At 37.7% G+C, this 56,256-nt stretch overlaps 3 protein-coding genes and 2 long non-coding RNA genes across 5 annotated transcripts; 1 reads left to right on the top strand and 4 right to left on the bottom strand.

The window, feature by feature from the left end:
* Positions 1-17,523: 17,523 nt before the first annotated feature.
* LOC113278227 lies at positions 17,524-18,783 on the top strand. Its single transcript, XR_003325372.1, has 3 exons — positions 17,524-17,793; positions 17,905-18,138; positions 18,262-18,783. It is a non-coding gene; the product is annotated as an uncharacterized LOC113278227 (long non-coding RNA).
* A 4,661-nt stretch (positions 18,784-23,444) lies between these two features.
* On the bottom strand, positions 23,445-25,469 carry LOC113280171. The gene is made up of 3 exons (XM_026528826.1): positions 25,196-25,469; positions 24,108-25,075; positions 23,445-23,987 (listed from the first exon to the last, which is right to left on the bottom strand). The coding sequence occupies exons 1-3, from the start codon at positions 25,467-25,469 to the stop codon at positions 23,445-23,447; spliced, it is 1,785 nt and encodes a 594-aa protein (XP_026384611.1).
* A 651-nt stretch (positions 25,470-26,120) lies between these two features.
* Positions 26,121-28,943, bottom strand: LOC113278226. Its single transcript, XM_026527125.1, has 2 exons — positions 26,545-28,943; positions 26,121-26,456 (listed from the first exon to the last, which is right to left on the bottom strand). The coding sequence occupies exons 1-2, from the start codon at positions 26,959-26,961 to the stop codon at positions 26,418-26,420; spliced, it is 456 nt and encodes a 151-aa protein (XP_026382910.1). The 5' UTR covers positions 26,962-28,943; the 3' UTR covers positions 26,121-26,417.
* Positions 28,944-31,433: 2,490 nt separating this feature from the next.
* Positions 31,434-33,374, bottom strand: LOC113278225. The gene is made up of 3 exons (XR_003325371.1): positions 32,868-33,374; positions 32,733-32,779; positions 31,434-31,765 (listed from the first exon to the last, which is right to left on the bottom strand). It is a non-coding gene; the product is annotated as an uncharacterized LOC113278225 (long non-coding RNA).
* A 1,085-nt stretch (positions 33,375-34,459) lies between these two features.
* Positions 34,460-35,812, bottom strand: LOC113280170 (putative disease resistance protein RGA3). Its single transcript, XM_026528825.1, has one exon. The coding sequence runs from the start codon at positions 35,810-35,812 to the stop codon at positions 34,460-34,462; it is 1,353 nt and encodes a 450-aa protein (XP_026384610.1).
* Positions 35,813-56,256: the final 20,444 nt, after the last annotated feature.

Below are 56,256 nucleotides of genomic sequence, written 5' to 3'. Positions count from 1 at the left end.
AAATACAAGTTAACTGGAAACACTACCCATACTTAAAATAAAAAAAATGATTGACATTTACATGATCCTTTCCCAAATCTGGGCGAACACACCTATAACATTAAAGTCACCAACGCTTGAACATGGTTTATCCATTCTCTTCACACTTCCGGCTTCACACTTCCAGGGTCTCTTCATCATAGTACTTGAACTTCCTCTGCAAAGAATACAAACCAATTACCATTACGTACTTATATTTCAAAAGCAACAAGACAAGATCTTTAATTAGCTGGGGGAAAAAAAGAACACAAATCGTGTGGCCAAAGCTCATCACTCAGTTTTCCATTGAACAAGGGAGTGCTTATAGAGTCATAAGCACAAGTTGAACATCATTTAACAATTGGATGCTAATACCCAAGTTTTAAGTCAGGGATTACCATTGGGCATAGATGCGTCTGATGATTTTCGAGCTGATAAAAAAGTAAAAGAATATAATCAAAAAATGAAAATATCACAAACCTCAAGTGAATTTTTCATATTTTCAATCTCAATCATACACCGATTGAACTATTGAATCTCTCTTGTCAGTAGGGTAATATGCTGCCCACCTAAATTTGGGTTCGTATTAACAAACTCCCAAGTGAAGTAACAAATGAATCCAAATACATTAATCAGGCATGAAAACAATGGCTTGCAAAAACCTCATTGACAATAAAGAAATGCAATCAAATAATATGCTGAAATCCTAATGTGAAGCTCAAATGTGACAATCCAAGTAGTTCTGCATGATCCATTCATTACAACCTTTTAGTCAAAAGACTAAGATAATATGATAAATCTTGGAAAACCAGTATAAACTATGGCATGAAAATAAAAGGAGGACATATTTATTTGCAGAACTTGTAGGTGGCCTCGTTAGCCATGCACATGCTTGTCTATGGCATCAACCTTCTTTAGGCCATTAAAGGATAAAACACATGAATTTTTGCAGGTAGCCACGCACTGTCCTAAAATTAACATAACCAAGAATTTTATTTTAACTCCTAAATTATCTTCGCCGCCAGTACAATTGAATAAAAAACGAATAGTCGAACTTAGAAAAAAAAAGAAAAAAAACATTACCTCCTGTATTCCACATCTATAATCCGTTGGCCTAAGAGTTCTCGTTCCTTACCCTTACTAGACATGGAAACCAAAGCTCGACCACTCAATACAAAGTCTGTTTCATTGCTTTAATGGAAACTTGTCAACACACAGTAGTTCCGTTTCCTCTATGTACGGGTTTGGCTCCTTGCATTATCCCTGAACACTTACAATGAATAGTCTTTCCAGACTGTTTGTCCAATGCTAAATGCATAAAATAGTTATGGAATTGTGGGACCCTAGAATACTGAAAATATATAAAGAAGACTAGTGTATACTCTTCACTTCTCAAAATACCCTGGAGAAGACGAAAACTGCATATCCAGAAAATCACAAACATATCAAAAAATATAACTAAAATTGAATACAAGTAAATATTGAATACAAGTAAATACAAAATATGGAATTGGCTCAATACATATACATAAATTCAATTGCAGATCTCAGGTAAGACCCAGGGCGCGTAAGTGCGATTAAACAAGTGGAAAGCCGGGCATCTAAGAATACGAAGGAGGGGTTAGCAAAGGGTTTGCAGAATGATGTCATACTAGGAGAGCACTTTGCAAACAACGAGACAGGGCCAAGCAATTTACCAGCATTAAAAGACAGTTTACTGAAACAATGATGGAAAAATTGGTGTGCTTAGTTGAAGTAGTTGGTCTGCGGATACGAAAGAAAAAATTCACTCAGATATACTATTACTGTTGGTACTTAATTAATTTAGCTATGCTTATAATCATCAGGAAAATTATACGAAAGAAAATTAGTAATTAACTAATCATAGAGAGTGCTGTAGTATATATCCTTACCCACTCCAAGCCTATGGTGTAACCACAATGGTTGTATGATCAGAATCTCGCAACAGTGATATCTTAGCGAAATTATCAACAACACAACACGACAGCGTCGCAGAACAATTTCAAAAATGATACAATAAACGACGTCAGCTAAAATCATGAGAAAGATGTGATGGTCCTGCGAAAATTAGAGAGTTTGCGAGATTAACATTTGTAAAGTTGCGAGAATGTCGCAAGCCATATTCGAAAATAAAGAACAGATTAGTTGTCATCCACTATGTACTTCCCTATAAATAGTCGTTCAGTTGTAAAGGAAAGAGAGAGATCTTTTTGAGTAAGAAACAAGTAAATAGGAGAGAGAAAGTCTAGAGCAGAGGTCATTCTTGATTCGTTTATCTTTTCTTGTAAGAACATTCAAAGATTGATCAATAAAATTAAGAGTGTAAACCTAAAAATGAGTTGAGTAATAATGAAATCATATGAGGGGTGTAGTGTAGGATTTACTGCAGCTACATAATGGCGCTAGAAACAAAGAATTGAAGATCGAAAGTTGAAGATTGTTGTTGAGAATGTTCAAATCAAGAAAGTGATTAAATAAATCAGTGAACCAGTTAAAAGAAAGATGATTAGAATTAATAAAGATGACAAAAGATTGGAGTGTAATATGATAACAAAAACGATGGTTAATGAATTCCATGAAAACATCAAAGGAAGAATACATAAACGAAATTTTGAAGGAAGGAAGGTTATGGCGGTAGAAAAAACATCACCCTTGAAAGATTGGGAAAAGAAAAAAATTACATTCATGGCGGCATAAATACCAAAAGAAAATTTGAACCACACATCTCCATTGGTTATTACAGTGACTATTACGCGAAAAGAGAATGAGACAACAACAAAATCCACGGGAGAATGGATATTGAACAGAACTTTAATCGATACAGGAAGTTCAGTGGATATAATATTTTATCATGCATTCCGGGGAATGGGATTTAAAGATGAAGAAATGTCCAGCTCAGCATATTTAGTTCACGGCTTTGGAAAATTCACAACAAAACCTAAAGGAGAAATAGTGGTACGAATTCCACTTGGAGAGATCGAAACACATGTAACACTGTGCGTGGTGGATATGGAATCGCCATATAATATGTTATTAGGAAGACCATGGATACATGCGATAAAAGCTGTAGTATCAATGTTGCATCAATGTTTTAAATTCCCCACACCAAATGGAATAGATGAAATCAGAGGGGAAGTTGACAATGCGAAATTATGTCATCAAATTGAAGTAAAGCATTATGAAGGACAAGCAAAAAAGAAACAATTTCGCAGAAAGTTGGCAAAGGAAGCAAAGAAAGAAGAAGAATTTAAAGTATATATGATAAGGGAAAAAGAAGGCAAAGGAATACCCAGCGAAATATCGGAAGAAGGAGAAGGACCTGTGAAAACAATAAAAGAACCAACACCAATGGGAGAACCTAAACCCAGTTACACTGCCGCAGAACCAACAAAAGAAATAAATGTTGGGACTATAAAAGAACATCTAATATTGAGAATTGGAACCAAAATGGATGTGGAAGAAGAAGAAAGAACTGTTAACCTTTTGCGAGAATATAAAGATGTTTTCGCAGGAAGCATGGATGAGATACCGGGAATAGATCCATCAATTGCATGCCACAAGTTGGAGATTAACAAAAATGTGAGACCATTTAAACAGAGAATAAGAAAAATTGCAACAACTTACCATTCCCAAATAGAAGAAGAACTACAGAAAATGCTTGATGCGGGAATTATAAGAGAAGCTAAATACCCAGAATGGATAGCGAATATGGTCATTGTCCCAAAGAAAAACAAAGGAATCAGGATTTGCATAGATTTCACTGATTTAAACAAAGCTTGCCCCAAAGATAGTTTTCCGTTACCAGATATTCCTCAAATGGTGGAATCCGCAGCGGGAAATGATAGAGTATCGTCTTTAGATGGGTACAAAGGGTATAACCAAATCCCTCTCGCTGAAGAAGATCAAGAACATACTGCTTTCTTTGCCCCTAGAAGTTTATATTGTTACACGAAAATGCCATTTGGTTTGCAAAATGCGGGAGCGACATACAAAAGAATGGTAGAGAAGGTATTTGCAAAATGGATACACAAAATATTAGAAGTATACGTGGATGACATATTAGTAAAGAGTAAAGAATCTAAACACCATGTACAAGACCTGAGGGAGATTTTCGAACAAATACGACAGCATAACATTAAATTGAATCTTGAGAAGTGTACTATTGGATTTGCATCGGGAAATTTTTTAGGCTACATTGTATCAAAGGAAGGAATACAGGTTGATCCAGAAAAAGTGCAAGAAGTTCATGACATGCCAACACCAGCAACAATAAAAGATGTACAAAAGTTGAATGGGCTTCTAGCTTCGCTGGGGAGATTCATTTCGCGATCATCAGATAAATGCAAATATTTTTTCGATATACTCAAGAAGGGTGCGGAATTTAAATGGACTGATGAATGTGAAAAAGCTTTTCAAGGGATCAAAGAACATCTTATGAATACAACTATTTTACAAAAACAGAATCAGGAGAAGAATTATTGATCTATCTTGCGACGACGTCGCATGCATTAAGTGTTGTGTTATTGCGAGTAGACGCAGGAGTGGAGAAACCCATTTATTACATTAGCAAAACTTTTAATACTGCCGAGAAGAATTACTCAAAGATTGAGAAGTAATCTTAGCATTAGTTTATGCATCATTTAAGCTCCGCATATATTTTCAAGCGCACAAGATAAAGGTATTAACAAAAGTACCAATTGAATCAGTGATGAAGAATTCTAAAAGATCAGGAAGAGTGGAGAGATGGAATGCACAAGTAGGCCACTTTGATATTAAATATGAAATTTTGTCTTCACCAAAATCACAAGTTGTTGCAGATTTCTTGGCAGAATTTCCTTTAGAAGAAGATGAAGCTAGAAGAGAGTAGAGAAGGTAGAAGAAATGATGGATATAGAAGAAGAACACGGAGATCCAAAAGATTTATTAACAGAACCAAATAGATGGGAGATATTGGTAGATGGATCATCAAATGGAGAAGGAAATGGAGTTGGAATTGTTTTAATTTCGCCAGAAGGAATAAAGATGGCTTTTTCATTCAGATTGGAATTCGCATCCACTAATAACGAAACGGAATATGAAGCTGTGATACATGCCTTAAAATTCGCAATAGAAATGAAACTAGAAAATGCCAGGATCACTAGTGATTCGCAGCTAGTTATTCGCCAAATAAAGGGAGAGTATACTACAAATGAACCATCCTTGAAGAAATACAAGAAGCTCGTTGAAGAATTGTCAGCGAAAATCCCAAAAATAAAATGGAGGCACATTTCAAGAAAGGATAACAGACTCGCAGACGCTTTTGCTTTCATCTCAAGCATGATGACAGATCCAACTGCGAGATGCATAAAAATACAAACACTTCTGTCACCATCAATCAATAAAGAAGAAGAAGAAGTGGATGTGATGATAATAGACAATGAAGAAGAAGAACAAACGAACAATATCGCAGACTGGAGAATGGAACTTCATGCATATTTGGCGAAAGGAGAAACACACAAGTTAAAAATCCACGCAACGAATTATGAATTAAGAGATGGGATGTTATACCGAAAATCCTTTAACGGACCTTCACTCAGATGTTTGACACGAGAGGAAGGAGAAAAAGTGCTAAATATGTTACATAGTGGGGATGCTGGCAATCACAGTGGGGGAAGATCTTTGGAAAATAGAGCAAAAATGCAAGGCTATTACTGGTCATACATGCACGAAGATGCAAAACAAATATCAAGGCATTGCGAAGATTGTCAGCGGCATGGAAAGAAAATACATGCACCTGGAGCACCGTTATCATCTTCAACCAGTGTGTGGCCTTTTGGAAAGTGGGGCTTAGATATTGTGGGGCCATTTTTACCAGGTTCTGGACAAAGAAGATATTTAAAAGCCGCAACAGATTATTTCACAAAATGGACAGAAGTGAAAGCAGTACAGCATATTCGCGACAAAGATATCTTTACATTCATATTCGAAAATATCATTTGCAGATTTGGGATTCCTGCGCAGTTGGTATCTGATAATCGGAAACAATTTGAAGGACATAATATATAAATGCTACTTAATGCATTCAAGATAAAATGTGGAAAGTCTACTCCTTTGTATCCACAAGCTAATGGGCAGGTAGAAGCAACAAACAAAACAATTGCAGATATATTTAAGAAGAAATTGGAAGGACATCACAGAGCATGGTTCGAACAAGTACATAATGCAGTATGGGCTTATAATACAACTAGAAGAGAAGCTACTGGAATGTCACCTTTTTGTTTAACATACGGAGTTGAAGCGGTGTTACCAACAGAAGTTGTTATTCCAACAACAAAAAGAGAAGATTGGGAGAAAATCTTAGTGCGGGTTTGATCTTAAATAAACTTGATGAATTAGAAGAAAGAAGAGAAAAAGCTTTACAACATATGGAGAATTATCAGCGAAGATTATCCCGAGAATATAATAAACGTGTCAAAGTACGCGAATTCCAACTAGGAGATTTAGTTCTGCGAGAGACACCATTATATCAGCGAGAAAATGGTGGAAAATTAGAGAAAAAATGGGATGGACCTTACATCATTAAGGAGATAGTTGGAACATGAGCTTATAGATTAATGGATCCAGAAGGCAGAGATGTTGGTCATAGACTTGACAGACCATGGAACAGGTTGTATTTAAGAAGATATTATCCATAAGAAGCTTTGATAAGTTATGGATTCTGAAAAAATAATTGCAAGATTATTCATATCAAAACAAGATCATGATGTGCGAAATTTTCGCAGAGATAATCACAGAACAATAACATAAAAGAAAGGGGCGAACCTTTATGGCGTACACCCTAGTTCGCGAATAAAATTTCACAAGAGGCAAATGTGAGACCTAAAGTACGTCATATTAGGGGGTACCTGTTGCATGGCTCAGGGAAAGGCTACACCGCCACCGGAACCTGAGTCATGGAGATTTGGGGTCAATAAATCCCATCTGGGGGAGGCACCTTGGATTCTCAGCTTAAGCATATGACTTGGGTTGGGCGACTGAGGTAATAAGGACTCTACCAAGGAGTGCAGATCTGATCAAGGCGCCGAGGTACACGGTTGAGTCAAGAGTTCCAGGGACGTTTGAAGCGTACCTTGCCATTCTTGACAAGTCTTGGCTTATACTGCACTCGGCCCGAAGAAAACCCCACTTATGGTGCAGTCTCGTAACCATAAGCCCTATAGGTACAAGGGATAAGAGGCTGCGAAAACAACTGGTTGTTGTTAAGACTGGATGGGAGGATCTAACCTGTATGGTAGAAGTACGCCTCCTTGAAGGGGCAACTAGGGGGAAGATAAGGGCGGCACCCTCCATTAGGGATCTGATAAGTGTCTTAAGACGCAAATGTCATGAGGCTTTCTATTCGCAAGAGTATTAAGGCTTGTCATATTTGTACAACAATCCTGAAGAGGCAATAATACAAAAGAAAAAGATAAGACGAGGTCAATGGGTTTTCGCATGAAAGTGCAAAGACGTCCTGCGATTTCGTCGCAAGACGACAATGTCATGGGGCTTTATTTTCGCAAGAATATTTAGGCTTGTCATATTTTCGCAACATTCCTGAAGAGGCCATAATACAAAGGAAAAAGTTAAGGCAAGATAAATGGGTTTTTGCATGAAAGTGCAAAGACGTCCTGTGATTTTGTCGCAATGACAAGAGGTGGCATAATAAGACCTTTAATTAGGAAGGAAAAATAAGACCACATGATAAAACAAAACATTTATAAGTATTCGTAACAGATTATTTTTTGCAAGAAAGATAATGAGAGGCAAGTATGGGAATCAATAAACAAGAAGCATTATCTTTCTCATCAGCAAAATACTAAAAGGAAAAATTGATTCCAAAGTTGGTTGAAGAATATTATTCGCAAAAGTGATAAACGTAAGAAAATTCAAGAAGATAAAACTAAATAAGAAGATCAAGCTTCAGTATTAATTACAGTAGCATAAGATAACAGACGTTCTTCGTCAATGTTCTCATTATCGTAAGCCTCTCCTTCATTTTGGTTCTGATCTTCGCCTTGACTAGCACCTTGATTATCACCAGCAATTACTTATTCAGGAGAGATTTCTTTCTCATTTTTATTAACACCAGCAGATGCTTCCTTAGAAGGAATTTCTTCCTCACCTTCCAATAGATCATCCTCTATACCACTTTCATAATCATAATCACTATCAACAGAACGAGGAACTTCATCATCATCTACTTCCAAAGGTTCAATTGATGTAGGAGGAAGAAATTTGGACAGTAAAATATCATTTACAAGGACTTCAGCCAGGAGATGAACTTGACGAAGAAGTGCTCTCTGATGATTCCTATCTTGAATACCCTTAAAATAAGCAAGATAATCAAGTCTTCTTTCTTCTCGGTCACGGGAACCAGTAAGGGTAGAGACGAGCAATGCATTTTCTTTGCGAATTTTGGCATATTTAGCCTCCAAAACAGAAATGGAGGAATGAAGATTCTTCTCAGACTCTGCGAAAAGTAAAATACAAAATTTAAATAAGATGAAGAATTCAGAAAGATATGACAAAGAAAAGATAGTTAAGGCAGTCAAACTATTATGACTACCTTCCTTTTGCGAAATAAGGTGTTGAATCAAGGACAGACAACTATTCTCCCAACGGTCCATTGCGTCATCAAATTTATCTCCAACTAAACCTTTAAGTCGAAACTGAAGATTTTTCTCTTTAGAAATAAGAAAGGCATTTTTCTTCGCAAGAGAAGAATAAGATTCTTCTAATTTGGAATATTGTTCTTTAAGTTGATTCGCCTTTACACTTAAAGCTATTCTACCTTGAATGAGTGTATCTCTTTCAGCGATAGATGACTTTGTTACTTCTTTAAGTTCATTTCTCAAAGAGCGAAGAGATTGCTCTTGGTCATCACATACTTTCTGAAGAATGCTAAGTTGTTGCGAAGATATCGCCATATTGTTTAAGCAAGTTCGCTTCTCTTGAGATAAGGTTTTATTCTCATCTGATAAAGTTTCCATCCCTAAATTAGCTTTAGTTAAAGAATAAGAAAGGCGAGATACTTCATTACTTAATAAATCTTATCTCTGAACTAATTGGGTATTTTCATTGGTAAGATTATTTATATGATCAAGAGAATATGAATAGAGGTTATCTAATTGGTTATATTGATCCATCAAAATTTCGTTATCAACACGGGCTTCTTCAACAACAGATTCAAATTGATATCTCTCCATTATTCGTTTCTGGTTTAAGGCTTAACACATGCGAAAGAGGGATTTCAAGGATAATTAAATATGGGAAGGATAAAACCATTAAAAGGGAAAATTGAAGACACAGATAAGAAATATCAATTCATCATTCTTCTTGCTAAGATTGTCACGATCCAACAAAAAATTCTGAAGCTTTTGATTTTCGAGACGAAGAGCATTACACTCTTTTTCCAAAGCTGTTTGCGAGCAGCTCTGTCAGAACCTAAATGCTTGCTCAGCATTTCGCAAACATTAGACTTGATAGAATCAATAGAAGACTTCTTGCCATCATCCAGGACTTCAGATAAAACTTTGAAAGCAATATCTATTCCTTCCACGGTTTCTTTCGAAAGAGGAAGAGACTCAGGTAGAGAACTGACAGTGATAGAAGGTTGAGAAACATTCTCAATAGGAAGAGAAGAATTTTCATTCATAGAAGGATCAACAAGGGGGGTTTCCATCATTGAAAGGTCAGCTGAAGAAATGAAGTCTGAGGCAGCTTTTTCGCGAATGGGAGATAAAGGTTTATCTTGCGAAGATGTCGCAGGAGATTTAGAAGAGATGAGTAAGTGGAATGGAACGGAAGTTGGAACAGTTTTAAGGTGGCGAGATTTCTTGAGAGGTTTATTGACATCCTTATCACCCTGCGAATTACAATCCAGATAAGAAACAGAGGCAACAATATTGTTATTAGAAAAGGATAGTGTTTCTTAATACCTTTTTATTCGCAGACTTTCTTTTATGCGTGACAACCTTATGCTGCGATTTGGGAATATTAGGGTTCTGAACTGTAAATTTCGTATTGGAGGCCCTTTTGCTGAAATAACAAGAGTATGGGAATCACATAAACAACATCAAATAAGGCAATAAACAAGATCAATTTCAGATATATTAAAGAAGAAAAAAAAAACTAACCTTGATGAATCCATGGAAAACAGTAGCAGTAAGATTATTTCGAAAAAAATTACGAACGATGAAGATCTGTAGAAGAAATAGTATGAAGATGAAGAAGAACTTAAAAAGATTGAAGAAGAAAGGAGAAAAAATTGCAATAACGGATTTGAAAAAGAACGATGAAGTTGCAGAGAAAATAAAAAGAAAGAAAAAGAGAGTGAGAAAGAATATATATAGAGGGAATTTTTCCGCGAGAAGATAAACACGATTAATACGGAAAAATATAAACGGTTAAAAAACAATGGTTACAAAGACGTGTCAAGAAACAGATGGAAGAAAGAGTACGTGTGATAAATGCAGAATATGAAGAAATGAACAGCTGCGACATTTCTCACATCATTCTCTACTTCGCAGAAAAGATATGAGAAGAGGCAAGATGTAGGATCAGAATATCACAACAGTGATATCTTAGCGAAATTATCAACAACACAACACGACAGCGTCGCAGAACAATTTCAGAAATGATATAATAAACGACGACATCTAAAATCATGAGAAAGATGTGATGGTCCTGCGACAATTAGAGAGTTTGCGAGATTAACATTTGTAAAGTTGCGAGAATGTCGCAAGCCATATTCGAAAATAAAGGACAGATTAGCTGTCATCCACTATGTACTTCCCTATAAATAGTCGTTCAGTTGTAAAGGAAAGAGAGAGATCTTTTTGATTAAGAAACAAGTAAATAGGAGAGAGAAAGTCTAGAGCAGAGGTCATTCTTGATTCCTTTATCTTTTCTTGTAAGAACATTCAAAGATTGATCAATAAAATTAAGAGTGTAAACCTAAAAATGAGTTGAGTAATAATGAAATCATACGAGGGGTGTAGTGTAGGATTTCCTGCAACTACAATAGTTGCAGCAAGTATGTAATTTCTTAGCACCTCTTGGATGAGTTTTTTGTTCTTTCTTTTTTGCTACTTCTCTGAGATGTACATTACCCTGCAAAAATGACGAAATAGAGTTGAGCATGATTCTGTTTTACCTATGAGCACATTTAGTACATGTTTTATTTTCAAGTGAAAGTGATAATCAAGTGGCTTTCCTATCTCCTGAACATGCTGCAAGCCAAGAGTTGTTTCATATCTCATCCACTATGATCCGAGTCATATGGCTTTACTGCTCAGCACTTCCATGCTAAAAACACTGCATCCGTAAATTCTGATTTCCATAATCAATAAAGCCTCCTAATAGAACATATATATATCCAATATGAAACTCATCGCCCAACCAACACCCGACAAACTTGAAATTCTACAACCATCATAGCAATGATTTTCCTATTCAAAACTAGGACTTCGTAAAAAAGAGAAAGATATCTTGATAACAAACCAAAACATAAAAAGTAAGATAACCCCAAATCATAATCAAGGAATTTCACTAAATTTATTTTAGAAAACTTGTACCAGTAAGAAATTGTATTTTCTGAATCTTCGGGACCACCCCATCAGCTAACTCAGGACCCTCCACATTTCCAGTTGTAGATCTCACTGACCCAGAAGTATTCTGCTTTCCGTATTCATAGACTTCACTTTCAAGCTACAACAAGACCACGAAACAAAAGTTATTCAAAAACCACAAATCACAATAGAATCAAAGGATGAGGCAAAATTGAAACATTGATTGAAAATTGGATAGAAATTAGCACCTTGTTCGTAGCCATTGTAGCTCGTCTCTTGAGTAAGTTAAAAATTCCAGTAGGTTGAAATAAGGTAGCAATTCACCAAGCAAAACAAGAATTAAAAATGCAAATCCGATATTCAGGATTGTCGTCGGAGGTGAAAAGGAAGAAGAGGAAGAGCCAAAATTAAATCGCGAGAGAACTTAGATCAAGGGTCTAAATATCAGATGAAGTGGTCAATTGCTAAAATCGATGTCTAAAATCCTCAAATTTGATTTTTGATTTTTGAATTACGTTAGGTTGGAAACTGCCACTGCGGTTAGCAAAGATAGTGCGATCAGTTTACAACTTTACATAGTAATATATTTTGGCAACTCCTCTGCGGTTATTGGTATTTGTGGATCCTACGGTATCCATCTGTTTATACACATAAGTTACTACGGCGGTACTTAGAAGAACTGTTATTAATAACTTTCAATTAGATGACAGTTCTATATAGAAACTCTTATAATATCTTGATAATAATAACAGTTTTAAACTGTTATCATACATCATGTCGTTGTGACATTTTTCTATAAAAACTGCCATTGTATTATTATTAAGTAACAGTTGTAAAACTGTCATGTTTGTTACTCACCATTAGTGTGAGTTTTAATAAGAAACTGTTACCTATATCACCCAATCAATTCTTTGGTGCCAGTTCATTAGCGAACTGTCATTGTTTTAACTTTCGAACTGTCACCAAAACCCATATTTGTACTAGTGAATACTTTCAATAACTCATCCAATTAGATTTCGCACACGAATTCATAACACTATCAATATTTTCTACAAATACTTCAAATCGTATTTCAGTGCTTGAGTTCATAAAGCCAATAAGGTTTCCACAAATCATTCAATAGAGATTTCAACAATCAATTCACAAATTAATATTGTCACCAACAAACCATGAGTTTACAATACCAAAATAATCGTCAACAATTCATTTATCAATGATTTAATACATCTATTCACGTATTAATATACACAGAGAAAACATGAGTTCACTAATCATCCATTTGGGATTTAACACATCAATTCATAATTCATCCATTTAAGTTTCAAGTCATGAGTTCATAAAACCAATTATGTTTCCAAAAAATCATTTAATCCATATTTCAACACATCTCACCAAAAAATCTTGAGTTCACGGTACGAAAATCTTGGTTCGTACACCCACCTATCGTTTATCGGCACTGACAACCTCCATCGATGGTCAGGAACGAAAGTTCCTATGGGGATTATACACATTTGCTCTCGGGGATCATTACCCGTTTCATTCACAGTACGAAAACCTTGGTTCGTACACCACCTATCATTTATCGGCACAGACAGCCGCCATCGGTGGTCGGGAAACAGAAGTTCCCATGGGGATCATTACCCATTTAACTCTCGAGGACCATTACCCGCAGTCATTATGAAACATGTTCTATATAACGGTAAAACATGAACTCATTTAATTTTATAAATCATTTTTACAAACAACACAAGCAACCATGGCTTAACAACATGAATTTCTTTCAACCATTTAATCAAACACACTAACTGCAGACATTTTACATCATTGGTTTCAGGTGATAACATTTTCCGATATATCTAAATTTTTTACTGAACATTCCTGATACCATAGTGTATAACATATCCAAATTTCACATCAAACTAACGGCTCAATAAGAAGATAATGATTTCACAAACGCATCACAAAATCTGGGCAGATAATACCAGTTTACCATAATATTCACCATAAATTGATATTAGTCTCAAATTAAGCAAACCCAAAGTAGATAATACATTTATCTACAACTTTGTTAAGACTACAAATCATTTTAACATCATTAAAATTACCTAAGAACATCAAAACCACTGTAAAATGAAACTGTCCAGAATTTCAGAAACTATGATCCAAATTACAAGAAACATTCAACGGTGAATTTATGCTGGAAAATTCTCAAAATTTAACAAGAGGTACCTATCATGTTATCTATGAAAGGCAGAAGCCTGATCATCAATACAACATATATATTTATTTAAATAATTTACAGAAACCTACCAATACAAAGACATATGAAGCAAACACCAAAGATAAACACCAAAAGAGAAAGGGTCTAGCATTCTACCTCAATTGAATTGATCCTCTACTGATTTTGCTAATTAATCTTCCTCCTCAAGAACCCTAGCTCCATCTCATTCTCCTCTCTCTCTAGCCTTTTCTTCTCTAACCTCTAACTCTCTCTCCTAATTTTAATTATAATTATAAAACCTATATTAATACAATATTAAAACTATCACTAATATACAAATTTATTATTTTGTTTATCTTTTCATTTTACCTTAATTTTATCTATTTATTAAAATGAATCTATTTTCACCTATAGCTTTCCTAGTTCAAGCAACCCACCTAAGATAAGGCCAAAGAACAACAACCTAAATAACAAGTTAGAGGGTATAACCCGACCCGAAACCGTAACTAAAATACACGGTATTACAATCATTCTTCTCGCGCAGGTAGCACGCTCTTTACATGACCCTATTTTTGGAAACTTTGCTAGTTGGTCCAAAGCCCATATAGTTATTTATAGTAGGGTCCAACCCGATTTTACCCTTATCCTAGGGTCCAAAGTTCTTTGAAACATGGAAATGACTAATATACCCTACTGTTTAAATACGTGTGAAATAACATACTTATACCAAATCGGTATTTTAATTTATCTGGGGGTCCAAAATTAATTAAAACATATGAAGGACCACAAATTTGAGTACATATCTGCTACACTGTTTACAAATTTGAGAACATCTCTGCCACACTTCTTACAAATTGGAGTACATATCTTCTACACTGCTTACAAATCTGAGTACATATCTGCTATACTGCTTACAAATCTGAGTATATATCTGCCGCACTGCTTACGTATAGAGTATGTATTTGTTGGACATATTGAACCTGTAAATGTGACCAGAATATAACAATACTAAAACATAACAACAAAACTAGCATCTATTTCAGTATTTCACATACGTACTCATGGATCGAACCAAAATAAATTGGCAAAACTATGAATAAAACTGAATCAAAAGAAGTTTTTATCAGTACGACATATACGTACTGCGGATTCATAAACTAAAAACTCAATTGCATGTCAAGAAGTGATGAATCCATGAATATAACCGAATCAAAGAACATACTTCAGTATTTCACATACGAACTCATGGATCTAACCAAAAAAAGTGGCAAAACTCTGAATAAAACATAACCAGAAGAAGTTTCAACAAGTACGACATATATATAGTGCGAAATTCATGAACTAAAACTCAACTGCACGTCCAGAAGAAGTGATAAATTCATAAAATATAACCAAATCAAAGCACATATTTCAGTATTCCATATATGTACTCCTGGATCAAACCAAAAAAATAAGAGAAAGCCTATAGATTCATAGTAAACACAAAAACAAAACAGTACGTCATATATATGTAATGATGATTAATACACAAAAGAAAACTGAAAAACAAACCAAAAACCATAAAAATATCAGATCTACTAATGAAATAAACATAAAACATGATTTTTTTATTTAGATCTAAACTTGTTTCATCAAAATCCACCAATATATTATATACGTACCGATGATTAATATGCAAAAGCAAACTCAAAAACATATCAAAAACAACCAAAATGAAACTAAAATATCAGATCTAATAACAAAAAGTACATAAAACATGATTATTTATGTAGATCTGAACTAAATATAAGATCTCCAAAAAACAGATTGAGACGAATTGAAAAATCAACCTAAGAATCAAATATAAACCACATACCTTGACTGATTCTTTGTTGATTGTCTTGATCTGTAGGTAACAACAACTTCATATACATATCTCAATTGAATTTCTCCATTACACTGAAAACCAAGATCTAAATAGCTTCAAAAAATAAAATAAGACAAAATTAAAACTAACTAAATCTCCGTTAAACAAACAAAATCGTAATAACTAATCTCACGTTCGGCGATAAAAACCCAAGAAAAAAAAATCTCTTCTAGCAGCTCTCCCGATTTGGATCTGAGAAATTGAAATGAAAACAGAAATATGAAATGAAAATTTAGTTACCCTGCTTTTATATACACAAGGGTGTTTGGGGAATTTTAAAAATGCGCATAATATATCCCACACGTGTGCAGGACCCGTGCTTAAAAATTTGGGTCCATTTTTCTCTTTTCTTTTAGTGATGGACCTCCGGTTACTGGGCTTTAGTGGGTAGACCTGCCACTAACTAATACCACCATAATAATATCTATAGGTAATTCCTACTTTTTTTTTTTTGCAGAACTATGTATGATAGGTCAAATTTACCCTCGCAGACCTATCACAATTTCCATGTGACTATTTTCGCACATATTTCTCCCGCGATCAGCTTGTTATTGACGTCATTGCTTACGTCAATGGTGACAAACTTCTTCTTCGATCCGAGCCGGTGATCTTTAATGAATACTTTATGCATGTCCTTGCATTGGACCAAGGGCGGAGCCAGTCCATTGCAAGGGTGTGGACTTGCATCCCTTCCCAGCTGGCTTCAAAGCCCATTTTAGGCCCTATAAGAAATTTTATTTTTAACAAGCAAGCCTATTTTTGTATTTTTGCACCCCTAAAATTTTTTGTTGTACCGGTAGCAAATTTTTACACCCCTTCTCATGATTCTTGGCACCGCCCCTGCATTAGACCTTAGATTTGTACTATCGTAGTTATATGCGAACTTCTCTTGATTTTATTCGTTCTCTCAAATCTTTCCATGTGGCGATGTGATATTCTGTATCCACAACCAGACTTACAAACCCAAGTTTAATACTTAAGAGTTAAACTGGTATACATCCAAATCTATGTCCAGATCCACAGGAGTGAGTCGGTTCAGTCTCAGAACCAGAAGAACGCTTACATAGGTGCCCCTTATCAAGCACAGGTTTAGGACTTAGAAGCTTGAAATGGAGCAACTAAGTTTTTAGACAATAGAAAGATAAGTTAAACCAATTTTAAACCTAAATTAATAATACGTTTATCCCATTTTAGAAAATCTAGTAATCATATGACATTGTGTCTAACCATTGGTTATGAAGTTAGATCCCTAATTACATATGATGTCATGGCTGATTTAAAACCACGTCCCAAAAAACGTACTCATAAGAAGAAGAAGAATTCGAAAATTTCAAGGTGGGTGTAGAAGGACTCATCGACGAGTAATGCATTTGTCATTGGCCATTATCAGTAAAATCCCATCTTCACATTTCCTAAGAACAAAAACAAGCTCGAACATGTATGAGTGCTGTTAGTCATGTATATGAGTGCTATTAGTAATAGCAGGTCCATTTGACAGTACGTATTGCTGCATATTCCACACTTAAAATAAATCATACAAGAAAAGTCTAAGACACGGTGCCTTCTTTTCTAAGTCTACTAGACTTGGAAGTCTACAATGATATGGACTGATACTGGTCAAGATGTACAATATTCAAAAATTTAGCAAACTCACGGAAGATACAATCAAAGATTGTCAGACTTTACGGCTGACACTGACAGAATCTGTTTTCTTTTCTTATATAGATGGCTCTAAGAAAGAAACTATTAACAACCACCACCAACAGGGTTGATGCATCATCCACCACCACCACCAACGGGCACCAGTCAAGCAGTACCAAATGATTCAGTCATTGTAATTGCACCTCATTACTGCACACCAAATCGAGTAGATTTCCACATGCCAAGAAAGTTGAGTACATCACGGAAGGTAATTATAACTTGGGAGCTTTTGATATCAATGGTAATAAAATCTTCATAGTGACAACTAAGTATTATAAACGTTATCGTATTCTTGTTGATGCTGCCGGAGTTCCACTCGTGTCTCTAAAAAAAAGGTTAGTCATCAATTCTTATAATTGAATTTTGGATTATGGATCTTTTAGTATTGTTCTAATTCGTGTTTTTCTCATTGTATTGATTAATAATTTTCGTGTGATCCTTTTCAGAATGTTTCTTCCAGTAGATGGAATGTATACAGAGGAGATAGTGAAAACTCAAAAGATCTGTTGTTTAGTGTGAAGAAAACTACGTTCTTGGGTTTTTTAGCATTCAAAACTAACTTGGATGTGTTTTTAGCATCTAACAGAAATGAAGGTGTCTGTGATTTTAAGATAAAACAAAAGTGTAATGAGAAATCGTGTTTCATCTATCGCGGGAATTCAGATAACCTCATTGCTACGGTAATAGTTCATTCATTACGGTAATAGTTCATTCATTACCGAAGAAAAGATCTGTCGAAAAAAAGATCAGTATATTCACACGAGTTCGTATTAATAATTTGTCGATTATGTTCTTGTATGTAGATGCACAAGAAAAAAACCGTCCAGGGTAAATATTTTGGGAAGGACACATTTTTAGTCACTGTCTACCCGAACGTGGATTATGCACTTGTTATGGCTCTATGTGTGGTTGTCGATGAAATTAATCATGGTGGCGAGGATATTGATAACAAAGACGGGGCCAATGATTGGGTTGGCTGGGGTGGATGTGGTGGTTGATACGGAGATGGGGGTGGTTGTGGATGTTGTTGTTGGTGCACGGGATGGGTGTTTTTTGATGGTATATCAGTTATATTTTCAATTGAGATTATGATACTATCAGCTTCCAACAATATTATCATTTTATTTCGGTGAAAGTTTCCTCAATTTTAAAATTGTCCGAGATAAATTGAATAAAAATCATCAGTATCCAGTAAGTGGTATCCGGGCTTCCTTATTGATGGGTTACTATTTGCGAAATCCGAAATGCCAAAGAGAATTATGAATCCAGTTTTTGTGCGTCTTTTTTTGTGCGTCTTTAATCGGCTAGTCTGCATTGATTACCTAAATGGGCTTTGAGACGAAAACTTAAGGTTTCGGTTTGGATCATGTAGGAATTTCTAGGACCAACTTAACGAGTGCTGTTAATAATGTCATTAGGGGTGAGCAACGGACGGACGGTTGCGGATTAGGGGTCACCCGCAACCAAACCGTCAAAGTTGCGGATTTGGAAATTCAAACCGTGACCGGCCCAATCATCCGCGGATTTGCCCTTTGCGGATCAGCGGATTTTGCGGGCCGGTTGCGGATTAACCGCGGATTTGATCACAAGAATCATCAAAAAAAACTAAGTGTAGAAATTAGAAAGTTACAAACTAGAGTGCAGACGTTTTTTTAACACAAAAGAGTTATAATTCAGTAATTCAAAAGCAACAATAGACATAAGATAGTTAACAGCTAACACAAAAGAGTAGTAATTCAAATGCAACAAGTCTGGTGCCAAGCCATATGAATCTCTGATGCCAAAAACTAAAAAAGAGACCTTGGATTCAATCCGTGATAGATATGTCTGGAATTTCCTGCAAGATTTCTGCCGCATCTGTAAAATGAGGAGTTATAGATAATCAGTAAACACTATAAGGCAGATATAAGGCAGCAATAAACAAGAAGAAACAAAAACCAATCAGCATTGGTTAGTAAAGACCATTTAAAAGGGCTGATCACAACTAGACCGCAGACCCAATCGACATTGAGGAACAACAAGCCAGAGTTTTAAGATTGATTATGACTAATCAAATTCCAAGGAGACTAATAGAAAGTTATGCACGCAGACCCTATAATGAACTGATCAGGTCAAATTTGCACACAAAAAGTTATGCCCCATAGGTCCCAAAGTTGTAGCATCACATCAAAATATAGCAAGGTTTGACAAATCAACTTAATTAGTGCAAGGCTGATCACAAAGAGAAAGATGCAAAAACAAAGGAAGCAAGGTTTGAGATTTACCTAAGTCAATTTTTTCAACCGCTTCTATCAGCTCCTCGAGATTGATTGGTTTATCTAGAAGCCAATTTTGAGCACAGATCAGTGCTTGGACTGTTTTTGGCAGCATGGAACTTCGAAACTCATTAAGAACACGACCACTCGTGGAGAAAGCTGATTCTGAAGCTACTGTTGATACTTGCATAGCAAGCACGTCTCGAGCTATCATGGACAAGATCTTATACTTGGAAGAGTTAACCTTCCACCAATTCAGAATATCGAATTGTTGATTAAAATCCTCTCTTTTCTCTGAGAAATACATATCCAGCTCTGTTTTCCCCTCCACTGTTTCTTGATGTTTTTCAGACTCAACAAATCTGTTGATCGGATTCTGAGGTTCTAGTGAACGAGAAGTCTGTACTGAAGTTGTTGGTCTTGAATCCGTATCATCCCCTTTATATATCAGTGCATACTCCTCAAACATATTTGTTAAAATAAGTTTCACTGCAGTCATCATCTCATGGACCTCGTGGTCAACTGTAACATGATTCTCTTTCAGTAACTCTGTCAAAGCAAATCTAAGATAGGCTTCCTTGCGTCGTGGGTCAAGCAACACAGCAATGTATAACATTTTGTTGATTTTATCCACTGCCCAATACTTTTCATATTTAAGAACCATCCAGTCAGCCATGTCAGACAATAACACGTTACCATTCTTAACCCATTCTTGCAGTACGTCATTAATACAAATTACTTCGTCGAGGAATAAATTAGACGTGACATAAGTTGATCCAGAAAATTTCAATGTAGCATCATAGAAAGTTTTTAGCAATCTAACAAATGCCCGAGCTGTTTCCCAATCAGAAGCAACGGGCCATACCTTAGGAACTGCTGGTACTGCTGGTACGTTTGTTTTACCTCTTGTTGGTGGTCGAGGGGGATTAAGAAATTTATCCGCATACCCTAATTCTTCAAATTGGTAGAAGGCCTCCTCATATTTTTCAGCTGCACTCAACATATGGTAAGTAGAATTCCATCTAGTCTCGCAATCCAAGCTAAGAAATTTGGTGATGTTAATCTTCCGTTGTTCAGCGCATTCCTTAAACTTCTTCAATCTTTCTGCTGATCCTCTAACGAACTTAACGGCCTCGCGTATCCTAGAAATAGATTCATTATACAAATCCATACCGTCTTTAACCACTAAGGCAAGGATATGTGCTGCACATCTAAGATGCATGTGCTCTCCTCCCAAAATTGCAGCCTTCCAACCCACAACTCTCTTGGACAAATAAGCAACTGCTTCATTGTTAGAACTAATATTATCAACTGTCAAAGTGAATACCCTTTCAATCCCCCACTGTAAAAGACAAGCTGCAACTGTTTTACCTAATTCCAGACCAGTATGATCCGTAACTGGACAGAAATTCAATATCTTCTTCTTTAACACCCATTTCTCATCAATATAATGACCTGTCAACACCATGTAGCTCATGTTTGTAACTGAAGTCCACGTATCAGTGGTGAGACATAACCTTCTACCATACTTTTTAAATTCAGCTTTCAATTTGTGGTACTCACTTAAATACATCTTCATGCAGTCTTTAGCTTCAGTAAAACGAGAAGGAACATCAAACCTAGGTTCTAGTTGATGACAAAATTCTAAGAAGCCTTCACGTTGTACAAACATAATCGAGGATCATTAGATTTGGCAAAGTTGGTGTAACACTAGGAGTAGAACCAAGTTTCAGTTTCAGTTGTGAAACGTGAAACACTGGATGTATACGGCTTGCAGCAGGAAATTCCATTTTGTACACTACTTCTCCAATTTTCTCTATGACACGAAAATGACCGTAGAATTTAGGAGAAAGCTTTGAGAAAGACTGGTTAGCGACTGATGCTTGTCTGTATGGTTGAAGACGTAAAAATACCCAATCATTGACCTCAAACATTCTTCCAGTTCGATGTGCATCAGCATTAATCTTCATTCGTGTTTGAGCAGCTTCAAGATGAGACTTCAGAAACTTCAGTGTATGATCTCTAGCTCTTAGATTGATATCAACATCATTGACAGTCGTAGCACCAGGAAGATAGCTAGAAATTGTTGGAGGAGTTCTATTATAGATTGCTTGATACGGTGTCATGGTAATAGCTGAATTATGGCTGGTGTTGTACCACCATTCTGCCTACGGCATCCATTTAACCCAATAAGTTGGCTTTACACTTGCAAAACAACGAAAATAGCATTCTAATGTTCGATTTGTCACCTATGTTTTCCCATCAGATTGTGGATGATATGCAGTGCTACGGCATAGTTTGGTATTCTGTAAGGCAAAGTATGCTTCCTAAAAATTTCTGATAAAAATTGGGTCTCTGTCACTGACTATACTCCTTGGCATGCCATGAATTCGTACAAATTCTCGCACAAAAACTTCAGCCGCAGAACTAGAAGTATATGGATGTGTGAGAGGTATAAAATGTGCATACCTTGATAGTCGATCTACTATGACAAAAATAGAATTTTTCCGACGAGAAGATGGAAATCCGTCAATGAAATCCATCGAAATATCCGGCCATATGTCAGTAGGTATCGGAAGTGGACTCAAAAGCCCTGGTGGAGATACAGCCTCAGGCTTATTACGTTGACAGGTATCACAATAAGAAATAAATTCTTTTACTGAAGTTTTCACCCCCTTCCAATAAAAATTCTGCTACAAACGTTTGTAAGTTCTTAAGTATCCAGAGTGCCCTCCAATAGGATTTGAATGAAATTCTTCAAGTAATTTAGTGCACCAAGTAGAAGCTGAAGGTACAACTATGCGATTTTTGTAACGCAATAAACCATCAATATAAGAGAAATGTGTCTTACAGCTTGCATCTTGGCGTAACCGTTGAATTAGACCTAAATCCGTATTATTATGACATTCTTGACTAATATCAGCAATACTATGAAAAATAGGTGTAGATATATGAAAATATGAGCTTGGACATCTTGATAGTGCATCGGCTGCAACATTTTCCTTTCCACGATGGAAAATTATCTCATAATCATAACCTAACAACTTGGATAACCATTTCTGTTGTTCCATTGAAGATAATTTCTGATCCAAAAAGAACTTGGGACTACGATGATCAGTATATATCTTGAAGTGCCTTCCAAGCAAGTATGGATGCCATTTTTGCACTGCAGAAACCACAGCTAACATCTCTTTATCATAAATAGAGAGATTTAAATTTTTGCTGGAATAAGGTTTACTAAAGAATGCAATTGGTTGCTTTGATTGCATTAAAACAACCCCAATGCCATTTCCATATGCATCACTTTCCAACACAATTTTTTTTGTAAAATCTGGAAGTACCAGAGTTGGAGTTGTAGTGAGTGCTTGTTGCAACAGTTTGAATGCAGCAGTAGCTTGTTCGTTCAATGAAAAGAATCTTTCTTGAGTAATTGTGTTAAAGGAGTGATGATTTTACCAAAATATAAGAAAACCTCTCAACTCTTTAACTGTAGTCGGAAGTGGACAAGACAGTATGCACCGTATCTTATCATTCTCAACTGAAACCCCTGCAGAAGAAGTTACATGTCCCAAATATCCAACAGATGGTTGTGCAAAAGTGCACTTTGTATCTTTGATAAACAACTTATTATTGCGTAAAATATTAAACACAATAGCTAAATGTTTTAGATGGTCAGACATGTTCTTGTTATAGACTAATATGTCATCAAAGAAAACAAGGACAAACCTCCGTCAGTGCGGCCTGAATATATGATTCATTAAGCTTTGAAAAGTCGTCGGTGCATTCGATAATCCATAAGGCATAACCAAGAATTCAAAATGACCATCATGTGTTTTGAAAGCAGTTTTTGGAATATCTTGTTGAAAAAGTATGATCTGATAATACCCAGAACGTAAATCCAGTTTAGTAAACACAGCTGCACCGAATAATTCATCGAGTAATTCATCGACCGTTGGAATTGAAAAACGATCTTTAATAGTCAGTTTATTTAAGGCCCTGTAATCCACACACATATGCCAAGAACCATCTTTATTTTTAACCATAAGGATGGGAGAAGAATAAGGACTCGTACTTGGGAGAATAAAACCAGCTTGTTCAAGTTCAGTTATTATCTTCTCTATCTCGTCTTTCTGAAAATGAGGATACATATATGGTCTCACATTAACAGGAGAAGAATCTGGTAATAATGGAATATGGTGATCATGAACACGTTCTAGAGGAAGAGCAGTTGGTAATTTAAATATATCATCAAATTGAGAAAGTAATTGCTGCACCTATGGCGGGATAACTGAAGAAGCATTCATGGGAGTTTTTAATGCTAATATTTGAAAAACAATTCCATGATTTTCCTGATGTAATAAACGATGCATTGATTGTGCTTCTAAAAGCATTACTGATGATTTGTTGTTCCCTAATAATGAAACAACTGTATCATTACTGTGAAACTGCATGGTTAACTTTGCAAAATCCCATTTAATTGGTCCTAACGTCCTTAACCATTGAACTCCCAATACTGCGTCACATCCACTAATATCAAGCAAATGGAAATCAGTAGTAAATTCATATTGTTGAAGTCGTATAAAAACAACTACACAATAACCTTTAGTGGCCAGTTGTCCTCCATCACCAACTGTGACACTTAGTGGCGATTGGTTAGAGTGAATCACATAACCACATTTCTTAGCCACTGATGGATGTAAGAAATTATGAGCGGAGCCTGAATCAAGCAATACTGTAATAGACTGAGTTTTAGTGTTACCAGTAATTCGCATAGTTCGTGGAAAAGTAGATCCCATAAATGAATTTAGGGAAATTTTTGGCTCGGCGTCAGTAGAGTCCACAACCTCAAAAGCGAGAAGCTTATATTCAGGAGAAGTAATAGGTACAACTTCAGATGGTGTTGTAGAAACTTCATAATTCTCCTCAGCAGTATCCAGGATAGTTAATCTGGGGTTCACACAAACATGATCTGGCCTGTAGAATTCGTCGCAGTTGAAACAGAGACCTTGGTCCCTTCTTACTCTTTGTTCTTCTTGTGTTAATCGTCTAACTCCAGGAGGAATATGCTTTTTGAACTGATTAGGAGTAGTAGTAGTTGCATTCTTGACTGGTGGGGGGCGATATGGTTGTATGGGAAGAAACTTAGTTGCTGCATAAGCTTCTTCTTGATGAATTGCCTTAGTGTAGGCATCATCCAATGTTTGTGGTGCAAGCAGTTTAACCACAGACCCAATATGCGGTTTCAGAGAACGAATGAAACAACTTATCAAGTAATCCTCAGGAAAATCAACGAAATTCAGCAATTTTTCAAATTCAGGGATATGTTGACGAACCGATCCTTTTTGGTCAATCGTGCTAATGGCTAATCTAGCATCAACAAACTTTCCAGGATTAAAGCGAGCGCGAATCAAGTTGTAGAATTCCAACCATGTAGTTACCTGAACTATGGTTTATTTCCATCTATACCAAATATTTTCCTCACCTTTGAGACGTGCACAAGCAACAATAATTTTGATGGCATCAGAATTGTTATAAACGCTAAAATACTGGTCGGCATTGAAAATCCATCCATCCGGATCTTCACCACTGAAGTTTGGAAACTTGATATTGTTAACAGGTCGAGGCCGTTGTTGTTGTTGCGGTTCACCATCATTAACTGGAGGTGGAGGTGGTGGAGGTGGTGGTGGAGCAGCGCCAGGACGTTGTTGAAATTGAGGTAAAAATTCCCTAAACACAATACGTAAGGAAGTTGTCATTGTTGCAGTAATAGTTGAATTTAAGAATGCTGTAAGCTTGTTTGACAGAGATGTGCTTGCTTCATCCTGTTGTTTGAGTTTGTCAGCTTATTTATGAAGTTTTTGATCTTCCTCATGCATATGAATCTTAGTAATAGTATCCAGCTTTTCTGTCACACTTGTAATACTATCTTGAAGACTTTTCAATTCTTCTTTATAAGTCATCGTAAAAGAAAAAAAAATTGGGTAAAATTTAGGTATGATCTAAACCTGCTCTGATCCAGGTGTTAGGGTTCTAGACCTTTATACTGGATTAAGAACACAAGAAAACAAAGAACCCTAGGATAAAACCCTTTTTCTTTGGGGTTAGCAACCTTAGCAGTAGACAAAACTTTAAAGAAAAACTGAGTTGTATTGATTGATATCTCATTACAAGCTCAAGGAACGTATTTATAGCTAACTATCATGCTTGGTAAGCCAGCAAAACTAATATTAAGAAGTCTATGCAAACCAGGAAGTTAAACCAAACTAAATAAGGAAAACTGATGCAAACTGAATAAGGAAACAAAAAAACAGCTGGTGTTGGTGTCGTAACAGAGAAGACTATATGCGCTAGTTGGAGACTTAACGACCATATGGCATGTTTACCAACCTGGTTAGGAAGTAGAGGATTTCATCCACTTGTCTAAACAAACCATGGTCTATGCTATTTTCCAATCCACTTGTACTCAGTTGCACAACAATTAAAATAATAGAAATAGAAGTATGAATCAGGTAGTGATCAGGAGAAACAAAAGGAAAAGAAAACTAAGTAATTAAAACTGAAGAATGATGTTCTAGAAGAGGGCATGAGCTTGTCAATGACAAAACATAATTCATAGCTACATCGTATTGGTTTTTATGTCTCTTCTATCATCAGCCATTATCTAGTGAACCAATATAATGCATAAAACTTCGATACCTGGTAGACTAACTTGATAATTTGTCTTTTCGCCGCTGCCTAAGAAACTGGAAAGAAGAATGTGATTCAATTTCATAGCTAGCTGAGGAACCAAAAATGATATTATCAGGGGAGGGAGGGAGAGAGAGAGAGTACCTGCGACATTGCCAACTCCATTGAATTGTAAATATTAAATGGCTCTTCGTCTCTTTCAATGAAATCAACATCCAATAATCTAAGAAAGGAGAGGGTTTTAAGATCATAGGTTAAGTACTCCTTCACTCTGGGGCAATTCTGAATGACTAATTTCCGTAGAGAAGTCCATCCTTGCAAATCTGGAAGAAACTTTAGAACTGGACAATCGGCCAAAACCAATTCATCTAGAGAGCAGCCACTAAGCAGTTGTGCGCTAAGCAGAGTAACCTCCTCATTCTCATTTTCTTGATCTTTGCCTGCTCGAAATCCTTGAAACTTACTGCACTCTTCAATATTCAGATTTCGAAGATTACAATTACCCTGGAGTATGCTTATAGGATAGTAGTTGAGCTCCTTAATATTTACTAAATAAAGCATTTTGATAGAGGTCTGGGTTTCCCGACTAATCTTACTAACTGATGATCAATATCTTGTAACATCAGCATCTTCAGAGATGGAAACGAAGGAATTTCTGCCAATTTTGTACTGCCACTGATCCATAGGACTCGAACACTTAGACAAGAATGAGAACAATACATGTCTTCAAGAGAGACCATACGACAAAGATAGAGATCTGTTAAGGAAGGAAATCCGCCAATATCCAAACTCTTCAAAGACTTCAATCCTACAAGACGGAGGTGCGCAAGATGTTTGAACTTCCCAATAGCTGTTGGAACACACATCCACGTCGGTAAGTCTCGCCCCATGAAGTTATGAATTTCCAATTGGCTCAACCCTGTATGAGTTTGAAGAGCTTCAAATACTTGGAAGTTACATGACTTCTGATCCCACACCATGTCGGATGATTCTTCTGTTTCATCCCAATGTAGTGTTCACTGATAAAGATTCCGTTTCTCTTTCAAATTTGCTCTCTCAGCATCCATTGGATCTTTCACGTTATGTAGATTCATAATATCCAGCCTCCGAAGAAAGTTTAAGTTTCCTAATTCTTCAATACCATTGTCGTTAAGATCAACGCCATTTATTAGTTTTTCTCTCACCCAATAAGTCAGATTTTCAAGGGAAACTAGTTTCCCTACACCCACTGGTGTCACTTTCTTAGTGCTAGAAAATTTACTCAACTTTTTCCAATGATTCAACCCCTCCGGAAGCTCACAATCGAAAAGATCTACGTACTCAAGATTAATGAGATTAACACAAGACTCTGGTAATACTTTGATGCATGTACGGTATAGGCTAAGGTATGTTAACTGAGTTAATGCTCCAAAGTCTTCTGGCAATTTTTCAAGTAATGGGCAGTAACCGAACTTAAAAATCTTTAAATTAGCAAGGCCTTTTACAGACCCGGGTAAAGATTTCAATTTGTCACAGAATTCTATATTCAATGTCTGCAGATTGCCAAGGTTACTAATGAAACCAGGTAGTTCTTCAATAAGATTATGAGAAATATCAAGAAGTCTTAGATTCTTTAAACCCGAACCTGATTTTGGTAAAGATTTTAATTTGTAATAATTGAGATCCAATGTTTGCAAATTACAAAGACTTGTAACAGAATAAGGAAGCTCTTCTATATTGGTCTCTGAGATGTCAAGATGTCTTAATTTTTTTCAAGGACTGAATGTTTGTCGGAAGATTTTCAATACTACCTATCATGTGATGCAATACCAGTGTCTCTAGGTTATAAAGTTTATTGATGGGGAAAAGATCATTCACTACTTCTCTAATATCAAGACTAGTAAGATGGAGGTACCTTAAATGTCTCAGCTTAAAACTCAAAGAAGGCAACTTTGGAAAGGTCCAATCTGGTGAACGACCTATATGCAGTACACGCAAGTGCTGATTTTCTAGCAATATATCAGGGTAGACTTTTGAACCTTCAGTAATGAAAAGCGTCCGCAACTTCTTCGCGTTAGTTAAGCTTCTCAGAAATGTTGATGATAAATCTATATCCAATATTAACTGTAACCGACGTATTTCAGAAGTATTTTCCCGGCCATTTTGAAACGAAATGCAAGTGGGTTTGCAGATGAAATGAAATCACGAGCCTTATACTTCAAGGCGTTCCCCCTTGCGGATCGACGCATGGTTTCGTACGAAAACTCATCCATCACATCCTCCGCATCATAAACAACATCTTTAAGCCTTCTCAACCAAAGACCTACAGCTTTTTCAGTCACTTGCCTCCTCTCAGCATCAGCTATGACAGCAAGAACCATCTCTATAGTGTGTTGAAGCTTTTTCAGATCATCTTTTACACCCCATGCCAAATTAATCTCTTGAGCAACAACAGGAACTAGTTTGTTTAATATATCTATCACACCAATATTAGCTAGAATCCCTTCAATCGACATAGTAACAAATTTCAGGACTGATGTTGAAGAATAAAGTTGTCAATACTAGATCATATGAATGACCTGAATAGAAGAATTTTGTAGACTGTAGTCGCTAACTAATCTTGGTCAATATAGGGGAATAAAAGTAGAAACTTATTTTTCTTGTTTTTTTAACTTTAGTCTCAATTACTCGAGTGAGTACAAAACCCACTATATTTTGTCTTTTCAATTTTTAATCACAAAATTACTCGAATACAAAACCCACTATATTTTGTCTTTTGAACCTTAATTCATTTCAAATTAAAAATAGGCCAGTTGTTGTTTTCTGTACTTGATAATGTAATGTAATATGTAATATCTAACTCAAATTATACCTGCCTGACATGTCAGTTACCCACCAAAAACCACGATATCATATGTTTGGGAGGGATCAATACTGCTTTTGGTGTATTGGGAGCTGAATTTCTCAGCACATGCAATGGGAGAAAGTGTTTGCACAGTAATGTATCTTACGAGACTTCAGCAAAATTTTTGATATTTGAAAGTTTTTCATTCCTTTTTTAAGTAAAAAGGTTAACCTTGTATTGTAATAAAAAGGTCTTTACAGGGACATATAGTCCCAGTCACATATGAATAACTCTAATATCCTCTACGGTCAATAATATCTTTCCAATGCCAAATTAAATCCTAAATGTATTAAACCTAAACCAATCCTCTGCTTCCCCCAATTTATAAATTGTTGCTTTATAAATCTAAACCGTGTGCTCTTGGCCGTTTTCACGCCATTATTCTTGTGTTTCTTTCGTTCCAGAGCTCCCAGCAAATGACAAACACCGGCAGCCAAATTTTCCTTGCTCTATTTATACCTCTTCTGTAATTCCAAGCTTGTAATTGAAATTTTAAGTCACCAGTAGCAAATGACAAACGCCAGTAGCAGCCAAATTTTCCTTGCTCTATTTATATCTCTTATGTAATTCCAAGCTTGTAATTGAGACTTCACGTCACCGGATTGAACCTAGCGCACATTGTATCCATTTAAGAAGTGATTCTAGACAAGATGTGAAAATGTGCAGTGTGATAATAAGTGGCTTACTGATTCATCAACTTGAGAGCAAAGAGAGTAAACTTTGTTGTTTATGTTGCATCCTCTTGTCACCAAGTTATTTATAGTTAGAATGACATTTTGAGCGGCTGATCAGAGAAAAAATTGAACTTTTGGAGGTACATTCTTGATCCAAATGCATGAATAGGGAATTTGAGAAAAAGGTGTGTCCGATATTTTTATAAGCCAGTTGTGCATGATTTTGTTGAGAAGCCGTTGGTATTAATGGATTAAATTGAGTCTTCTATTTCAGAAAAATCTGGTGGATTCACGTTCTAGAGGAAGAGCAGTTGGTAATTTAAATATATCATCAAATTGAGAAAGTAATTGCTGCACCTATGGCGGGATAACTGAAGAAGCATTCATGGGAGTTTTTAATGCTAATATTTGAAAAACAATTCCATGATTTTCCTGATGTAATAAACGATGCATTGATTGTGCTTCTAAAAGCATTACTGATGATTTGTTGTTCCCTAATAATGAAACAACTGTATCATTACTGTGAAACTGCATGGTTAACTTTGCAAAATCCCATTTAATTGGTCCTAACGTCCTTAACCATTGAACTCCCAATACTGCGTCACATCCACTAATATCAAGCAAATGGAAATCAGTAGTAAATTCATATTGTTGAAGTCGTATAAAAACAACTACACAATAACCTTTAGTGGCCAGTTGTCCTCCATCACCAACTGTGACACTTAGTGGCGATTGGTTAGAGTGAATCACATAACCACATTTCTTAGCCACTGATGGATGTAAGAAATTATGAGCGGAGCCTGAATCAAGCAATACTGTAATAGACTGAGTTTTAGTGTTACCAGTAATTCGCATAGTTCGTGGAAAAGTAGATCCCATAAATGAATTTAGGGAAATTTTTGGCTCGGCGTCAGTAGAGTCCACAACCTCAAAAGCGAGAAGCTTATATTCAGGAGAAGTAATAGGTACAACTTCAGATGGTGTTGTAGAAACTTCATAATTCTCCTCAGCAGTATCCAGGATAGTTAATCTGGGGTTCACACAAACATGATCTGGCCTGTAGAATTCGTCGCAGTTGAAACAGAGACCTTGGTCCCTTCTTACTCTTTGTTCTTCTTGTGTTAATCGTCTAACTCCAGGAGGAATATGCTTTTTGAACTGATTAGGAGTAGTAGTAGTTGCATTCTTGACTGGTGGGGGGCGATATGGTTGTATGGGAAGAAACTTAGTTGCTGCATAAGCTTCTTCTTGATGAATTGCCTTAGTGTAGGCATCATCCAATGTTTGTGGTGCAAGCAGTTTAACCACAGACCCAATATGCGGTTTCAGAGAACGAATGAAACAACTTATCAAGTAATCCTCAGGAAAATCAACGAAATTCAGCAATTTTTCAAATTCAGGGATATGTTGACGAACCGATTTTTGGTCAATCGTGCTAATGGCTAATCTAGCATCAACAAACTTTCCAGGATTAAAGCGAGCGCGAATCAAGTTGTAGAATTCCAACCATGTAGTTACCTGAACTATGGTTTATTTCCATCTATACCAAATATTTTCCTCACCTTTGAGACGTGCACAAGCAACAATAATTTTGATGGCATCAGAATTGTTATAAACGCTAAAATACTGGTCGGCATTGAAAATCCATCCATCCGGATCTTCACCACTGAAGTTTGGAAACTTGATATTGTTAACAGGTCGAGGCCGTTGTTGTTGTTGCGGTTCACCATCATTAACTGGAGGTGGAGGTGGTGGAGGTGGTGGTGGAGCAGCGCCAGGACGTTGTTGAAATTGAGGTAAAAATTCCCTAAACACAATACGTAAGGAAGTTGTCATTGTTGCAGTAATAGTTGAATTTAAGAATGCTGTAAGCTTGTTTGACAGAGATGTGCTTGCTTCATCCTGTTGTTTGAGTTTGTCAGCTTATTTATGAAGTTTTTGATCTTCCTCATGCATATGAATCTTAGTAATAGTATCCAGCTTTTCTGTCACACTTGTAATACTATCTTGAAGACTTTTCAATTCTTCTTTATAAGTCATCGTAAAAGAAAAAAAATTGGGTAAAATTTAGGTATGATCTAAACCTGCTCTGATCCAGGTGTTAGGGTTCTAGACCTTTATACTGGATTAAGAAACAAGAAAACAAAGAACCCTAGGATAAAACCCTTTTTCTTTGGGGTTAGCAACCTTAGCAGTAGACAAAACTTTAAAGAAAAACTGAGTTGTATTGATTGATATCTCATTACAAGCTCAAGGAACGTATTTATAGCTAACTATCATGCTTGGTAAGCCAGCAAAACTAATATTAAGAAGTCTATGCAAACCAGGAAGTTAAACCAAACTAAATAAGGAAAACTGATGCAAACTGAATAGGAAACAAAAAAACAGCTGGTGTTGGTGTCGTAACAGAGAAGACTATATGCGCTAGTTGGAGACTTAACGACCATATGGCATGTTTACCAACCTGGGTAGGAAGTAGAGGATTTCATCCACTTGTCTAAACAAACCATGGTCTATGCTATTTTCCAATCCACTTGTACTCAGTTGCACAACAATTAAAATAATAGAAATAGAAGTATGAATCAGGTAGTGATCAGGAGAAACAAAAGGAAAAGAAAACTAAGTAATTAAAACTGAAGAATGATGTTCTAGAAGAGGGCATGAGCTTGTCAATGACAAAACATAATTCATAGCTACATCGTATTGGTTTTTATGTCTCTCTCTATCATCAGCCATTATCTAGTGAACCAATATAATGCATAAAACTTCGATACCTGGTAGACTAACTTGATAATTTGTCTTTTCGCCGCTGCCTAAGAAACTGGAAAGAAGAATGTGATTCAATTTCATAGCTAGCTGAGGAACCAAAAATGATATTATCAGGGGAGGGAGGGAGAGAGAGAGAGTACCTGCGACATTGCCAACTCCATTGAATTGTAAATATTAAATGGCTCTTCGTCTCTTTCAATGAAATCAACATCCAATAATCTAAGAAAGGAGAGGGTTTTAAGATCATAGGTTAAGTACTCCTTCACTCTGGGGCAATTCTGAATGACTAATTTCCGTAGAGAAGTCCATCCTTGCAAATCTGGAAGAAACTTTAGAACTGGACAATCGGCCAAAACCAATTCATCTAGAGAGCAGCCACTAAGCAGTTGTGCGCTAAGCAGAGTAACCTCCTCATTCTCATTTTCTTGATCTTTGCCTGCTCGAAATCCTTGAAACTTACTGCACTCTTCAATATTCAGATTTCGAAGATTACAATTACCCTGGAGTATGCTTATAGGATAGTAGTTGAGCTCCTTAATATTTACTAAATAAAGCATTTTGATAGAGGTCTGGGTTTCCCGACTAATCTTACTAACTGATGATCAATATCTTGTAACATCAGCATCTTCAGAGATGGAAACGAAGGAATTTCTGCCAATTTTGTACTGCCACTGAGATCCATAGGACTCTCGAACACTTAGACAAGAATGAGAAACAATAACATGTCTTCAAGAGAGGACCATACGACAAAGATAGAGATTGTTAAGGAAGGAAATCCGCCAATATTCCAAACTCTTCAAAGACTTCAATCCTACAAGACGGAGGTGCGCAAGATGTTTGAACTTCCCAAATAGCTGTTGGAACACACATCACGTTCGGTAAGTCTCGCCCCATGAAGTTATGAATTTCCAATTGGCTCAACCCTGTATGAGTTTGAAGAGCTTCAATACTTGGAAGTTACATGACTTCTGATACCCACACCATGTCGGATGATTCTTCTGTTTCATCCCAATGTAGTGTTCACTGATAAAGATTCCGTTTCTCTTTCAAATTTGCTCTCTCACATCCATTGGATTCTTTCACGTTAGTAGATTCATAATATCCAGCTCCGAAGGGGAAAGTTTAAGTTTCCTAATTCTTTCAATACCATTGGTCGTTAAGATCAACGCCATTATTAGTTTCTCTCACCCAATAAGTCAGATTTTCAGGGAAAACTAGTTTCCCTACACCCACTGGTGTCACTTTCTTAGTGCTAGAAATTTACTCAACTTTTTCCAATGATTCAAACCCCTCCGGAAGCTCACAATCGAAAAGATCTACGTACTCAAGATTAATGAGATTAACACAAGACTCTGGTAATACTTTGATGCATGTACGGTATAGGCTAAGGTAGTTAAACTGAGTTAATGCTCCAAAGTCTTCTGGCAATTTTTCAAGTAATGGGCAGTAACCGAACTTAAAAATCTTTAAATTAGCAAGGCCTTTTACAAGACCCGGGTAAAGATTTCAATTTGTCACAGAATTCTATATTCAATGTCTGCAGATGCCAAGGTACTAATGAAACCAGGTAGTTCTCAATAAGATTATGAGAAATATCAAGAAGTCTTAGATTCTTTAAACCCGAACCTGATTTGGTAAAGATTTTAATTTGTAATAATTGAGATCCAATGTTTGCAAATTACAAAGACTTGTAACAGAATAAGGAAGCTCTTCTATATTGGTCTCTGAGATGTCAAGATGTCTTAATTTTTTTCAAGGACTGAATGTTTGTCGGAAGATTTTCAATACTACCTATCATGTGATGCAATACCAGTGTCTCTAGGTTATAAAGTTTATTGATGGGGAAAAGATCATTCACTACTTCTCTAATATCAAGACTAGTAAGATGGAGGTACCTTAAATGTCTCAGCTTAAAACTCAAAGAAGGCAACTTTGGAAAGGTCCAATCTGGTGAACGACCTATATGCAGTACACGCAAGTGCTGATTTTCTAGCAATATATCAGGGTAGACTTTTGAACCTTCAGTAATGAAAAGCGTCCGCAACTTCTTCGCGTTAGTTAAGCTTCTCAGAAATGTTGATGATAAATCTATATCCAATATTAACTGTAACCGACGTATTTCAGAAGTATTTTTGAACTCGCTGACCTTGAGAGACACCAATTCCTGATCCCCAGCAACAGCTTGTGCTAGATGGTGCACAAGATCATGCATCTTGAAATTCTTTATTATGCCACATTCCAAAAATGAACTCAATACCAAACTCTCAAAGTATTCATCTCCAATGTCTTCAATCGATCTTCCATTTACGACTTTACAGGAGTCCAAAAATCCTTCTGCCATCCACAACCGAACCAATGTTTTTCTATCTATCTCCCAACCTTTAGGAAATATGCAACAGTAAGAGAAACACTGTTTCAATTGGGACGACAAGTCATCATAGCTTAATTTTAGTGTTGCTATGACTCTGTTTTCATTTTCTGGTGTATTCCAGATATGATTTTCTTGAATAGACAACCAATCAACTTCTTTGTTCCGAGTACGCATTAGACTACCAAGGAATTTTGCTGCAAGTGGTAAACCACCACATTTCTTCGCTATCTCCACTTCTATGCTTGTCATGTTTGTAGTCTTTAGGGCTCCACCGGGAGAAAATGCATTCTTCTCAATAATACACCAGCATTCCTCATTTTGTAATTCTTCCAATTTGTAAGGAGGAATAATCCCCTTGACAATATCTGCAACTTGGGACTTACGAGCAGTGATTAAAATTTTACTCCCTTGAGCACCAACAAGCAACGGACTACAGAGTCTCTCCCATAGCTCATCTCGCTCGTTCCCTAAATCGTCAAGTACTAGCAAATATTTCTTCCCATTTAATTGCTCTCGGACTTTACTAGCTAGTACATCGAAATTTGATAAGGTATCAAACTTACTTTGAGTGGAGGACTCCATAATTTTTCTTAAGAGCTTTTCCACATCAAAATCTTCAGATACATGAACCCACATTTTTAGCTTGAACTGTTCATTTACCAACTCATCGTTGTAGACGAGTTGAGCCAGAGTTGTCTTTCCCAGTCCTCCCATCCCCACTATGGAAACGACGGAGACTTTTCAGGATTGATATCTGATAATGTCGATGATGACGATGACGTTAACATATCTATTATGTTTTTCTTATCACCTTCCCGTCCAATAATGTTTGATTCATTTATAGATGACTCGGTTTGTTGGATTCGTTGCTTATTATTTTCTCCAAGAGGAACAGTATTATAGCTACCAGGTGTAATTTGCAACTGGAATCTGCTCATATCGTTGATAACTGCATCTAACCTCTGGTTGATATGTTTGATTTTCCCGGCCATTTTGAAACGAAATGCAAGTGGGTTTGCAGATGAAATGAAATCACGAGCCTTATACTTCAAGGCGTTCCCCCTTGCGGATCGACGCATGGTTTCGTACGAAAACTCATCCATCACATCCTCCGCATCATAAACAACATCTTTAAGCCTTCTCAACCAAAGACCTACAGCTTTTTCAGTCACTTGCCTCCTCTCAGCATCAGCTATGACAGCAAGAACCATCTCTATAGTGTGTTGAAGCTTTTTCAGATCATCTTTTACACCCCATGCCAAATTAATCTCTTGAGCAACAACAGGAACTAGTTTGTTTAATATATCTATCACACCAATATTAGCTAGAATCCCTTCAATCGACATAGTAACAAATTTCAGGACTGATGTTGAAGAATAAAGTTGTCAATACTAGATCATATGAATGACCTGAATAGAAGAATTTTGTAGACTGTAGTCGCTAACTAATCTTGGTCAATATAGGGGAATAAAAGTAGAAACTTATTTTTCTTGTTTTTTTAACTTTAGTCTCAATTACTCGAGTGAGTACAAAACCCACTATATTTTGTCTTTTCAATTTTTAATCACAAAATTACTCGAATACAAAACCCACTATATTTTGTCTTTTGAACCTTAATTCATTTCAAATTAAAAATAGGCCAGTTGTTGTTTTCTGTACTTGATAATGTAATGTAATATGTAATATCTAACTCAAATTATACCTGCCTGACATGTCAGTTACCCACCAAAAACCACGATATCATATGTTTGGGAGGGATCAATACTGCTTTTGGTGTATTGGGAGCTGAATTTCTCAGCACATGCAATGGGAGAAAGTGTTTGCACAGTAATGTATCTTACGAGACTTCAGCAAAATTTTTGATATTTGAAAGTTTTTCATTCCTTTTTTAAGTAAAAAGGTTAACCTTGTATTGTAATAAAAAGGTCTTTACAGGGACATATAGTCCCAGTCACATATGAATAACTCTAATATCCTCTACGGTCAATAATATCTTTCCAATGCCAAATTAAATCCTAAATGTATTAAACCTAAACCAATCCTCTGCTTCCCCCAATTTATAAATTGTTGCTTTATAAATCTAAACCGTGTGCTCTTGGCCGTTTTCACGCCATTATTCTTGTGTTTCTTTCGTTCCAGAGCTCCCAGCAAATGACAAACACCGGCAGCCAAATTTTCCTTGCTCTATTTATACCTCTTCTGTAATTCCAAGCTTGTAATTGAAATTTTAAGTCACCAGTAGCAAATGACAAACGCCAGTAGCAGCCAAATTTTCCTTGCTCTATTTATATCTCTTATGTAATTCCAAGCTTGTAATTGAGACTTCACGTCACCGGATTGAACCTAGCGCACATTGTATCCATTTAAGAAGTGATTCTAGACAAGATGTGAAAATGTGCAGTGTGATAATAAGTGGCTTACTGATTCATCAACTTGAGAGCAAAGAGAGTAAACTTTGTTGTTTATGTTGCATCCTCTTGTCACCAAGTTATTTATAGTTAGAATGACATTTTGAGCGGCTGATCAGAGAAAAAATTGAACTTTTGGAGGTACATTCTTGATCCAAATGCATGAATAGGGAATTTGAGAAGAAGGTGTGTCCGATATTTTTATAAGCCAGTTGTGCATGATTTTGTTGAGAAGCCGTTGGTATTAATGGATTAAATTGAGTCTTCTATTTCAGAAAAATCTGGTGGATTCACCACAACTTGTAAAACATCTGTGATCTCTATGATATCTGCATTGTTTAAATTTCTTCTCAACTGACAGTTCCAAAAACCATTAGTAACCATGTCCCTAAGAGAAGTATTTTTATTATAAGAGAGTTTAATAATTCTAGGAAACCTCTCTTTGAGAGGCATGTCTATCTTCCACTTATCCCACTAGAATTTTATTAATCTTCCATCTTCGATATCTATTTTTTTCCAGTTATTTTTTCAATTATGTTTTTCTGTTTTTGAATCCCCTTCCAGATTCCTCTTCCTTGAGTTAGAGTTGAGTCTTTAACCCATAACTCAAACTGTTCCCCATGCATTTTCTGTTGAACTACTTTCCTCCACAAACGATTCTTCTCATGAGCATATCTCCAAGTACATTTGGATAGTAATGCTTTATTTGTGAGTCTTAAACTCCTAATCCCCCGACCCCCTAATTTCTTAGGCTTGCTGAATTTTTCCCATCCAATCCAAGCAATTTTCTTTTTGTCTGTTTAAAATCCCCTTAAAAAGTCTCTCATAATTTGAGTTAATTTTTGTTCAACCTTTACTTGCATTGGAAAAATTGAAAAAAAGTAGATTGGAAGACCATACATAGCTGATTTGATAAGAAGGACTCTTCTAGCTTTTGTAAAAAATCTTCTTTTCTAAATAGCCAATATTTTTTTTGAAATTTCTCTACTATAACATCCCAGATGGAGGAATTCCTGCTTGTAGGACCCGCTGGAAGACCTAAATATTTTTGAGGAAGTTGCTCAATATTGCAGATCAAAGTTTTAGCCATCTCCTGTATTTTGTCATGTGCACCCACACTTAGAATTGAGCTTTTTGCTAGATTGACCTTCAGACCAGTCATTGCTTCAAATATTTGTACAGTATAATAAGTAAATTTTCTGTTTTTTCTTCTCTTGGATATAGAAACACTAAATTATCATCTGCATACTGTAAGTGTTACACTCCCAACACATTGTTTATAGAGAAACTTGAAATCATGTTGAGTTCAACTGCTTTGTTTATTAATTTTGTGAAGATTTCTGCCACCAATATGAACAGAAAAGGTGATAATGAGTTTCCTTGTCTCAACCCCTTCTGTGATTGAAATCTTTCTGTGGGAGAACCATTCATGAGAATTGAGTGTTAAGCTGAGTTCGTACACCAAAAAATCCAGATGATCCATTTTTCCCCAAATCCAAAAGCTTTTAACACATGCACTATTGTGTGCCAACTTACATTGTCAAATGCTTTGTGCAAGTCAAGTTTACATAATATGCCTGGTACTCCACTTTTTGGTCTACCATCAATAAGTTACCTACGACACTAGGCGACGTGTACAGTTATGAACAAAAAAATGATTCGTTCAGATTGGAGTTATATGTTCCTCAGAATCGGTATCTTGGGATCTTAATGCAATAAAAAAATGATTCATATCACTCCCACCATATATCTGTAGGGGCGAATTATCGCACAAAACTAACCCACAACCTCGCCCTCACTAAGACGATTATTATCATAAGAAAGGGGAGAAATTAGGCGAAGGTATACAATGCGACAAAAGAAACAAACACGAGAACACCCACACGACCAGCACAACGCGAGCACGAAGCTGCAACGTGAGAGATAGGGACATCTTCCCAAAGCCTGGAGAATAAGACAGAATGATCAGGAATCAGCTAACAGAGATTTGCACGTGAACCCAGTTATCTTCTACCATGATGACCGGCTATATAAGGATTCAAATAATTAAGAGAGCGGCAGGTTGAAGAGAATTCAGTCAAGAACAAGAGTAGAAAACCACCACTAGAGAAGAAAAAAACATAAGATTTATCTTATCATCATCATCTTCTTTATATGTATAAATGTTTGTCATATCAATAATAACATCATTTTTTCTCCATACACGGCTTGTGTAAAGATCATATCTAGTGCCAAGGGGTGTATAATATCATTAATGTTTGAGTTTATTTTCATGACTTAGACTTAGTGTTCTTATCACTAATTTGGGTGTAGTTGTGGGTTTTTCCGCAACTACATTTTGGCGCTAGAAACAGGGAGGATTATCCTATCCTGCTAGCTAGTGGCTAGAAACCACCATCTCAGAAAACAACTGTCTATCCTTACCTATGAATATATTTCATCTTTTTGTGTTCAAACCAGCTTCACCACCACCATCTTTTATCCCTCGTGAAAAACTTGTTGATTGATTGGTGGGAACTGTTGTCCTCCTAAAGTTTACAACACTCGATCCATTTTGCAGATCAAGCATATAGTGCGCAAGAAGGCCCAAATTCTTCATCTTCTTCCAAAAATTCTCTTCGTCGAAAAGCTAATCAGATCTCATAGGAGGCAGGACGATAGGAGCAGTACTACCAAGAAAAATCTCATGAAGACACGAAGACAGAAAGCAGATGTAGAAGAAAGCAAAAGGATGACCAAAGAATCTTTTGTCCACAAAAACATGCAATGGATCAGAAAAGGTCATGAGAAAGAAGGGGGGCAAATTGGAGTTACCATCGAACAAACAGAAGCCAGCATCACTAAAAGAGAGTATAAAAGAAGACTCGCACAATGGAAAAAGAGGGAAAGAGCACTAATTGCAGAACGGATGAACCTCGCGGTCAAGTACGTTCGATTATTGATAGAGACTCACAACCTGAAAAGAAAGGTGCGAGAATAGAATTGGAAATAGAGTATGGGGAAAGCTACAAGCGGTACCGTAGAACAAGAGAAATTGCTGAGAGAGTTCAAAGAGAAGCACGACTGGACGAACAAATACGAAACGATGCACAAAAGCGACTGAATATGAGAAGATCAGCGCGAATGAACCATTGCAAGGATGGGGGAAGAACAAATCGGCATCAAGTATGGATAAGAATGAATAATGACGAACATCAACAGTGTAACGCCATAATATCAAATGCAAAATATTTTAAGGCGTTTCATGACAAATTTCTAAGGAGAATCTTTAAACGCGACTTCAATGGAGCAGAAATATACCCGAAGGGAAAGGAGGAACCCTTGAAGGAGTGGCAGAAACAACCGATAGTATTATGTGCAGAAGATGCCCCGAAAGAAGGAGCACCACACGAAGAAAACTTGGTCGTGACCTTAATAATGAAATCAGACTGTCGAGATGTAGACTGTGCGATGCCACCCATGGAAGTTGACGGGATTTTGGTGAACAGTGGAAGCTCTGTAGATGTGCTATTCTACCATACGTTCAAGGCGATGGGATATGATGACATAAACCTCACACCAGTGGAATATGATATATTCGGCTTCAATGGAACAACGACAAGACCCAAGTGCGAGAGCACGCTAACAATACCAATAGATACGTTGGAAACAATAGTGACATTCAGTGTCGTGGAAGTGGATACCCCTTAAAATGCGATTATAGGTGGCCCTGGATACATGGAGTGAGAGGAATCGCATCCACCTTCCACTAGTGCATTCGCTTCCCCGTACCATATGGGATTGGATAAATCAAGGAAGATATCATACAGGCGAAGGAATGTAAAGATTTGAACGTGCGACATCAAGAAGGACGAAAACAAAGAAAGAAAGATAAGAAAAAAGGGCGAGAGAAGTTAAACAAGAGAGAGAATTCCAAGTCTACATGGTAAAAACAGCTGAAGGAAAAGGAATCCCCAGTGAGATCCCCGAAAAAGAAGGATACTCAATACACCAGATAAGAGAGCCAACACCACGGGGGGAGCCTACACAAAATTTCACAGCTGAAGAACCTACAAAAGACATCAATTTAGGAACAAAGGATGAACCTAAAATGATAAAGATAGGAACCACGATGGAGGAAGAAGAAGAGAAAAACCTCATACAATTGCTCAAAGACTACCAAGAAGTCTTCGCATGGAATATGGATGAGATGCCTGTCATAAATCTTTCTCTGGCCTGCTACAAATTAGCTATTAATCCAGCTGAAAAACTGGTTAGACAAAGGATCCGAAAGATAGCAACAATGTATCACGAGCAAATCGAGATCGAACTACAAAGGATGATTGACGCGGGAATTATTAGGCCAACATAATGGGTCACAAATATGGTAATAGTCCCTAAAAAGAATAAGAAGATTCGCATTTGTATTGATTTCACCGACCTAAATAAGGCGTGCCCAAAAGACAGCTATCCACTGCCAGATATCCCACATACTGTAGAATCTGTTACCGGATATGAAAGGGTATCATTAATGGACGACTATTCAGGGTATAATCAGATACTATTAGCAAAAGAAGACCAGGAGAATACGGCATTCTTCGCACCAAGTGGCCTATACTGTTACTACCGAATGTCGTTTGGGTTGCGAAACGCTGGGGCCACCTACCAGCGAATGGATACCTAACACCTTAGCGGTCTACGTTGACGACATGCTAGTACAAATAAAAAAATCCGTTAATCATGCGAAGGATCTTGGAGAAATATTCGAGCAAATGCGAAAGATTAAAATGAAGATAAATCCAGCGAAATGCATCTTCGGAGTCGCGTTAGGAAAATTCTTGGGATACATCATCTCCAAGGAAGGAATTCGGGTCGATCCCATCAAAGTACAAGCTATACGTGAAATGCACTCACCCGCCACCATCGAAGATGTACAAAAAATAAATGGCCTGGTCGCATCTTTAGGAAGATTCGTATCACGCTCGTCTTCCATGTGTAGGAATTTCTTTAACATCTTGAAGAAAGGAAGCAAATTCTCATGGACACAGGAGTGTGAAGCCGCTTTGAAAACCATAAAAGACTACTTGGAAAATCTATCAATGCAACAGAAACCTGAGTCATGCGAAGAACTACTGATATACTTGGCTACCACACCTTATGCACTTAGTGTTGTGCTGCTACGATCAGACCAAAGGGTAGAAAAACCAATCTATTACATCAGAAAAACTTTCAACTCTGCCGAGCGAAATTACACTAAGATAGAAAAAATTATCCTCGCGTTAGTCTACGCGACTCAGAAACTCCGAATTTACTTCCACGCGCACAAAGTCAAAGTACTCACCAAAACAGCCATTGAGACAGTGTTAAAATCCTCCAAAAGAGTGGGAAGAATCGAGAGGTGGAATGCACATAATGAACAATTTGGGTTGAGTTACAAAGTTTTATCCTCACCATAGTCTAAAGTAATAGCAGATTTTATCGCGGAATTTCCCCTAGTGGAAGATGATCCTGTGAGCAAAATGATGGATATCGACGAAGAACGTTCTGATCCGGAAGACCTACTTAAGGAGGATAACCCGAAAATATGGGAAATATTTGTGGATGGATCAGTGAAAAGTCATGGAAATGGGATAGGAATTGTTTTTGTCTCACCAGCCGGGGAAAGAATAGTCTACTGTTTCAGGTTAGAGTTCGAAACTATGAACAATGAGGCTGAATACGAAGCCGTCATACACGGATTGAGATTGGCAGTCGAAATAGGGTTGGAATACATCAGGCTTACTAGTGATTCACAGCTAGTCATTCTCCAGTTGGATGGGCGATACAAAATCAACGATCTCGCGCTACAAAGATATTCACAACTAGCAAAACAATACACTGATCGTATTCCAAGTGTTATATGGAGACACATAGGTCGGATACACAATCGACATGCAGATGCTCTCGCCTTCATCACTTCAATGATGGTGAACCCTGAAACAAGATTCATTCGCATTGACAGTTTGAGGCAACCATCAATCAACATTCGAGGATGTGCTGCAGAAGTTATAAAGATAGAAAATAACACTTGAAGCGTTGAAAAGACCGAGTGGAGGATCCAAATCCACAAATATATACAAGATGGAGAGACACCCCGCGATAGGTTAGAGGCACATAAAATCAAAATTAGAGCTACAAACTATGAACTACGCGACGGAGTATTATACAGAAGATCCTTCCATGGGTCACTTTTAAGATGCTTATCACCAGAAGAAGGCATCGATATTATGAAATCTATACACTATGGGGACGCTGGGAATCACAGCGGAACCAGGTCTTTGGCTCTCAAAACTAGAAGGAAAGGTTACTATTGGTCGCGCATGCACGAAGATGCAAAGAATATCGCAATTAAATGCGAACTATGCCAAAGATATGGGAAACACATCCACGCACCAGGAAGAACCTTGAATTCCGTGCTGAGTGTTTGGCCTTTCGCGAAGTGGGGCATGGATATAGTAGGACCCCTCGTACCAGACAATAAACAACGAAGATTCTTGATTGTAGCAACTGATTACTTCACAAAGTGGGTTGAAGCAAGGGAGACACAACACATCCGAGATTCCGATGTGTTCTCTTTCATATTCGAACAAATCATATGCAGACTCGGGATACCATTACAATTGGTATCAGACAATGGAAAGCAATTCGAAGGACAGAACATTGCAATGTTACTCAATGCATTCAAAATCCAGAGTGGAAAATATACTCCACTATACCCCCAGAGCAATGGTTAGGTATAGGAAACTAATAAAACCCTGGCAGACATTCTGAAGAAAAAACTCGATGATCATCATAAAGGATGGTGCGAACAGCTCCATAAAACTCTATGGGCATACAACACGACACGACGGGAAGCTACTGGAATGTCGCCCTTCTGTCTGACATATGGTGTAGAGACTATGCTACCAACAAAATTTATCATACCAAACACTAAGCGCGATGCTTGGGAGAAGAATTTAAATACAGATCTCATATTGGCGAAACTCGATGACGCAGAAGAAAATAGAGAAATCGCGCTGCAGCACATGATCAATTACCACAGAAGACTATCGCGGGAATACAACAAAAAAGTCAAACCAAGGCACTTCAAAGTGGGGGATTTGTTGTTGCGCGAAATCCCACCATACCAAAGAGAGTCAGAAGGAAAACTCGCGAAAAACTGGGAAGGGCCTTATATCGTGAAGAGCATTATGGGGAATGGAGCCTATGAGCTAACAAATAAGGACGGAGAACATACGCTTACACATCCACGGAGTAACTGATGAGTGCCAAATATTGTATATATTTATCCCTTTTTGTTGGCATTTAACTCATCTTTTGCGCAGTAATTCTACATTTTATCCCATATTCTGTATTTTCATTGTTTTCAAGAATAAATATTTTTCTTACTTAATTTTGCATTTTTAGGTAATAAATAAAGTTTGGATGAATTGCGGAGCGAAAAGAGAAGAAAAGTAGTGAAAAGACGGGAGGAATTACACAAGGAAGCCGCGAAGAATGTCGTGCACAAGACCAAAAGGCTAGAAGTGGGCTTGAAGAGGAAGAATTGTTCTTAAAGAAGACATGGGCCTGGCATACCCAAGGCCCAAAACCCTCACCCAAACCCATTTTCTATATCCAAGCCCGTCTCGGATTTCAGCCGTCAGATCGAAGCATTTCAGCATCCTACGGTCGCTCCTATGCCTGTGCATCAAATCCCGATGATTCCTCTAAACACTACAACACCTAACCTAATCTCGCACCGTAGACTTCGTTGTATTTTACATCCTACGGTCGCTACAAGCTGCTTCTTTCTTAGCCGTCCGATCCACCTACCATCTCCATATCCAGCGGCTTCAGATCGTGGTACACACATCTTGATACACCCGCCTAACACACTAATACTCGAACCCTATGACCTAGCCAAACAGCTCCCTACCCTAACCCATATCGACCTCCACCTTCGTCTTCCTCTCCCCCTCTCTGCAACAGAACCACCATACCCTACCGTACCACCACCTATTCCACTTCCACAACCACCACTACCTACACCAACTACCACCATCTCCATCATTACCCGACACGACCCATCCCCCTAATTCGAAGCGCTTTAACCTCTCTCACCAACTGACCTAGGTGAGGGTTGATAAAACACCTCAAATTAGGGAGCAATTGTAGCGATTGGGAGCAGGAGAAGAACCGAGAGAGGCAGAGAAGACATGGGGCGACGTCAATTCAAAGTTTTGGTGAGTAAATTTCGGAGATTGAAAACCCTAATTTCAATTCTAGGGTTTCGGAAAAATTGGGTATTTGGTGATATAAATAGGGGGTGATGTAGAGGGGTAGAGGGGGATGATCTCTGGACTAGCCTGAAAAACATTTTGTTCTGTTTTATTTCACAATTTCAATTTCAGTTATTGCATGACAGTTGATAGTGAATGTTATATGATGTTTTGATTTTTATCTTCAATGTTGAGAATGTTGTTTCAATTAGCATATGTGATGAATGTTGATGCTGTTAACATGTTTTTCATGAACTAAGTTACTGCAGCTAAGGCTCAGATGAAGCCTTAGTGCATTGTTGGATGATGAATTGCTAGGTTAGAGCCTTAATGCTTGTTTTTCTTGAGCAATGGGAGAGATTAGTGCTCATCTGTGTGCTTGTGATTGATTGTACTGTCAAAAGACAGTCAATGCTAGGAGCACATTAGTTGAGCAAGCTGATTTTCTTTCCATTCCAATTGTATGCTTAGGGTCTTAATTTCAACCTAGAACTACATTGTTTGGCTAGGACACCAAGGTGGATTCTAAGCCATTAGCTTAGCCACAATTCCTTTCTTCAGTCACTTACAATTCCAGCTATGCTTTTATTCACTGCTTAGTTACTTTCCTTTACTGTTTTGCTTAGTTCTTGCATTTTGAAGCTGTGTGCACTGAAGTCAGTGAACAATCTCACCCCTTCTCTTGGCTTACAGCCTTGGTTCCTTGCTGTTGTTATTTTATATCATCTGCCATCTAATCCTTGCTGTGCTGCCATCTTGTGTTAACTGTTTTAGTTCTTTGTATCTGCCTTCATCCATCACTGCTCACTGCCATAGTGCTTTGCACCCATTGATAGCTTAGGAAAATTCTTGTATGCTCCCGCTCCTTGTGGACTAACTCTTTCTTATCCCTATATTATAAAGCTTGACCTTGTATACTTGCAAGTTTTGTGTGTTTTCCAATTCCACACCAAGTTTTTGGCGCCGCTGCCGGGGAGTGGTGCTGCCATCTGCTGATTTCCTTTGCTGTCTTTCATCTACCACTGCATAATCTGCTGAAAGTGCATCTTACCTTGCTGTGCTTGAAGCTGTCTCCTGATATCATTGCACTCTTGTTCACTTGCAGGTACCACTGAGTTGTTGCTGCTGCTGCTGCTGTTGCTGAGTTGCTGCAGAGCTGTGTTGCTAGGCCACCTGAGCTGCTGCTGCTGCTGTTGCTGCTGCTAAGCCAAAGCCTGCTGCTGCCAAGCCAAAGCAACTGGGTTGCTACCTGCTGCTGCTGGGCTCTGCCTTCTACTGGTGGGCTTGTACTTCTCTGAACTGGGCTTCACCAACTTCAACTGAACTGGGCTTGCCAAGTGTTACTGGGCTCGTCCAACTGAGGTGGGCTTCGTTGCTGTTGCTTCTGCTGGGCTGCTAAACCCAACTGCTGTTGCTGGGTTTGAGCGTGAGCTGCTTAGGACGATCCTAAAGCCCAACTGGGCTGTGCAACTAAAGGGAACAAAAGCCTAACTGGGCTTCCCTCCTTAACCAAGTAAGCCTAAACCATGAGTAACCCACTTGGGCCCCATTAAATATTCAATTTGGGTATGTAATAATTAATTTATTTTTAATTTGGGCTTGTAATAATTATTTTTATTTTTATTTTTATTTTTATTTTCTTTTTCTTTTATTTTCTTTTATTTTTCTTTTATGGGCTTGTAATTATTATTATTGTTTTTATTTTCTTTTATGAGTTGTGCTAATTTATGCTAGGTTTAGTTCAAAAATTTTCCAAAGCCCAACTTTAAACCAAAAACCAAAATCCCTTGTTAGTCCAACACCCATTCAAAACCAAATCTTCATAACCCTTGTGGGCCAAATTGTTTCCGATTGCTCTGTCTGACCAACATGTTAGTTAAGGTACCTACTAGGACATGATTGTGACCTACAGAGACCAAACAAACAGACTTGTTAGAATTAACCCAGACGAACCTATCGAAATTCTAAGTTCTGAGGGAGACAGTCCAGATCAACCAGAAACAATGGGAGAACCCCGTACCCTCAAGGATTATATGTACCCAACTAGAGCCAGTCAACCTTCTTGTATTGTGCTACCCGAGGCTAATGGCCATTATGAGCTGAAATCAAGCACAATACAGATGCTTCCTATTTTTAGAGGTGTTGAGAATGAAAACCCGTACCACCACGTGAGAGAATTCGAGGAAATTTGTGGAACTCTGCGTTTCACTCAAATGTCCGACGAAACCCTAAAGTTAAGGCTTTTCCTTTCTCCCTGAAAGATAAGGCAAAGGCCTGGCTTTATGCTTTACAGCCTCAATCCATCATGACATGGGATGACCTCATAAAGGAGTTTTTCAAAAAGTTTTTCCCGAACCACAAGACTGCGACAATTCGTCAAAGTCTGAATAGCTTTGTGCAATTAGAAGGTGAGACCTTAGCTAGATACTGGAGAGATTCAATGAATTATTGCTCCAATGTCCCCATCATGGTTTTGAAAAATGGAGACTTGTGCAAATTTTGTATGAAGGTCTAGATGTGTCCACCCGAATAACGGTTGGTCGATGTGTAATGGTCTATTCGTAGAAACTGCTGATGCGTCTTGGGACTTCTTGATTGAAGTAGCTGAAAAGACGCAACAGTGGGAATCCATCCGTGAACCCAGAAAGACTACATCCGAAGCGAAGGCTTTTAGGATTGAAGCAGATTTCGAGGGAAGAGCAAACATGGCATCAATAGTTAGGAGATTAGAAGAGTTAGAACTACATAAAAATTCAAAACCTTCCACCACTACTCTCCGAGAACATGTCGCTTCGTCTGTATGTGCCGCTTGTAACGATCCCAACCATCAATTCCAAAATTGTCCCGATTTGCTTGCAGTCCAGGAATCTAGGCTTGAACAGGCACATGCCATGTTTCAAAAACAAGAACATAACCCCTATTCACAGACCTACAATCCAGGATGGAGAAACCACCCTAACTTTTCATGGTCAAAGGACCCACTCAGGGAGGACCATCTCAACCCAATCAGAGCTATCAAAACAATCAGGGATATCAGAACAATCAAGGTTATCAACACCCGAGAAACCCTCAACAACAATCAAACTCTCAACAACAATCATATCCTCAACACAATACCGACAAGAGATTATCCACCCTAGAGGAAATGTTCCAGAGTTTGATGCAAAGTCAGAAAAATCTAGATCAAAAGATGGATCAAATGTGTGAGAGAGAAAAGGGTAAACTTCCGAGCCAACCCCAACAAAATCCAAAGAGGATATTTCAAACAGGCACAACATCCTGCACTGAAACCTCACCCGATCAAGTCCATGCCATTACCACCCTCCGAAGTGGTAAAGTCATCGAGAACAACGTGGGCGAACCTAATGAATCTGATACAAATTCCACGCTGTCTCCACAACCCCAGAAAACCAAAGAATCTGAGCAAGTTGGAAAGCCTGACAATTCTACTGCTGTGAATGTCCCTTTGCCAACTCATTCTCCTGTTGCCCCATTTCCTCAAAGATTGATCTATCAACAGAAAAGTACCCATTACAATGAGATGTTAGATCTGTTCAAGAGAGTCAACATCAACATTCCTTTTCTTGAAGCAATCAAGCAAATCCCTGCTTATGCCAAATTCCTCAAAGACTTGTGTACTCAAAAGCGCAAGCTCAATGTGCAAAACGTGCTTTCTTAGCTGAGCAGGTGAGTTCCATCATTCTGAACAAAACTCCACCCAAGTTTAGGGATCCAGGATGTCCAACAATTTCTTGCACTATAGGAGAACACACGGTCAATAAAGCGTTATTAGACCTAGGTGCAAGTGTTAACCTACTGCCATATTCTGTTTATGAGCAGTTAGGTCTTGGGGAGTTGAAACCAACATCTATCACTCTACAACTGGCAGACCGATCTGTCAAGATTCCTCGTGGAGTGGTCGAAGACGTTTTGATCAAGGTTGACAAATTCTATTTTCCCGTAGACTTCATTGTCTTAGACACTCAACCTGTACAAAACCCAGACTGTCACATTCCTGTCATCTTAGGACGTCCTTTCTTGGCTACGTCCAACGCGATCATTAATTGTCGTAATGGAGTGTTGAAACTGTCTTTTGGTAACATGACGGTAGAATTGAATGTGTTCGATATTAGTCAACAACCTGTGAATCTTGATGATGATGTGCATGAAGTTAATATGATTGAAGGATTAATGCAAGATTCGTTGACTAACATTCTATCCGTCGACCCCTTTCAAGCATGTATGGAGAACTTTAACCCAGATTCCTATGATGATGCATACTGTAGTGACGTCCTATCTCTGCTCGAATCTGTACCTCAAATGGACATCACTGAAAGGAAATATGAAGTGGAACCACCCTTACTCTCTGATTCCAAGCTATTCCATCCATTGTTGAGCCACCCAAGCTTGAATTGAAAACATTGCCTAGTACGTTGAAGTACGCATTCCTAGGTTCTTCTGATACTTTACCCGTCATTATTTCATCATGTTTAGACACGGAACAGGAAAGTAAGCTTTTAGAAGTACTTAAGGAACACAAAGAGGCCTTAGGATGGACCATCTCAGATCTCAAAGGAATTAGTCCCACCATTTGCATGCACCACATTAACCTTGAAGAGAATGCCAAACCATCTAGGGAAATGCAAAGGAGACTTAATCCTAACATGAGAGATGTAGTCAAAGGAGAGATCCTGAAACTACTTGATGCGGGTATCATATACCCAATACCTGATAGCAAATGGGTTAGTCCCATTCAAGTTGTGCCTAAGAAGTCAGGCATTACTGTAGTTCAGAACGACAAGAATGAATTAGTCCCTACTCGTACAACCACAGGATGGCGAGTATGCATCGACTACAGGAAGTTGAACACAGTAACAAGGAAGATCACTTCCCGCTCCCTTTCATTGACCAAATGCTAGAACGTGTGTCTGGACACAGTCACTACTGTTTTCTAGATGGCTTTTCCGGTTATAACCAAATTCACATTGCTCCAGAAGATCAGGAAAAAACTACATTCACGTGTCCATTTGGGACGTTTGCTTATAGACGTATGCCCTTCGGGTTGTGTAATGCACCTGCTACTTTTCAGCGTTGCATGATGAGCATTTTTTCTGACATGATAGATAGTTTTCTCGAGATCTTTATGGATGATTTCTCTGTTTTTGGTTCCTCGTTTGACGAATGTTTGAAGCATCTTGCCCTCGTGATATCCAGATGTAAAGAAAAGAACCTTGTTCTAAATTGGGAAAAATGCCATTTTATGGTGAATTCAGGAATAGTTCTAGGACACATCATCTCAGAAAAAGGAATTGAAGTGGATAAAGCTAAAGTTGACCTCATTCAACATCTACCACAACCCGCTCTGTGAAGGAGATCAGATCATTTCTAGGTCATGCTGGTTTTTACCGGCGATTCATCAAAGATTTCAGCAAAATCTCCAGACCTCTGTGCAGTCTTCTCTCCAAAGATGTTGCCTTCAATTTCGATGCTGCTTGTGTGAAGGCATGGGAGGAATTAAAAACCCTTCTCACCACCGCTCCTATAGTCCGACCACCCGATTGGAAGCTTCCGTTCGAACTTATGTGTGATGCCTCTGATTATGCTGTTGGTGCTGTTTTAGGACAGCGAGTTGATAGACTACCATATGTGATATACTATGCTAGCAAAACCCTTAATGATGCCCAACTCAATTATTCAACTACCGAGAAGGAATTGCTTGCCGTCGTTTTCGCATTAGACAAGTTTAGATCTTATCTGATAGGGTCTAAGATCATCATATACACAGACCATGCGGCTTTGAAGTATCTTCTTTCCAAGAAGGATGCTAAAGCTCGCCTTATTCGATGGATACTTATTACAGGAATTCGATCTCGAAATCCGTGATAAGAAAGGTTGTGAGAATGTGGTTGCTGATCATTTGTCTAGATTAACTTTAGAGTCTATTGATGAATTTGAGCTGATTAGAGAATCATTCCCAGATGAACAGCTGATGTCTATCTCAGACCTTCCTTGGTTTGCTGATATTGTTAACTACCTCGCAGGTAGGATGCCCTCACGTTGGTCGAGACAAGACCGCTATAAGTTCTTGGCTGAAGTTAAACATTTCCTTTGGGATGACCCATATTTGTTTAAGTACTGCCCGGACCAAATCATTAGGAGATGTGTCCCCAACACTGAACAGAAAGATGTGATATCTTTCTGTCATGACCAAGCATGTGGAGGCCATTTCAGTGCCAAGAAAACCGCTGCAAAGATCTTGCAGTGTGGATTCTATTGGCCATCATTGTTCAAGGATTGCCATGATTATTGTGTTGCTTGTGACGCTGTCAAAAGCTAGGAAGCATTTCGAGGAGAAACATGATGCCATTGAACCCCATTTTGATTGTGGAGATTTTTGATGTTTGGGGGATAGACTTCATGGGTCCATTTCCCATGTCTGACAGCAAGTTGTACATCCTAGTCGCAGTTGATTACGTTTCTAAGTGGGTAGAAGCCATAGCAACCAGAACAAATGACCACAAGGTGGTACTTTCATTTCTAAAGGAAAACATATTTGCACGTTTTGGTACCCCTAGAGCTATCATCAGTGACGGCGGTTCACATTTTCGTAACAAGTACTTTGAGTCTTTAGTACGCAAGTATGGCATAACTCACAAGGTTGCTACTCCGTACCACCCTCAGACGAGTGGACAAGTAGAAGTTTCTAATAGGGAAATTAAGCACATTCTCGAGAAGACGGTTAACCCGTCTAGGAAAGATTGGTCATTAAGATTGAATGATGCTTTGTGGGCCTATAGAACAGCTTATAAGACACCAATTGGCATGTCCCCCTATCGTCTAGTGTATGGAAAGCCGTGCCATCTACCTGTGGAATTAGAACATCGTGCCTACTGGGCAATCAAAGAGCTGAACTTTCTCTGGACGAAGCTGGAATTCAAAGGAAACTTCAACTCAACGAGTTGGAAGAATTGAGAAATGAGGCTTATGATAGTGCCAGTTATATAAGCAGAAGATGAAGATGTTTCATGACAAGCGTATTCTACGCAAATCCTTCACTCCTGGTCAGAAAGTCTTGCTGTATGACTCCCGATTACATCTTTTTCCAGGAAAACTGCGTTCCAGATGGAAGGGTCCGTACCTAGTACGCACAGTTTTTCCTCATGGAGCTGTAGAGCTGGAGGATGTTTCCAACAAGAACGTTTTCAAAGTCAACGGGCAGAGATTAAAGCCATTCCTTGAGCCATTTCCACCCGACATTGAAACAACCAACCTGGAGGACCCGGTCTATGTGGACTAAACTGGTCCACTCTTTCCCTAAATAACCAAAAAGTTTTCCAAATGTTTCCCTAAAAACCAAAATTTGTCTTTTTCCCATCAAAACCAAATGTCTCCCAACAAAACCAAATTTTTCCCAAAAAGTCCAATCCCATTAAAAACCAAAATTTTCTTGTAGATAATGTGTTAGTTAAATTTCCTTTTGTATATTTTGTGCTCATCCATTGTGACTCCTAATATGATGGATTTTTGCCTTGAAATAACGGAGCTTTCGCCGTACAATCGGGTATTCTCTCTCCTTTTACTCTACTCAGCATGTTCCTCTTCATATATTGTTTTATAATTCTTTCCATATTTTGAAACATTGAGGACAATGTTTAGTTTAGGTTTGGGGGTATAGAGTAGATACCATGATAATATGCTATAATTGAAAACAAAACTCCTTCTTTTGAAAAAAAAAATCGAAAAAAATTAAAAAAAAAATTAAAAAAAATAAAAAATCATAAAAATGGAGCTCATTTACCTTGAAATGTTGACTCTTGTGCAAATATGTAATTATTAGGAGTCTTAGTCTAGATATTTAGGCACCCTGATTCTAGCACAATTCACATAGTGATAAGAAATTTGCACGCGCACGATCTACCAATACATGTATGGCCTCGATCTTCAAGGTGTTTGATAGGAAGTTACGATTGCCAATCACTTTAGAATACTGAACGAAACTTGACTAGCTTGTTCTTTGGTTGGTTGGGATAGAAGGTGGAGGTTACATTAAGAAAGACAACCATCGAATTTAACTGGGTGCATCAAAAAGGGCTACCTCTTGCAAAGTGTCATGTAATTTTTGTTTCTTTTGTTATGTATCAAAAGAGTACCTTATGTAAAATCAAAAAAAAAAAAAAAAAAAAAAAAAAAAAAAAAAAAAAAAAAAAAACGATGTATATTCAGAAAAAAAAATATCAGAAAAATACAAAAAAATCAAGTGTTTATCAATTCCATTCTCTCTTGTTCCAAAAATAAAAGAGAGTAGTCAATGTAAATAAGAGTCATGTAAATAGTCATTTTGTTGTTTCATTGTAATAAGCAAGGAGGGTGTATGCCATTGATGTACAACGCGAGTAATTGTGAAATACCTCCAACTCATTCACAATTCTCGTAAAGTCCGGACAGCTAGCTAGATTTCGACCTTGGTTCTTAGCCTGAGAAACTATCTCTTGGTGATTAGTAGTCATAACCGATCTTTCTTTACACATGTGTAGATACACTTTACACTCTTATCACATGTCTTTTTTGTTATCAGTGCTAGGATTGTGCCTTGATAGCTAGATTGACATCTCCATTTTGCTGTGAGCTTAAACTGACTTGCACATGTCACATTTGATGGAATCTGAGCTTATATTTTGACCTAGAACTTTGTAGGTACGTTCTAAGCAAACCTTCACGAGACTTCAACTCGTCCACTAGGGACACTTAGTGGTTTAAAAGGCTTAGTGCATATGCTAAATGCATTCGAGAGACCAGCGACAGTGGTATAGGTAGGATTTCCTTAGTTTTGTTTTACTTGAGGACAAGTAAAATTCAGGTTTGGGGGTATTTGATGAGTGCCAAATATTGTATATATTTATCCCTTTTTGTTGGCATTTAACTCATCTTTTGCGCAGTAATTCTACATTTTATCCCATATTCTGTATTTTCATTGTTTTCAAGAATAAATATTTTTCTTACTTAATTTTGCATTTTTAGGTAATAAATAAATTTTGGATGAATTGCGGAGCGAAAAGAGAAGAAAAGTAGTGAAAAGACGGGAGGAATTACACAAGGAAGCCGCGAAGAATGTCGTGCACAAGACCAAAAGGCTAGAAGTGGGCTTGAAGAGGAAGAATTGTTCTTAAAGAAGACATGGGCCTGGCATACCCAAGGCCTAAAACCCTCACCCAAACCCATTTTCTATATCCAAGCCCGTCTCGGATTTCATCCGTCAGATCGAAGCATTTCAGCATCCTACGGTCGCTCGTATGCCTGTGCATCAAATCCCGATGATTCCGCTAAACACTACAACACCTAACCTAATCTCGCACCGTAGACTTCGTTGTATTTTACATCCTACGGTCGCTACAAGCTGCTTCTTTCTTAGCCGTCCGATCCACCTACCATCTCCATATCCAGCGGCTTCAGATCGTGGTACACACATCTTGATACACCCGCCTAACACACTAATACTCGAACCCTATGACCTAGCCAAACAGCTCCCTACCCTAACCCATATCGACCTCCACCTTCGTCTTCCTCTCCCCCTCTCTGCAACAAAACCACCATACCCTGCCGTACCACCACCTATTCCACTTCCACAACCACCACTACCTACACCAACTACCACCAACTCCACCATCTCCATCATTACCCGACACGACCCATCCCCCTAATTCGAAGCGCTTTAACCTCTCTCACCAACTGACCTAGGTGAGCGTTGATAAAACACCTCAAATTAGGGAGCAATTGTAGCGATTGGGAGCAGGAGAAGAACCGAGAGAGGCAGAGAAGACATGGGGCGACGTCAATTCAAAGTTTTGGTGAGTAAATTTCGGAGATTGAAAACCCTAATTTCAATTCTAGGGTTTCGGAAAAATTGGGTATTTGGTGATATAAATAGGGGGTGATGTAGAGGGGTAGAGGGGGATGATCTCTGGACTAGCCTGAAAAACATTTTGTTCTGTTTTATTTCACAATTTCAATTTCAGTTATTGCATGACAGTTGATAGTGAATGTTATATGATGTTTTGATTTTTATCTTCAATGTTGAGAATGTTGTTTCAATTAGCATATGTGATGAATGTTGATGCTGTTAACATGTTTTTCATGAACTAAGTTACTGCAGCTAAGGCTCAGATGAAGCCTTAGTGCATTGTTGGATGATGAATTGCTAGGTTAGAGACTTAATGCTTGTTTTTCTTGAGCAATGGGAGAGATTAGTGCTCATCTGTGTGCTTGTGATTGATTGTACTGTCAAAAGACAGTCAATGCTAGGAGCACATTAGTTGAGCAAGCTGATTTTCTTTCCATTCCAATTGTATGCTTAGGGTCTTAATTTCAACCTAGAACTACATTGTTTGGCTAGGACACCAAGGTGGATTCTAAGACATTAGCTTAGCCACAATTCCTTTCTTCAGTCACTTACAATTCCAGCTCTGCTTTTATT

Source organism: Papaver somniferum, chromosome 5 (assembly GCF_003573695.1).
Source record: "Papaver somniferum cultivar HN1 chromosome 5, ASM357369v1, whole genome shotgun sequence".
NCBI lineage: Eukaryota > Viridiplantae > Streptophyta > Magnoliopsida > Ranunculales > Papaveraceae > Papaver > Papaver somniferum.
This window is presented reverse-complemented; position numbering and strand designations above follow the sequence as displayed.

Coding starts and splice junctions, on each gene's coding strand:
- LOC113280171 (XM_026528826.1), bottom strand. CDS start 25,469: ATGACAACTTCCTTACGTATTGTGTTTAGGGAATTTTTACCTCAATTT. Junction 25,076..25,195: donor TGCTTGTGCACGTCTCAAAG/GTGAGGAAAATA, acceptor ATGCTAGATTAG/CCATTAGCACGATTGACCAA. Junction 23,988..24,107: donor TAGGGAACAACAAATCATCA/GTAATGCTTTTA, acceptor ATCCCGCCATAG/GTGCAGCAATTACTTTCTCA.
- LOC113278226 (XM_026527125.1), bottom strand. CDS start 26,961: ATGCTTTATTTAGTAAATATTAAGGAGCTCAACTACTATCCTATAAGC. Junction 26,457..26,544: donor TGGAGTTGGCAATGTCGCAG/GTACTCTCTCTC, acceptor TCTTCTTTCCAG/TTTCTTAGGCAGCGGCGAAA.
- LOC113280170 (XM_026528825.1), bottom strand. CDS start 35,812: ATGGGAGGACTGGGAAAGACAACTCTGGCTCAACTCGTCTACAACGAT.